Source organism: Camelus bactrianus, chromosome 29, assembly GCF_048773025.1.
Source record: "Camelus bactrianus isolate YW-2024 breed Bactrian camel chromosome 29, ASM4877302v1, whole genome shotgun sequence".
Taxonomy (NCBI): Eukaryota; Metazoa; Chordata; class Mammalia; order Artiodactyla; family Camelidae; genus Camelus; species Camelus bactrianus.
The window spans coordinates 30,909,566-30,981,654 of NC_133567.1; positions in this window are offsets into that span (position 1 = coordinate 30,909,566).

A 72,089-nucleotide genomic window follows, 5' to 3' on the forward strand; every position below is an offset into this window, starting at 1 on the left:
TTCTTGTCAGTTGCAAACTACACTCTAGACAGATATATGGGAGGCAATACCTCTAACTCTGTTTTACTGTGAAAACTACAGGAACTTCAAACCAGCACTTGGAAACAGACTGAAAAACGGGAGTAATAGCTTCTTCTGCAGACACTTCCCATTGTGCTAGATGAACAAGCGTCCCTACACATGCTCATTTCTGAGAGATTATTGTGTGTGAAAGCCGCCCTTCACCTATCATGTTAGGAACACAAAGTTTCTTTTCATTGCATACTGCAATCCATACATATATATTGGAAGGTACTAGCTCCAACACCGTTTCACAGTGAGTATTGCAGGAACCTCCATCTGGCACTAGGAAAGAGGCTGAGAAATGACTGTAAGTGTTTCTCCTGCAACTCCTTCCCTTTGTGCGAGTTGAACGAAAGTCACTCCACATGCTTCGTTCTGAGAGATAATTGTGTGTGAAAGCAGTCCTTCAACTAGCTGGTTGGGAACACAAAGATACTTTTCATTTGCAACCTACACTCCATAAATATATATGGGGTGTTAGTCCCAACTTATTTTTACTGTGAAAAGTGCAGGAACTTCAAACCGGCACAAGGAAACAGACTGAGAAACGAGAGTAAAAGCTTCTCCTGAAGTCCTTTCCCATTGTGCTAGATGAACAAACGTCTTTCCACCTGCTCAGTTCAGAGAGATATATGTGTGTGAAAGCCGTCTTACATGTGCCTTGTTTGGAACACAAAGTTTCTATTCAGTTGCAATCTACACTCCATACATAGATGTGGAGGCACTAGCTCCAACTCGGTTTTACGGCGAAAACTGCAGGAACTTCATACCGGCACTAGGAACCAGGCTGAGAAATCAGAGTAAAATTTTCTCCTGCAAACTGTTCCCTTTGTGCTAGATGAATAAACGTCTCTTCACATCTCAGTTCTGAGACAAAAGTGTGTGTAAAAGCCGTGCTTCAAATAGCTTGTTAGGAACACAAAGTTTCTTTTCATTTGGAAAATACACTCCATACATATAAATGGGGAGATATAAGCTAGAACACGGTTGTACAGTGAAAACTGCAGGAACTTCAAAATGACACTAGGAAACAGACTGAGAATCCTGAGTAAATGTTTCTCATGCAGCCCGTTCCCTATGTGCTAGATGAACTAACCTCTCTAAACATGCTAATTTCTGGGAGATATTTTGAGTGAAAGCCTTCCTTCACCAAGCTTGTTGGGAACACAAAGTTTCTTTTCACATGCATACTTCACTACATACATATTTATTGGGAGGTACAAGCTCAAACTCGGTGTTACAGTGAAAATTGCAAGAACATACAACCGGCACTAGGAAACAGGCCGAGAAAGCAGAGTAAAGTTTCTCCTGCATCCCGTTCATTTTGGGCTAGGTGAACGAACGTCTATCCACAAGCTCAGTTCTAAGGAATAAGTGTGTGTGAAAGCCGTCCTTCACCTAGCATGTTGGGAACACAAAGTTCCTTTTCAGTTTCCAACTACACTCCATACATTTATATGGGGAGGAACTAGCTCCAACTCGTTTTAACAGTGAGAACTGCAGGAACGTCAAACAGGCACTTAGAAGCAGGCTGAGAAACTACTGCAAAAGTTTTTCCTGAAAAATGTTCCCATTGTGCTAGATGAACAAACGTCTCTCCACATGCTCAGTTCTGAGAGATAATTGTGTGTGAAAGCCATAATTTACCTATCTTGTTTGGAACACAAAGTTTCTTTTTATTTGCCAACTATACTCCATGCATATTTATAGGAAGGTACTAGCTCCAACTCGGTTTTACAGTGAAAATTGCAGGAACTTCCATCAGGCAATTGGAAACAGGCTGAGAAATGACTGCAAACATTTCTCCTGCAACTCGTTCCCTTTGTGCGAGTTGAACGAACGTCACTCCACATGATCGGTTCTGAGAGATATGTGTGTGTGAAAGCCATCCTTCACCTAGCTTGTTGAGAACACAAAAATTCTTTTCAGTTTCAAACTACACTCTGTATATTTATATGGGTTGGTACTAGTTCCAACCATGTTTTACCGTGAAAACTGCAGGAATTTCAATCCGGCACTAGGAAACAGACAGAGAAACGAGAGCAAAAGCTTTTCCTGCAGACCTTTCCCATTGTGCTAGATGAACGAACGTCTATCCACATGCTCTTTTCTGAGATATATATGTGTGTGAAAGCCTTCTTACACATAGCTTGTTTGGAACACAGTGATTCGTTTCAGTTGCAATCTACACTCCATATATATATGAGGAGGTACAAGCTCCAACTCGATTTTCCAGTTAAAATTGCAGGAAATTCCAACCGGCACTAGGAACCAGGCTGAGAAACCACAGTAAAATTTTCTCTTGCAACCCGTTCCCTTTGAGCTAGATGAAGGAACTTCTCTCCACATCTCAGTTCTGAGAGATAAGTGTTTGTGAATGCCGTCCTTCAAATAGCTTGCTAGGAACACAAAGTTTCTTTTCAGTTGTAAACTACACTCCATACATACATATGGGTTGGTAGAAGCTAGAAAAAATTTGTACAGTGAAAACTGTAGGAACTTCAAACTGAAACTAGGAAATAGACTGAGAATCCAGAGTTACGATTTCCCTTGCAGCCCATTCCTTTGTGCTAGATGAACTAACGTCTCTAAACATGCTCATTTCTGGGAGGTATTTGTGAGTTAAAGCCGTCCTTCACCTTACTTTTTCGGAACACAAAGTTTCTTTTCATTTGCATAATACATTCCATACATATATATGGGGAGGTAAAATCTCTAACACGGTTTTACTGTCAAAAGTGCAGGAAATTCAAACCAGCTCTAGGCAACAGTCATAGAATCCTGAGTAATAGTTTCTCCTGCAAAATATTCCCTTTGTGCAAGATGAACTAACGTCTACCCAGCTGTTCAGTTCTGAGAGATATGAGTGTGTGAAAGCTGTCCTTCACATATCTTGTTGGGAACACAAAGTTCCTTTTCAGTTGCAGCATTCAATCCATACAAATATAAGGGTAGGTGCAAGCTCCAACTTGGTTTCACAGTGAAAACTGATGAATGTCAAACCGGCACTAGGAAACAGACTGAGAAAACAGAGTAAAACTTTTTCATGCAACCCATTCCCTATGTGCTAGATGAATGAACGTCTCTGCACATGCCCAGTTCTGAGAGATAAGTGTGTGTGAAAGCCGTCCTTCACCTAGGTTGTTGGTACACAAAGATGCTTTTCATTTGTAAACAATAATCCATATATGTATATGGGCAGGTACAACCTCCAACAGATTTTACAATGAAAAATGCTGGAATTTCAAACTGGCACTAGGAAACAGACTGAGAAACCAGAGTAAAATTTTACCTGCAACACGTTCCCTTTGTGTTAGAAAAAGAGCGTCTCTCACAATGCTCAGTTCTGAGAGATAAGTGTGTGTGAAAGCCCTCCTCAACCTAGCTTGTTGGGAACACAAAGGTTATTTTAAGTTGCAAACTACACTCCATACATATATATGGGGAAGTACTATCTCCAAATCGGTTTTATAGTGATTACTTCATTAATTTCAAACAGGCACTAGGAAACACACTGAGATACCAGAGTAAAATATTCTCCTGAATCTTGTTCCCTTTCTGGTAGTGGAATGAATGTCTTTCCAAATGCTCAGTTTTGAGAGAAAAGTGTGTGTGAAAGCTGTCTTCACCCAGCTTGTTTGGAACACAAAGTTTCTTTTCATTTGCAGAATACAGTCCATAATTATATATGTGGAGGTACTAATTCCAACTCGGGTTATAGTGAAAATTGCGGGAACTTCAAACCGAAACTAGGAAACAGACTGAGAAACCAGAGTAATAATTTCTCCTGCAAACAGTTCCCGTTGTGCTAGATGAACAATAGTCTTACCACATGCTCAGTTCTTAGGTATAAGTGTCTGTGAAAGCATCCTTCATATACTTTGTTGGGAACACAAAGTTTCTTTTCAGTTTCAATCTGCACTCCATACTTATATATGGGGATATAAAAGTTCTAAAACGGTTTTACAGTCAAAATTGCAGGAACTTCAAACCGGCACTAAGAAACTGACATAGAATCCTGAGAAATAGATTCTCCTGCTAACCATTTCGTTTGTGCAAGATGAACGAACGTCTCCCCAGCTGCTCAGATATGAGAGATATGAGTGTGTGAAAGCCGTCCTTCACATATCTTGTTGGGAACACAAAGTTCCTTTTCAGATGCAGCATTCAATCCATACTAATATAAGGGTAGGTTCAAGCTCCAAGATCGTTTCACAGTGAAAACTGCACGAAAGTCAAACCGGCACTAGGAAACAGACTGAGAAACCAGAGTAAAATTTTTTCCTGCAACCCGTTCTTTTTGGGCTAGATGAACGAAAGTCTCTCCTCATGCTCAGTTCTGAGAGATATGTGTGTGTGAAAGCCCTCCTTCACCTAGATTCTTGGGAATACAAAGGTTCATTTCAGTTGCAAACTACACTCCATACATATTTATGGGGAAGTACTAGCTCCAACTCGGATTTACAGTGATTACTTCAGTAATTTCAAACAGGCACTAGGAAATTAAATGAGAAACCAGAGTGAAATATTCTCCTGAATCTTGTTCCCTTTGTGTTAGTGGAACGAACGTCTTTCCACATGCTCACTTCTGAGAGAAATGTGTGTGTGTGAAAGACGTTTTCATTCAGCTTGTTTGGAACAAAAAGTTTCTTTTCATTTGCAGAATACAGTCCTTACATATATATGTGGAGTTACTAATACCAACTCGTTGTTATAGTGAAAACTGTGGGAACTTCAAACCGGCACTATGAAACTGACATACAATCCTCTGTAAAAGATTCTACTGCAAACCAATTCGTTTGTGCAATGTGAACAAACGTCTCTCCAGATGCACAGTTCGGAGAGAAAAATGTGTGTGAAAGCCGACCTTCAAATATCTTGTTGGGAACACATAGTTCCTCTACAGTTGCAGACTAATATCCATACCAATATATGGGGAGATACTAGCTCTAAATAGGTTTAACAGTGAAAATTGCAGGAACTTCAAACAGGAACTTAGAAACAGGCTGAGAAACGACTGTAAAAATATCTCCTGCAAATCGTTCCATTTGTGCTAGTTGAACAAACGTCACTCCACATGCTCAGTTCTGAGAGAAAGTGTTTGTGAATGTCGTCCTTCACCTAGCTTGTTAGGAACACATAGTTCCTTCTAGCTGCAGTTTAATATCCATAAATATATGGGGAGTTAATAGGTCCAAATCGGTTTTCCAGTGAAATTTGAAGGAAATTCAAACCGGTATTAGGAAACTGGCTGATAAACCAGAGTTAAATTCTTCCTGCAACTAGTTCCTTTGTGCCAGATGAACGAAAGTATCTCCCCCTGTTTTTTCTGAGAGATATGTGTGTGTGAAATCCGACCTTCAAATAGCTTGTTAAGAACACAAAGTTTCTTTTCAGTTGTAAACTACACTCCATAAATATATATGGGGAGGTAAAAAGTACGACACGGTTTTACTGTGAAAACGGCAGGAACTTCAAACCTACTCTAGGAAACAGAATTAGAATCCAGAGTAAAATTTCCTCCTGCAGCCTGTTCCCTTTGTGCTAGATGAACGAACATCTCTCCACACGCACAGTTGTGAGAGATATTTGTGTTTGAAAGCCGAACTTCACCTAGCTTGTTGGGAAAACAAAGTTCCTTTTCAGTTGCAATCTACAATTCATAAATATATGGGGAAGTAATAGCTCCAACTCGGTTTTCCAGTGTAAACTGAAGTAACATCTAAACGGCACTAGGAAACAGGCTGAGAAACCAGAGTAAAATTTTCTCCTGCAACCCTTTTCCTTTTTGCTAGATGAACGAAAGTCTCTCCACATGCTCAGTTCTGAGAGATCAGTGTGTGTGAAAGTCCTCCGTCACCTATCATGATGGGAATACAATGTTCCTTTTTAGTTTCAAATTACACTCCTTACATTTATGTGGGGAGGTACTAGCTCGAACTCGTTTGAACAGTGAAAACTACAGGATCTTCATCTGGCACTTAGAAACAGGCTGAGAAAGGACTGTAAATGTTTCTCCTACAACGCCTTCTTTGTGCTAGTTGAACGAACGTCACTCCACATGCTTAGTTCTGAAAGATAAGTCTTTGTGAAAGCAGTCCTTCACCTATATTGTTGGGAACACATAGATCCTTTTCAGTTGCAATCTACACTCCATATATTTAGGGGAAGTAATAGCTCCAACTCTGTTTTCCAGTGAAAAATGAAGGAAATTCTAACCGGCACTAAGAAACTGACATAGAATCCAGAATAATAGTTTCCCCAGCAAACCATTCCTTTATTCAAGATGAACGAAATTCTCTCCAAATGCTCAGTTCTGAGAGTTAAGTGTGTGTGAATTTCGTCCTTCACATTGGTTGTTGGGAACACAAAGGTTCTTTTCAGGTGCAAACTACACTCCATACATATAAACGGGGAGGTAGTATTTAAAAAATCAATTTTACAATGAAAACTGCAGGAATTTCAAACCTGCACTAGGAAACAGACTGATGAACCGAAGTAAAATATCACCTGCAATCCGTTCCATTTGTCCTAGATGAACGAACGTCTCTCCACATGCTCAGTTCTGAGAGAAAATTGTGTGTGAAAGCTGTACTTCACTTAGCTTGTTGGGAAAACCAAGGTTTTTCCAGTTGCAAACTAAACTCAATACATATATATGGGGAGTTAATATCTCCAAATAGATTTTACAGTGAAAAATGCAGTATTCTCATATCGGCACTAGGAAACAGGCTGAGAATCCAGAGTCATAATTTGACCTTCAACCTCTTCCCTTTGAGCTTAATGAATGAACGTCTATCAACATGTTCAGTTCTGAGAGAAAAGAGTGTGTGAAAGCCGTCCTTCAACTAGCTTGTTGGGAACACAAAGTTTCTTTTCAGTTGCAAAGTACAATTCATAATTATACATGGGGAGGTATTAGTTCCAACTAGATTTTATAGTAAAAACTGCAGGAACTTCAAAACAGAACTAGAAAAAACAGACTGAGAAACCAGAGTAAAGTTTTTCTACAAACCCGCGCCCCTTGTATTAGATGAACTTCGTCTCTCCACATGCTCAGTTCTGAGAAATAAGTGTGTGTGAAAGCCATTCTTCATGTAGCTTCTTGGGAACACAAAGTTTCTTTTCAGTTGCATACTACACTCCATACATATATATGGGGAGATAAAATCTCTAACACGGTTTTACAGTCAAAAGTGCAGGAACTTCAAACCAGCACTAGGAAACAGTCATAGAATCCTGAGTAATATTATCTCCTGCAAAACATTCCCTTTGTGCAAGATGAATGAACGTCTCCCCAGCTGCTCAGATCTGAGAGATATGAGTGTGTGAAACCTGTCCTTCACATATCTTGTTGGGAACACAAAGTTCCTTTTCAGTTGCAGCATTTAATCCATACAAATATAAGGGTAGGTACAAGCTCCAACTTGGTTTCACAGTGAAAACTGCATGAATGTCAAAACGGCACAAGGAAAAAGACTGAGAAACCAGAGTAAAACTTTTCCATGCAACCCATTCCCTATGTGCTAGATGAATGAACATCTCTGCACATGCCCAGTTCTGAGAGATAAGTGTGTGTGAAAGCCGTCCTTCACCTAGGTTGTTGGGAACACAAACATGCTTTTCAGTTGTAAACAATAATCCATATATATATATATATGTGCAGGTACTAGCTCCAACAGATTTTACAATGAAAAATGCTGGAAATTCAAACCGGCACTAGGAAACAGACTGAGAAACCAGAGTAAAATTTTACCTGCAACCCTTTCCCTTTGGGCTAGAAGAAAGAGCATCTCTCATAATGCTCAGATCTGAGAGATAAGTGTGGGTGAAAGCCCTCCTTCACCTGGCTTGTTGGGAATTCAATGGTTCTTTTAAGTTGCTAACTACTCTCCATACATATATATGGGGAGGTACTAGCTCCAACTCAGTTTTAGAGTGATTACTTCAGTAATTTCAAACAGGCTCTAGGAAACATCCTGTGAAATCAGAGTAAAATATTCTCCTAAACCTTGTTCCCTTTGTTTTAGTGGATTGAACGTCTTTCCACATGTTCATTTCTGAGAGAAAAGTGTGTGTGAATGCTGTCTTCACCCAGCTTGTTTGAAACACAAAGTTTCTTTTCATTTACAGACTACAGTCCATAATTATATATGTGCAGGTACTAATTCCAACTCTGTTTATAGTGAAAATTGCGGGAACTTAATAAAGGCAGTAGGAAACAGACTGAGACACCAGAGTAAAAATTTCTCCTGCAAACCTTTCCCGTTGTGCTAGATGAACAATTGTCTTACCACATGCTCAGTTCTTAGGTATATGTGTCTGTGAAAGCATCCTTCATATAGTATTTTGGGAACAAAAATTTTCTTTTCAGTTTCCATCTACACTCCATACATATATTGGCATATAAAAGCTCTAAAACGTTTTTGCAGTCAAAATTGCAGGAACTTCAAACCGGCACTAAGAAACTGACATAGAATCCTGAGAAATAGATTTTCCTGCAAACCATTTCGTTTGTGCAATGTGAACGAACTTCTCTCCAGATGCTCAATTCGGAGAGATAAATATGTGTGAAAGCCGTCCTTCACATATCTTGTTGGGAACACTAAGATTCTTTTCATATTCAAACTACAATCCATACTTTTATATGGGTAGATACTAGCTCCAAATCTGTTTAACAGGGAAAAGTGCAGAAAAGTCAAACAGGAACTTAGAAACAGGCTGAGAAACGACTGTAAAATTTTCTCCTGCAACTCGTTCCCTTTGTGCTAGTTGAACGAACGACACTCCACAAGCTCAGTTCTGAGAGAAACTGTTTATGAATGTCGTCCTTCAGCTAGCTTGTTGGGAACACATAGTTCCTTTTCAGTTGCAATCTAAAATCAATAAATATATGGGGAGGTAATAGGTCCAACTCGGTTTTCCAGTGAAAATTGAAGGAAAATCAAACCGGTATTAGGAATCTGGCTGATAAACCAGAGTTAAATTCTTCCTGCAACCAGTACCTTTGTGCTAGATGAACAAAACTCTCTCCACATATCCTTTCTGAGAGATAAGTGTGTGTGACAGCCGTCCTTCACCTAGCTTCTTGGGAACACAAAGTTTCTTTACATTTACAAAATAAACTCCATACATATATATGGGCAGGTACTATATCCAACATGCTTTTACCCTGAAAACTGCAGGAACTTCAAACAGGCACTAGGAAACAGACTGAGAAACCAGAGAATAATTTTCTCCTAAAACCGGTAGACTTTTTCCTAGATGAACGAACGTCTCTCCATATGTTCATTTCTGAGAGATATGTGTGTGCGCAAGCCGTCCTTCACCTAGCTTGTTGGGAACATAAAGTGTCTTTTCATTTGCAAAGTACAGTCCTAACATATATATGGGTAGGTACAAGCTCCAACACTTTTTTACAGTCAAAATTGCAGGAACTTTAAACGGCACTAGGAAACAGGCTGAGAAACCAGAGTAAAATTTTCTCCTGCAACCCTTTCCATTTTTGCTAGATGAACGAACGTCTCTCCACATGATCAGTTCTGAGATATAAGTTTGTGTGAAAGCCGTCTTTCATATAGCTTGTTAAGAACACAAAGTTTCTTTTCAGTTGTAAAATACACTCCATAAATATATATGGGAATGTACAAGGTAGGACATGTTTTTACTGTGAAAACTGCAGGAAATTCAAACGTACATTTGGAAACAGAATTAGAATCCAGTGTAAAATTTCCTCCTGCAAGTCGTTCCCCTTGTGCTAGATGAATGAACATCTCTCCACATGCTAAGTTGTGAGAGATATTTGTGTTTCAAAGCCGAACTTCACATAGCTTGTTGGGAACACCAATTTCCTTTTCAGTTGCAATCTACAATTCATAAATATATGGGGAAGTAATAGCTCCAACTCGGTTTTCCAGTGTAAACTGAAGTAATATCTAAACGGCACTAGGAAACAGGCTGAGAAACCAGAGTAAAATTTTCTCCTGCAACCATTTCCCTTTTTGCTAGATGAACGAAAGTCTCTCCACATGCTCAGTTCTGAGAGATCAGTGTGTGTGAATGTCGTCCGTCACCTATCATGATGGGAATACAATGTTCCTTTTTAGTTTCAAATTACACTCCTTACATTTATGTGGGGAGGTACTAGCTCGAACTCGTTTGAACAGTGAAAACTACAGGATCTTCATCTGGCACTTAGAAACAGGCTGAGAAAGGACTGTAAATGTTTCTCCTACAACGCCTTCTTTGTGCTAGTTGAACAAACGTCACTCCACATGCTTAGTTCTGAAAGATAAGTCTTTGTGAAAGCAGTCCTTCACCTATATTGTTGGGAACACATAGATCCTTTTCAGTTGCAATCTACACTCCATATATTTATGGGGAAGTAATAGCTCCAACTCTGTTTTCCAGTGAAAAATGAAGGAAATTCTAACCGGCACTAAGAAACTGACATAGAATCCAGAATAATAGTTTCCCCAGCAAACCATTCCTTTATTCAAGAAGAACGAACTTCTCTCCAAATGCTCAGTTCTGAGAGTTAAGTGTGTGTGAATTTCGTCCTTCACATTGGTTGTTGGGAACACAAAGGTTCTTTTCAGGTGCAAACTACACTCCATACATATAAACGGGGAGGTAGTAGTTCCAAATCAATTTTACAATGAAAACTGCAGGAATTTCAAACCTGCACTAGGAAACAGACTCATGAACCAGAGTAAAAGTATCTCCTGCAAACCGTTCCATTTGTCCTAGATGAACGAACGTCTCTCTACATGCTCAATTCTGAGATAAATTTGTGTGTGAAAGCAGTACTTCACATAGCTTGTTGAGAAAACAACGGTTTTTCCAGTTGCAAATTAAACTCAATACATATATATGGGGAGGTACTATCTCCAAATATATTTTACAGTGAAAAATTCAGTATTCTCATATCGGCACTAGGAAACAGGCTGAGAATCCAGAGTCATAATTTGACCTTCAACCTGTTCCCTTTGTGCTTAATGAATGAAAGTCTATCCACATGTTCAGTTTTGAGAGAAAAGAGTGTGTGAAAGCCGTCCTTCAACTAGCTTGTTGGGAACACAAAGTTTCTTTTCAGTTGCAAAGTACAATTCATAATTATACATGGGGAGGTATTAGTTCCAACTAGATTTTATAGTAAAAACTGCAGGAACTTCAAAACAGAACGAGGAAACAGACTGAGAAACCAGAGTAAAGTTTTTCTACCAACCCGCGCCCTTTGTGTTAGATGAACTTCGTCTCTCCACATGCTCAGTTCTGAGAAATAAGTGTGTGTGAAAGCCATTCTTCATGTAGCTTCTTGGGAACACAAAGTTTCTTTTCAGTTGCATACTACACTCCATACATATATATGGGGAGATAAAATCTCTAACACGGTTTTACAGTCAAAAGTGCAGGAACTTCAAACCAGCACTAGGAAACAGTCATAGAATCCTGAATAATATTATCTCCTGCAAAACATTCCCTTTGTGCAAGATGAATGAACGTCTCCCCAGCTGCTCAGATCTGAGAGATATGAGTGTGTGAAACCTGTCCTTCACATATCTTGTTGGGAACACAAAGTTCCTTTTCAGTTGCAGCATTCAATCCATACAAATATAAGGGTAGGTACAAGCTCCAACTTGGTTTCACAGTGAAAACTGATGAATGTCAAACCGGCACTAGGAATCAGAATGGGAAACCAGAGTAAAAGTTTTTCATGCAACCCATACCCTATGTGCTAGGTGAATAAACGTCTCTGCACTTGCCCAGTTCTGAGAGATAAGTGTGTGTGAAAGCCGTCCTTCATCTAGCTTGTTGGGAACACAAACATGCTTTTCAGTTGTAAACCATAATCCATATATTTATATGGGCAGGTACTAGCTCCAACAGATTTTACAATGAAAAATGCTGGAATTTCAAACCAGCACTAGGAAACAGACTGAGAAACCAGAGTAAAATTTTACCTGCAACCCTTTCCCTTTGGGCGAGAAGAAAGAGCATCTCTCATAATGCTCAGTTCTGAGAGATAAGTGTGGTTGAATGCCCTCTTTCACCTAGCTTGTTGGGAACATAAAGTTTCTTTTCATTTGCAAAGTACAGTCCTAGCATATATATTGGTATGTACAATCTCCAACACTTTTTTACAGTCAAAATTGCAGGAACTTCAAAACGGCACTAGGAAAGAGGCTGAGAAACCAGAGTAAAATTTTCTCCTGCAACCCTTTCCATTTTTCTAGATGAACGAATGTCTCTGCACATGCTCAGTTCTGAGATATAAGTGTGTGTGAAAGCCGAACTTCACCTAGATTTTTGGGAACACAAAGTTCCTTTCCAGGTGCAATCTTCACTTCATATATATATGGGGAAATAAAAGCTCTAACTCGGTTTTCCAATGTAAACAAAAGTCACATCAAAAAGGCACTAGGATACTGGCTGAAAACCCAGAGACAATTTCTCCCAGCAAACAGATCCTTTGTGCTAGATGAGCGAATGTCTCAACACATGCTCAGTTCTGAGAGATCAGTCTGTGTGAAAGTCGATCTTTAACAATCTTGTGGGGAACACAAAGAACCTTTTCATATGCAAACTACAATCCATACATTTATATGGGGAGATAATAGCTCCAAATTGTTTTAACAGTGAAATCTGCAGGAACTTCAAACAGAAACTTAGAAACAGGCTGAGAATCGACTGTAAAATTTTCTCCTGCAACTTGTTACCTTTGTGATAGTTGAATCAACGTCACTCCACATGCTCTGTTCTGAGAGAAAGTGTTTGTGAATGTCGTCCTTCAGCTAGCTTTTTGGGAACACATAGTTCCTTTTCAGTTGCAAACTAAAATCCATAAATATATGAGGAGGTAATAGGTCCAACTCGGTTTTCCAGTGAAAATTGAAGGAAATTCAAACCAGTATTAGGAAACTGGCTGATAAACCAGTGTTAAATTCTTCCTGCAACAAGTTCCTTTGTGCTAGATGAACGAAACTCTCTCCACATGTCCTTTCTGAGAGATAAGTGTGTGTGACAGCCGTCCTTCACCTAGCTTCTTGGGAAAACAAATTGTCTTTACATTTACAAAATACACTCTGTACATATATATGGGCAGGTACTCTATCCAACATGCTTTTACCATGAAAACTGAAGGAACTTCAAACAGGCACTAGGAAACAGACTGAGAAACCAGAGAAAAATTTTATCCTTAAATCCGTAGACTTTTTGCTAGATGAACGAATGTCTCTCCACATGTTCATTTCTGAGGGGTATATGTGTGTGAAAGCCGTCCTTCACCTAGCTCTTTTGGAACACAAAGTTTCATTTCAGTTACAAATTACAGTCCTAAAATATAGATGAGTTTGTTCTACCTGCAACTCATTTTTACTGTCAAAATTGCAGGAAATTCAAACAGGCACTAGGAAACAGAGAGAGAAACCACAGAAAAATTTCCTACTAAAACACTTTCCTTTTTGCTAGATGAACGAATGTCTTCCCACATGCTCAGTTCTGAGATATAATTGTGTGTGAAAGCCATCCTTCAAATAGCTTGTTAAGAACACAGAGTTACTTTTCAGTTATAAACTACACTCCATAAATATATATGGGTAGGTACAAGGAAGGACACGGTTTTACTGTGAAAACTGTAGGAAATTCAAACCTACACTAGGAAACAGAATGAGAAACCAGAGTAAAAGTTTCTACTGCAGCCCATTCCGTTTGTGCTAGATGAACGATCTTCTCAACACATGCCCAGTTCTGAGAGATAAGGGTGTGTGAAGCCAAACTTCACCTAGCTTGTTGGTAACACAAAGTTTCTTTTCACTTGCAAACGGCACTCCATATGTATATATATGGGAATTACTAGCTCCAAATAGGTTTTACAATGAAAACTGCAGGATCTTCCAACCGGCACTAGGAAACAGACTGAGAAAACAGATTAAATCTTTCCCATCTAAACTGTTCCATTTGTGCGAGATGAACGAATGACTCTCCACATGCCGAGTTCAGAGAGATATGGGTTAGTGAAAGATGTCCTTCACCTAGCTGGTTGAGAACACAAAGTTTCTTTTCAGTTGCAATCTACACTGCATACATATATATATTGAGGTAGTAGTCCCAACTCGGTTTTACACTGAAAACTGCAGGAAATTCAAACCTGAACTAGTAAACAGCCTGAGAAACCAGAGTAATAGTTTCTCCTGCAAACCGTTCCTTTTGTGCTAGATGAACGAACGTCTCTTCACATTCTCTATTCTGAGAGATAAGTGTGTGTGAAAGCCGTTCTTCACCTAGCTTGTTGGGAACACAAAGACTTTATTCAGTTGTAAACTACACTACATTCATATTTATGGGGAGGAACTAGCTACAAATCGGTATTACACTGAAAAATGCAGGAACTACAAACTGGCATTAGGAAACAGACTGAGAAACCAGAGTAAAAATTATACTGAAATCACTTCACTTTGTGATTGATATACGAAAGTCTCACCACATGCTCAGTTCTGAGTTATAAGTGTGTGTGAATGCCGTCCTTCAAAAATCTTGTTAGGAACACAATGATTATTTAAATTTGCAAACTACACTCCATATATATATATGGGTATGTAATATATCCAAGGCGATTTTACAGTGAAAATTGCAGGAATATCAAACCGGCACTAGGAAACAGAATGAGAAACCAGAGTAAAAATTTATACTGCAACCAATTCAATATGTACTAGATGAACGAACGTCTCTCCACATTCTCAGTTCTGAGATATAAGTGTGTGTGAAAGCCGTCCTTCACCTAGCTTGTTGGGAACACAAAGTTTCTTTTCAATTGCAAACTCCACTACATACATGTATATGGGGATGTAGTAGCTCCAAATCGGTTTACAGTGAAAACTGCAGGAACTTCAAACCGGCACTAGGAAACAGACAGAGAGACCAGAGTAAAATTTTCCTTTCAACCTGTTTACATTCGGCTAGAAGAACGAAAGTCTCTATACATACTCAGATCTGAAATATAACTGTGTGTGAAAGCCTTACATCATCTAGATTGTTGGGAACACAAAGTATCTTTTAAGATGCAAACTACACTACATCCATATATATGGGGATGGACAAGCTTCAAATCGATTTTACAATGAAAACTGCAGGAAATTCAAACCGGCACTAGGAAACAGACTGAGAAACCAGAGAAAAAGTTTCTCCTGCCACCAGATACCTTTGGGTTAGATGAACGAACGTCTCTCCACATGCACAGTTCTGAGAGAAAAGTGAGTGTGAAACCCGTCCTTCACCTAGCTTGTTGGGAACACAAGTTCTTTTCATTTGCAACCTCCACTCTTTATATATATATAGGGAGGTACTAGCTCCAACTCGGTTTTATAGTGAAACCTGCAGGAATTTCAAACAGGCACTAGGAAACAGACTGAGAAAACATAGTAAAAGTATCTCCTGCAACCGGTTCCCTTTGTGCTAGATGAACGACAGTCTCTCCACATGATTAGTTCTGAGAGATAATTGTGTCTGGAAGCCATCCTTCAACTAGGTGTTTGGGAAAAAACGTTCCTTTCAGTTGCAAACAAAAATCCATAGATATATATGGGGAGGTAGTAAGTACAACACGGTTTTACACTGATAACTGCAGGAACTTCAAACCGGCCTTAGGAAACAGCCTGAGAAACCAGAGTAAATGTTTCTCCTGCAACCCGTTCCCTTTGTGCTAGATGAACGAAAGTCTCTCCACATGCTCAGTTTTGAGATATAAGTGTGTGTGAATGCCGCCTTCAAACATCTTGTTAGGAACACAATGTTTATTTTCATTTGCAAACTGCACTGCATAAAAATATATATGGGGATGTAATATCTCCAAAGCGATTTTACAGTGAAAACTGCAGGAACATCAAACCGGCACTAGGAAAAAGAATGAGAAACCAGAGTAAAATTTTCTACTTCAACAAATACAATATGTACTAGATAAACGAACGTCTCTCCACATTCTCAGTTCTGAGATATGAGTGTGTGAAAGCCGTACTTCACATAGCTTGTTGGGAACACAAAGTTTCTTTTCATTTGCAAAGAACAATCCATACATACTTATGGATATTTTATAGGTCCAAATCTGTTTTACAGTGAAAAATGCAGGAACATCAAACCGAACTAGGAAACAGAATGAGAATCCAGAGTAAAAGTTTCTACTGCAACACATTCACTTTGTGCTAGATGAAAGAAACTATCCACATGCTCAGTTCTGAGAGATAAGTGAGTGTGAAAGCCGTCCTTCAAATAGCTTGTTGGGAACACAAATATTCTTTTCAGTTGCAACCTCCATTCCTTATATATATATGGGGAGGTACTAGCTCCAACTCGGTTTTACAGTGAAAACGGCAGTAACATAAAACAGGCACTAGGAAACAGACTGAGAAATGAGAGCAAAAGTTTCCCCTACAACCTGTTCCCTTTATGCTAGATGAACGAACGTTTCTCCACATGCTCAGTTCTAGAGATAAGTGTGTGTGAAAGCCGTCCTTCAAATATCATGTTGGGAACACAAAGATGCTTCTCAGTTGTAAACAATGATCCATATATATATATGGGCAGGTATTAGCTCCAAAAGATTTTACAAAAAAAATGGTGGAATTTCAAACCGGCACTAGGAAACAGACTGAGAAACCAGAGTGAAAGTTTTTCCTGCAACTCGATCCATTTTGTCTAGATGAACGAACGTCTCTCCCAATGTTAGGTACTGAGAGATAAGTGTGTGTAATAGCCCTACTTTACATAGCTTGCTGGGAACACAAAGGTTCTTTTCAGTTGCAAACTACACTCCATACATATATATGGGGAGGTACAAGCTCCAACTCGGTTTTACAGTGATTACTTCAGTAATTTCAAACAGATCCTAGGAAACTAACTGAGAAAGCAGAGTAAAATATTCTCCTGAATCTTGTTCCATTTGTGCTAGTGGAAAGAACTTCTTTACACATGCTCATTTCTGAGAGAAAAGTGTGTGTGAATGCTGTCTTCAACCAGCTTGTTTGGAACACAATGTTTCTTTCCATTTGCAGAATACAGTCCCTACATATATATGTGGAGGTACTAAATCCAACTTGGTTTTATAATGAAAATTGTGGGAAATTCAAACCAGCCCTAGGAAACCGACTGAGAATCCAGAGTAAAATTTCGTCCTGCAGCCCGTTCCATTTGAGACAGATGAACGAAAATCTCTCCACATGCTCAGTTCTGAGAGATATTTTTGTGTGAAAGCCGAACTTCAGCTATCTTGTTGGGATCACAAATTCCCTTTTTAATTGAAAACTACACTCCTTACATTTATATGGGGAGGTACTAGCTCGAACTCATTTTAACAGTGAAAACTGCAGGATCTTCAAACAGGCACTTAGAAACAGGCTGAGAAAGGAGTGTAAATGTTTCTCCTGCAAATCCTTCAATTTGTGCTCGTTGAACGAACATCAGTCCGCATGCTTAGTTCTGACACATAAGTCTTTGTGAAAGCAGTCCTTCAACTATCTTGTTGGGAACACATAGATCGTTTTCAGATGCAATCTAAAATCCATAAACACATGGGGAGGTATTAGTTCCAACTCGGTTTTCCAGTGAAAATTGAAGGAAATTCAAACTGGTATTAGGAAACTGGATGATAAACCAGAGTAAAATTATTCCTGCAACCAGTTTCTTTGTGCTAGATGAACGAAAGCCTCTCCAAATGCTCCTTTCTTAGAGATATGCGTGTGTGACTGCCATCCTTCACCGAGCTTTTGGGAACACAAAGAATATTTTCAGTTGTAAACAACTATCCATATATATATATATATGTGCAGGTATTATCTCCAACTGATTTTACAAAGAAAAATGGTGGAATTTCAAACCGGCACTAGGAAACAGAATGAGAAACCACAGTGAAAGTTTTTCCTGCAACTCGATCCATTTTGTCTAGATGAACGAACATCTCTCCCAATGTTAGGTACTGAAAGATAGGTGTGTGTAATAGCCCTACTTCACCTAGCTTGCTGGGAACACAAAGGTTCTTTTAAGTTGCAAAATACACTCCATACATATATAAGGGGAGGTACTAGCTCCAACTCGGTTTTACAGTGATTACTTCAGTAAGTTCAAACAGACACTAGGAAACTAACTGAGAAAGCAGAGTAAAATATTCTCCTGAATATTGTTCCCTTTGTGCTAGTGGAATGAACGTCTTTCCACATGCTCATTTCTGAGAGAAATGTGTGTGTGAAAGCTGTCTTCACCCAGCTTGTTTGGAACACAAAGTTTCTTTCCATTTGCAGAATACAGTCCCTACATATATATGTGGAGGTACTAAATCCAACTTGGTTTTATAGTGAAAATTGTGGGAAATTCAACCAATCCCTAGGAAACCGACTGAGAATCCAGAGTAAAATTTCGTCCTGCAGCCCGTTCCATTTGTGCTAGATGAACGAAAATCTCTCCACATGCTCAGTTCTGAGAAATATTTTTGTGTGAAAGCCGAACTTCAGCTATCTTGTTGGGATCACAAATTCCCTTTTTAATTGAAAACTACACTCCTTACATTTATATGGGGAGGTACAAGCTCGAACTCATTTGAACAGGGAAAACTGCAGGATCTTCAAACAGGCACTTAGAAACAGGCTGAGAAAGGAGTGTAAATGTTTCTCCTGCAACTCCTTCCCTTTGTGCTCGTTGAACGAACATCAGTCCGCATGCTTAGTTCTGACACATAAGTCTTTGTGAAAGCAGTCCTTCACCTATCTTGTTGGGAACACATAGATCCTTTTCAGTTGCAATATACACTCCATACATTTATGGGGAAGTAATAGCTGCAACTCGGTTTTCCAGTGAAAAATGAAGGAAATTATAACCGGCACTAAGAAACTGACATAGAATCCAGAGTTATAGTTTCTCCTACAAACCATTCCTTCATTCAAGATGAACGAACTTCTCTGCAGATGTTCAGTTCTGAGAGATAAGTGTGTGTGAAATTAGTCCTTCACCTAGGTTGTTGGGAACACAAAGGTTCTTTCCAGTTGCAAACTACACTCCATACATATATATGGGGAGGTTGTAGTTCGAACTCGATTTTACAGTGAAAACTTCAGGAAATTCAAACCGGCAGTAGGAAACAGACTGAGAAAACTGAGTAAAAGTTTCTCATGCAACCCTTTCCCTATGTGCTAGATGAACGAAATTCTCTGCACATGCCCATTTCTGAGAGATAAGTGTGTGTGAAAGCCGTCCTTCACCGAGCTTGTTGGGAACACAAAGAATATTTTCAGTTGTAAACAACTATCCATATATATATATATATATGTGCAGGTATTAGCTCCAACTGATTTTACAAAGAAAAATGCTGGAAATTCAAACTGGCACTAGGAAACCGACCGAGAAACGAGAGTAAAAGTTTTTCCTGCAAACCTTTACTTTGGTCTAGATGAACGAATGTCTCTCCTCATGTTCAGTTCTGAGAGATAAATGTGTGTGAAAGCACTCTTTCACCTAGCTTGTTGGGAACACAAAGGTTTTTTTCAGTTGCATACTATACTCCATACATATAAAAGGGGTGGTAAAATCTCTAACACGGTTTAAAAGTCAAAACTGCAGGAACTTCAAACCAGCACTAGGAAACAGTCATAGAATCCTGAGTAAGAGTTTCTCCTGGAAAGCATTCCCTTTGTACTAGATGAACGAACGTCTCCCCAGCTGCTCAGTACTGAGAGTTATGAGTGTGTGAAAGCCGTCCTTCACATATCTTGTTGGGAACACATAGTTCCTTTTAAGTTGCAGCATTCAATCCATACAAATATATGGTTAGGTACAAGTTCCAACTTGGTTTTACAGTGAAAACTGCACGAAATTCAAACTGGCAGTAGGAAACAGACTGAGAAACCAGAGAAAATGTTCCTCCTGCAACCCGTTCCCTTTTGGCTAGATGAAGGAACGTCTCTCATAATGTTAGGTACTGAGAGGTAATTGTGTGTAATAGCCCTACTTTACCTAGCTTGTTGGGAACACAAAGGTTCTTTTCAGTTGCAAACTACACTCCATACATATATATGGGGAAGTACAAGCTCCAACTGGGTTTTACAGTGATTACTTCAGTAATTTCAAACAGGCTCTAGGAAACTAAGTGAGAAACCAGAGTAAAATATTCTACTTAAACTTGTTCCCTTTGTGCTAGTGGAATGAACGTCTTTCCACATGCTCAGTTCTGAGAGAAAATTGTGTGTTAAAGCCGTCTTCACCCAGCTTGTTTGGAACACAAAGTTTGTTTCATTTACAGACTACAGTCCATATATATATATGTGGAGGTACTAATACCAACTCGGTTTTATAGTGAAAATTGTGGGAACTTCACACCGGCACTAGGAAACTGTCTGAGAAACCAGAGTAAAAATTTCTCCTGCAAACCGTTCCCGTAGTGCTAGATGAACAATAGTCTAAACACATGCTCAGTTCTTAGGCATAAGTGTGTGTGAAGGCATCCTTCATATAGTTTGCTGGAAACACAAAGTTTCCTTTCAGTTGAAAACTACACTCCATACATATATATATGGGGATATAAAAGCTCTAAAACTGTTTTGCAGTCAAAATTGCAGGAAAATCAAACCGGCACTGGGAAACCGCCATAGAATCCTGAGAAATTGATTCTCCTGCAAACAGTTTCGTTTGTGCAAGGTGAAAGAACGTCTCTCCAGATGCTCAGTTCGGAGAGATAAATGTGTGTGAAAGCCGACCTTCAAATATCTTGTTGGGAACACAAAGACCCTTTTCATTTGCAAACTACAATCCATAAGTTTTTATGGGGAGATACTAGCTCCAAATCGGTTTAACAGTGAAAACTGCAGGAACTTCAAACAGGCACTTAGAAACAGGCTGAGAAACGACTGTAAATGTTTCTCCTGCAACTATTTCCCTTTATGCTAGTAGAACGAACGTCACTCCACTTGCTCAGTTCTGAGAGAAAGTGTTTGTGAATGTCGTCTTTCACTTGCTTGTTGGGAACAAATAGTTCCTTTTCAGTTGCAATCTAAAATCCATAAATACATGGGGAGGTAATAGGTCCAACTCGGTTTTCCAGTGAAAATTGAAGGAAATTCAAACAGGTATTAGGAAACTGGAAGATAAACCAGAGTAAAATTCTTCCTGCAACCAGTTTCTTTGTGCTAGATGAACGAAAGTATCTCCACATGCTCCTTTCTTAGAGATAAGCGTGTGTGACAGCCGTCTTTCACCTAGCTTGTTGGGAAAACATAGTTTCTTTACAGTTACAAAATACACTCTGTACATATATATGGGCAGGTAGTATATCCAACATGGTTTTACACTGAAAACTCCAGGAACTTCAAAGAGGCACTAGGAAACAGACTGAGAAACCAGAGAAAAATTTTCTCCTAAAACCCGTAGCCTTTATGCTAGATGAAAGAACTTCTCTCCACATGTTCTTTCTGAGAGATATGTGTGTGAGAAAGACGTACTTCATATAGCTTGTTGGGAACACAAAGATTCTTTTCAGTTGCAAAGTACAGTCCTAACATATATATGGGGAGGTACTAGATCCAACTCGTTTTTACAGTCAAAATTGCAGGAACTTCAAACCGGCACTAGGAAACAGGCTGAGAGACCAGAGTAAAATTTTCTCCTGCAACCCTTTCCATTTTTGCTAGATGAACGAAGGTCTCTCCACACGCACATTTCTGAGATATAAGTGTGTGTGAAAGCCGACCTTCAAATAGCTTGTTAAGAACACAAAGTTTCTTTCCATTTGTAAAATACACTCCATAAATATAAATGGGGAGGTCCAAGGTAGGACACAGTTTTACTGTGAAAACTGCAGGAACTTCAAACCCACACTAGGAGACAGACTGAGAATCCAGAGTAAAATTTCCACGTGTAGCCAGTTCCCTTTTTGCTAGATGAACGAACATCTCTCCACATGCTCAGTTCTGAGAGATATTTTTGTGTTAAAGCCGAACTTCACCTAGCTTGTTGGGAAAGCATAGTTCCTTTTCAGTTGCAATCTACACTTCATAAAAATATTGGGAAGTAATAGCTCCAACTCGGTTTTACAGTGAAAACTGCAGGAAATTCATACCGGCAAGAGGAAACAGACTGAGAAACCAGAGTAAAAATTTCTACTGCAACACATTCAATATGTGCTAGATGAACGAACATCTCTCCACATTCACAGTTCAGAGATATTAGTGTGTGTGAAAGCCGTACTTACATAGCTTATAGGGAACACAATGTTTCTTTTCAGTTGCAAAATACAGTTCTTAAATATATATGGAAATATATTAGTTCCATCTAGGTTTTACAGTAAAATCTGCATAAACTTCAAAAAAGAACAAGGAAACAGACTGATAAAACAGAGTAAAGATTTCCTTGCAAACCATGCCCTTTGTGTTAGATGAACTTCGTCTATCCACATGCTCAATTCTGAGAGTTAAGGGTGTGTGAAAGCCATTCTTCACGTAGCTTCTCAGGAACAGATAGTTCCTTTTCAGTTGCATATTACACTCCATACATATGTAAGGGGTGGTAAAATCTCTAACACGGTTTTAAAGTCAAAACTGCAGGAACTTCAAACCAGCACTAGGAAACAGTCATAGAATCCTGAGTAAGAGTTTCTCCTGGAAAGTATTCCCTTTGTACAAGATGAACGAAAGTCTCCCCAGCTGTTCAGTTCTGAGAGATATGAGTGTGTGAAAGCAGTCCTTCACATATCTTGTTGGGAACACAAAGTTCCTTTTCAGTTGCAGCATTTAATCCATACAAATATATGGTTAGGTACAAGTTCCAACTTGGTTTTACAGTAAAAATTGCAGGAAAATCAAAATGGCACTAGGAAACAGACTGAGAAACAAGAGTAAATGTTTCTACTGCAAACTGTTCCCTATATGCTAGATGAAAAACGCCTCTCCACATGCTCAGTTCTGAGAGATATGTGTGTGTGGAAGCCGTCCTTCACATATCTTGTTGGGAACACAAAGATGCTTTTCAGTTGTAAACAATGATCCATATATATATGTAAGGGCAGGTACTAGCTCCAACAGATTTTACAAAGAAAAATGGTGGAATTTCAAACCGGCAGTAGGAAACAGACTGAGAATCCACAGTGAAAGTTTTTCCTGCAACTCGATCCATTATGTCTAGATGAACGAACGTCTCTCCCAATGTTAGGTACTGATAGATAAGTGTGTGTAATAGCCCTACTTCACCTAGCTTGTTGGGAACACAAAGGTTCTTTTCAGTTGCAAACTACACTCCATACATATATAAGGGGGGGTACTAGCTCCAACTCTGTTTTACAGTGATTACTTCAGTAATTTCAAACAGACACTAGGAAACTGAGAAAGCAGAGTAAAATATTCTCCTGAATCTTGTTCCCTTTGTGCTAGTGGAACGAACGTCTTTCCACATGCTCATTTCTGAGAGAAAAGTGTGTGTGAAAGCTGTCTTCACCCAGCTTGTTTGGAACACAAAGTTTCTTTCCATTTGCAGAATACAGTCCCTACATATATATGTGGAGGTACTAATTCCAACTTGGTTTTATAGTGAAAATTTTGGGAAATTCAAACCAGCCCTAGGAAACCGATTGAGAATCCAGAGTAAAATTTCGTCCTGCAGCCCGTTCCATTTGTGCTAGATGAACGAAAATCTCTCCACATGCTCAGTTCTGAGAGATATTTTTGTGTGAAAGCCAAACTTCAGCTATCTTGTTGGGATCACAAATTCCCTTTTTAATTGAAAACTACACTCCTTACATTTATATGGGGAGGTACAAGCTCGAACTCATTTGAACAGGGAAAACTGCAGGATCTTCAAACAGGCACTTAGAAACAGGCTGAGAAAGGAGTGTAAATGTTTCTCCTGCAACTCCTTCCCTTTGTGCTCGTTGAATGAACATCAGTCCGCATGCTTAGTTCTGACACATAAGTCTTTGTGAAAGCAGTCCTTCACCTATCTTGTTGGGAACACATAGATCCTTTTGAGTTGCAATCTAAACTCCATATATTTATGGGGAAGTAATACTTCCAACTCGTTTTTCCAGTGAAAAATGAAGGAAATTCTAACCGGCACTAAGAAACTGACATAGAATCCAGAGTAATAGTTTCTCCTACAAACCATTCCTTCATTCAAGATGAACGAACTTCTCTGCAGATGCTCAGTTCTGAGAGATAAGTGTGTGTGAAATTAGTCCTTCACCTATGTTGTTGGGAACACAAAGGTTCTTTCCAGTTGCAAACTACACTCCATACATATATATGGGGAGGTTGTAGTTCGAACTCGATTTTACAGTGAAAACTTCAGGAAATTCAAACCGGCAGTAGGAAACAGACTGAGAAAACAGAGTAAAAGTTTCTCATGCAAACCTTTCCCTATGTGCTAGATGAACGAAATTTTCTGCACATGCCCAGTTCTGAGAAATAAGTGCGTGTGAAAGCCGTCCTTCACCGAGCTTGTTGGGAACACAAAGAATATTTTCAGTTGTAAACAACTATCCATATATAAATATATATGTGCAGGTATTAGCTCCAACTGATTTTACAAAGAAAAATGCTTGAAATTCAAACTGGCACTAGGAAACCGACCGAGAAACGAGAGTAAAAGTTTTTCCTGCAAACCTTTACTTTGGTCTAGATGAACGAATGTCTCTCCTCATGTTCAGTTCTGAGAGATAAGTGTGTGTGAAAGCACTCCTTCACCTAGCTTGTTGGGAACACAAAGGTTTTTTTCAGTTGCATACTATACTCCATACATATAAAAGGGGTGGTAAAATCTCTAACACGGTTTTAAAGTCAAAACTGCAGGAACTTCAAACCAGCACTAGGAAACAGTCATAGAATCCTGAGTAAGAGTTTCTCCTGGAAAGCATTCCCTTTGTACTAGATGAACGAACGTCTCCCCAGCTGCTCAGTTCTGAGAGATAGGAGTGTGTGAAAGCCGTCCTTCTCATATCTTGTTGGAAACACATAGTTCCTTTAAAGTTGCAGCATTCAATCCATACAAATATATGGTTAGGTACAAGTTCCAACTTGGTTTTACAGTGAAAACTGCACGAAATTCAAACTGGCACTAGGAAACAGACTGAGAAACAAGAGTAAATGTTTCTACTGCAACCCGTTCCCTATATGCTAGATGAAAGAACGTCTCTCCACATGCTCAGTTCTGAGAGATATGTGTGTGTGAAAGCCGTCCCTCACATATCTTGTTGGGAACACAAAGATGCTTTTCAGTTGTAAACAATGATCCATATATATATATATGGGCAGGTACTAGCTCCAACAGATTTTACAAAGAAAAATGGTGGAATTTCAAACCGGCACTAGGAAACAGACTGAGATACCACAGTGAAAGTTTTTCCTGCAACTCGATCCATTTTGTCTAGATAAACGAAAGTCTCTCCGAATGTTAGGTACTGATAGATAAGTGTGTGTAATAGCCCTACTTCACCTAGCTTGTTGGGAACACAAAGGTTCTTTTCAGTTGCAAACTACACTGCATACATATATATGGGGAGGTACTAGCTCCAACTCTGTTTTACAGTGATTACTTCAGTAATTTCAAACTGACACTAGGAAACTAACTGAGAAAGCAGAGTAAAATATTCTCCTGAATCTTGTTCCCTTTGTGCTAGTGGAACGAACGTCTTTCCACATGCTCATTTCTGAGAGAAAAGTGTGTGTGAAAGCTGTCTTCACCCAGCTTGTTTGGAACACAAAGTTTCTTTCCATTTGCAGAATACAGTCCCTACATATATATGTGGAGGTACTAAATCCAACTTGGTTTTATAGTGAAAATTGTGGGAAATTCAAACCAGCCCTAGGAAACCGACTGAGAATCCAGAGTAAAATTTCGTCCTGCAGCCCGTTCCATTTGTGCTAGATGAACGAAAATCTCTCCACATGCTCAGTTCTGAGAGATATTTTTGTGTGAAAGCCGAACTTCAGCTATCTTGTTGGGATCACAAATTCCCTTTTTAATTGAAAACTACACTCCTTACATTTATATGGGGAGGTACAAGCTCGAACTCATTTGAACAGGGAAAACTGCAGGATCTTCAAACAGGCACTTAGAAACAGGCTGAGATAGGAGTGTAAATGTTTCTCCTGCAACTCCTTCCCTTTGTGCTCGTTGAACGAACATCAGTCCGCATGCTTAGTTCTGACACATAAGTCTTTGTGAAAGCAGTCCTTCACCTATCTTGTTGGGAACACATAGATCCTTTTCAGTTGCAATCTACACTCCATATATTTATGGGGAAGTAATAGCTCCAACTCAGTTTTCCAGTGAAAAATGAAGGAAATTCTAACCGGCACTAAGAAACTGACATAGAATACAGAGTAATAGTTTCTCCTACAAAATATTCCTTCATTCAATATGAACGAATTCCTCTCCAGATGCTCAGTACTGAGAGATAAGTGTGTGTGAAATTAGTACTTCACCTAGGTTGTTGGGAAAACAAAGGTTCTTTCAAGTTGCAAAGTACACTCCATACATATATATGGGGAGGTTTTGTTCGAACTCGATTTTACAGTGAAAACTTCAGGAAATTCAAACCGGTAGTAGGAAACAGACTGAGAAAACAGAGGAAAAGTTTCTCATGCAACACTTTCCCTATGTGCTAGATGGACGAAATTCTCTGCACATGCCCATTTCTGAGAGATAAGTGTGTGTGAAAGACGTCCTTCACCGAGCGTGTTCGGAACACAAAGAATATTTTCAGTTGTAAACAAGTATCCATATATATATATATGTGTGCAGGTATTAGCTCCAACTGATTTTACAAAGAAAAATGCTGGAATTTCAAACTGGCACTAGGAAACTGACCGAGAATCTAGAGTAAAAGTTTTCCCTGCAAACCTTTATTTTGGTCTAGATGAATGAATGTCTCTCTTCATGTTCAGTTCTGAGAGATAAGTGTGTGTGAAAGCACCCCTTCACCTAGCTTGTTGGGAACAGAAAGGTTTTTTTCAGTTGCATACTATACTCCATACATATAAAAGGGGTGGTAAAATCTCTAACATGGTTTTAAAGTCAAAACTGCAGGAACTTCAATCCAGCACTAGGAAACAGTCATAGAATCCTGAGTAAGAATTTCTCCTGGAAAGTATTCCCTTTGTACTAGATGAACGAACGTCACCCTAGCTGCTCAGTTCTGAGACTTATGAGTGTGTGAAAGCCATCCTTCACATATCTTGTTGGGAAAACAAAGTTCCTTTTCAGTTGCAGCATTTAATCCATACAAATATATGGTTAGGTACAAGTTCCAACTTGGTTTTACAGTGAAAACTGCACGAAATTCAAACTGGCACTAGGAAACAGACTGAGAAACAAGAGTAAATGTTTCTACTGCAACCTGTTCCCTATATGCTAGATGAAAGAACGCCTCTCCACATGCTCAGTTCTGAGAGATATGTGTGTGTGAAAGCCGTCCTTCACATATCTTGTTGGGAACACAAAGATGCTTTTCAGTTGTAAACAATGATCCATATATATATATATGGGCAGGTACTAGCTCCAACAGATTTTACAAAGAAAAATGGTGGAATTTCAAACCGGCACTAGGAAACAGACTGAGAAACCACAGTGAAAGTTTTTCCTGCAACTCGATCCATTTTGTCTAGATGAACGAACGTCTCTCACAATGTTAGGTACTGATAGATAAGTGTGTGTAATAGCCCTACTTCACTTAGCTTGTTGGGAACACAAAGGTTCTTTTAAGTTGCAAAATACACTCCATACATATATATGGGGAGGTACTAGCTCCAACTCGATTTTACTGTGATTACTTCAGTATTTTCAAACAGACACTAGGAAACTAACTGAGAAAGCAGAGTAAAATATTCTCCTGAATCTTGTTCCCTTTGTGCTAGTGGAACGAACGTCTTTCCACATGCTCATTTCTGAGAGAAAAGTGTGTGTGAAAGCTGTCTCCACCCAGCTTGTTTGGAACACAAAGTTTCTTTCCATTTGCAGAATACAGTCCCTACATATATATGTGGAGGTACTAAATCCAACTTGGTTTTATAGTGAAAATTGTGGGAAATTCAAACCAGCCCTAGGAAACCGACTGAGAATCCAGAGTAAAATTTCGTCCTGCAGCCCATTACATTTGTGCTAGATGAACGAAAATCTCTCCACATGCTCAGTTCTGAGAGATATTTTTGTGTGAAAGCCGAACTTCAGCTATCTTGTTGGGATCACAAATTCCCTTTATAATTGAAAACTACACTCCTTAAATTTATATGGGGAGGTACAAGCTCGAACTCATTTGAACAGGGAAAACTGCAGGATCTTCAAACAGGCACTTAGAAACAGGCTGTGAAAGGTGTGTAAATGTTTCTCCTGCATCTCCTTCCTTTGTGCTCATTGAACGAACATCACTCCGCATGCTTAGTTCTGACTCATAAGCCTTTGTGAAAGCAGTCCTTCACCTATCTTGTTGGGAACACATAGATCCTTTTCAGTTGCAATCTACACTCCATACATTTATGGGGAAGTAATAGCTCCAACTCGGTTTTCCAGTGATAAATGAAGGAAATTTTAACCAGCACTAAGAAACTGACATAGAACCCAGAGTAATAGTTTCTCCTACAAACCATTCCTTCATTCAAGATGAACGAACTTCTCTCCAGATGTTCAGTTCTGAGAGATAAGTGTGTGTGAAATTAGTCCTTCACCTAGGTTGTTGGGAACTCAAAGTTTCTTTCCAGTTGCAAACTACACTCCATAAATATATATGGGGAGGTAGTAGTTCGAACTCGATTTTACAGTGAAAACTTCAGGAAATTCAAACCAGCAGTAGGAAACAGACTGAGAAAACAGAGTAAAAGTTTCTCATGCAACCCTTTCCCTAAGTGCTAGATGAACGAAATTCTCTGCACATGCCCAGTTCTGAGAGATAAGTTTGTGTGAAAGCTGTCCTTCACCGAGCTTGTTGGGAACACAAAGAATATTTACAGTTGTAAACAACTATCCATATATATATATATATGTGCAGGTATTAGCTCCAACTGATTTTACAAAGAAAAATGCTGAAAATTCAAACTGGCACTAGGAAACTGACCGAGAAACTAGAGTAAAAGTTTTTCTTGCAAACCTTTATTTTGGTCTAGATGAACGAATGTCTCTCCTCATGTTCAGTTCAGAGAGATAAGTGTGTGTGAAAGCACTCCTTCACCTAGCTTGTTGGGAACACAAAGGTTTTTCCAGTTGCATACTATACTCCATACATATAAAAGGGGTGGTAAAATCTCTAACACGGTTTTATAGTCAAAACTGCAGGAACTTCAATCCAGCACTAGGAAACAGTCATAGAATCCTGAGTAAGAGTTTCTTCTGGAAAGTATTCCCTTTATACAAGATGAACGAAAGTCTCCCCAGCTGCTCAGTTCTGAGAGATATGAGTGTGTGAAAGCAGTCCTTCACATATCTTGTTGGGAACACAAAGTTCCTTTTCAGTTGCAGCATTCAATCCATACAAATATATGGTTAGGTACAAGTTCCAACTTGGTTTTACAGTGAAAACTGCACGAAATTCAAACTGGCACTAGGAAACAGACTGAGAAACAAGAGTAAATGTTTCTACTGCAACCCGTTCCCTATATGCTAGATGAAAGAAAGCCTCTCCACATGCTCAGTTCTGAGAGATATGTGTGTGTGAAAGCCGTCCTTCACATATCTTGTTGGGAACACAAAGATGCTTTTCAGTTGTAAACAATGATCCATATATATATATATGGGCAGGTATTAGCTCCAACAGATTTTACAAAGAAAAATGGTGGAATTTCAAACCGGCACTAGGAAACAGACTGAGAAACCACAGTGAAAGTTTTTCCTGCAACTCGATCCATTTTGTCTAGATGAACGAAAGTCTCTCACAATGTTAGGTACTGATAGATAAGTGTGTGTAATAGCCCTACTTCACCTAGCTTGTTGGGAACACAAAGGTTTTTTTAAGTTGCAAAATACACTCCATACATATATATGGGGAGGTACTAGCTCCAACTCGATTTTACTGTGATTACTTCAGTATTTTCAAACAGACACTAGGAAACTAACTGAGAAAGCAGAGTAAAATATTCTCCTGAATCTTGTTCCCTTTGTGCTAGTGGAACGAACGTCTTTCCACATGCTCATTTCTGAGAGAAAAGTGTGTGTGAAAGCTGTCTTCACCCAGCTTGTTTGGAACACAAAGTTTCTTTCCATTTGCAGAATACAGTCCCTACATATATATGTGGAGGTACTAAATCCAACTTGGTTTTATAGTGAAAATTGTGGGAAATTCAAACCAGCCCTAGGAAACCGACTGAGAATCCAGAGTAAAATTTCGTCCTGCAGCCCGTTTCATTTGTGCTAGATGAACGAAAATCTCTCCACATGCTCAGTTCTGAGAGATATTTTTGTGTGAAAGCCGAACTTCAGCTATCTTGTTGGGATCACAAATTCCCTTTTTAATTGAAAACTACACTCCTTACATTTATATGGGGAGGTACAAGCTCGAACTCATTTGAACAGGGAAAACTGCAGGATCTTCAAACAGGCACTTAGAAACAGGCTGAGAAAGGAGTGTAAATCTTTCTCCTGCAACTCCTTCATTTGTGCTCGTTGAACGAACATCAGTCCGCATGCTTAGTTCTGACACATAAGTCTTTGTGAAAGCAGTCCTTCACCTATCTTGTTGGGAACACATAGATCCTTTTCAGTTGCAATCTACACTCCATAATTTTAAGGGGATGTAATAGCTCCATATCGGTTTTCCAGTGAAAAATGAAGGAAATTCTAACCGGCACTAAGAAACTGACATAGAATCCAGAGTAATAGTTTCTCCTACAAACCATTCCTTCATTCAAGATGAACGAACTTCTCTCCAGATGTTCAGTTCTCAGAGATAAATGTGTGTGAATTTAGTCCTTCACCTAGGTTGTTGGGAACTCAAAGTTTCTTTCCAGTTGCAAACTACACTCCATACATATATATGGGGAGGTTGTAGTTCGAACTCGATTTTACAGTGAAAATTTCAGGAAATTCAAACCAGCAGTAGGAAACAGACTGAGAAAACAGAGTAAAAGTTTCTCATGCAACCCTTTCCCTAAGTGCTAGATGAACGAAATTTTCTGCACATGACCAGTTCTGAGAGATAAGTGTCTGTGAAAGCCGTCCTTCACCGAGCTTGTTGGGAACACAAAGAATATTTTCAGTTGTAAACAACTATCCATATATATATATATATATGTGCAGGTATTAGCTCCAACTGATTTTTACAAAGAAAAATGCTGGAAATTTAAACTGGCATTAGGAAACCGACCGAGAAACTAGAGTAAAAGTTTTTCCTGCAAACCTTTATTTTGGTCTAGATGAACGAATGTCTCTCCTCATATTCAGTTCTGAGAGATAAGTGTGTGTGAAAGCAATCCTTCACCTAGCTTGTTGGGAACACAAAGGTTTTTTCAGTTGCATACTGTACTCCATACATATAAAAGGGGTGGTAAAATCTCTAACACGGTATTAAAGTCAAAACTGCAGGAACTTCAATCCAGCACTAGGAAACAGTCATAGAATCCTGAGTAAGAGTTTCTCCTGGAAAGCATTCCCTTTGTACTAGATGAACGAACGTCTCCCCAGCTGCTCAGTTCTGAGAGATATGAGTGTGTGAAAGCTGTCCTTCACATATCTTGTTGGGAACACATAGTTCCTTTTAAGTTGCAGCATTCAATCCATACAAATATATGGTTAGGTACAAGTTCCAACATGGTTTTACAGTGAAAACTGCACGAAATTCAAACTGGCACTAGGAAACAGACTGAGAAACCAGAGAAAATGTTTCTCTTGCAACGCGTTCCATTTTGGCTAGATGAACGAACCTCTCTCCAATGTTAGGTACTGAGAGATAAGTGTGTGTAATTGCCCTACATTACCTAGCTTTTTGGGAACACAAAGGTTCTTTTCAGTTGCAAACTAAACTCCATACTTATATATGGGGAGGTACTAGCTCCAACTCGGTTTTACAGTGATTAATTCAGTTATTTCAAACAGGCACTAGGAAATTAACTGAGAAACCAGAGTAAAATATTCTCCTGAATATTGTTCCCTTTGTGCTAGTGGAACGAACGTCTTTCCACATGCTCATTTCTGAGAGAAAATTGTGTGTGAAAGCTGTCTTCACCCAGCTTGTTTGGAACACAAAGTTTCTTTCCATTTGCAGAATACAGTCCCTACATATATATGTGGAGGTACTAAATCCAACTTGGTTTTATAGTGAAAATTGTGGGAAATTCAAACCAGCCCTAGGAAACCGACTGAGAATCCAGAGTAAAATTTCGTCCTGCAGCCCATTACATTTGTGCTAGATGAACGAAAATCTCTCCACATGCTCAGTTCTGAGAGATATTTTTGTGTGAAAGCCGAACTTCAGCTATCTTGTTGGGATCACAAATTCCCTTTATAATTGAAAACTACACTCCTTAAATTTATATGGGGAGGTACAAGCTCGAACTCATTTGAACAGGGAAAACTGCAGGATCTTCAAACAGGCACTTAGAAACTGGCTGAGAAAGGTGTGTAAATGTTTCTCCTGCATCTCCTTCCTTTGTGCTCATTGAACGAACATCACTCCGCATGCTTAGTTCTGACTCATAAGCCTTTGTGAAAGCAGTCCTTCACCTATCTTGTTGGGAACACATAGATCCTTTTCAGTTGCAATCTACAATCCATACATTTATGGGGAAGTAATACCTCCAACTCGGTTTTCCAGTGATAAATGAAGGAAATTCTAACCGGCACTAAGAAACTGACATAGAACCCAGAGTAATAGTTTCTCCTACAAACCATTCCTTCATTCAAGATGAACGAACTTCTCTCCAGATGTTCAGTTCTGAGAGATAAGTGTGTGTGAAATTAGTCCTTCACCTAGGTTGTTGGGAACTCAAAGTTTCTTTCCAGTTGCAAACTACACTCCATAAATATATATGGGGAGGTTGTAGTTCAAACTCGATTTTACAGTGAAAACTTCAGGAAATTCAATCCGGCAGTAGGAAACAGACTGAGAAAACAGAGTAAAAGTTTCTCATGCAACCCTTTCCCTAAGTGCTAGATGAACGAAATTCTCTGCACATGCCCAGTTCTGAGAGATAAGTGTGTGTGAAAGCCGTCCTTCACCGAGCTTGTTGGGAACACAAAGAATATTTACAGTTGTAAACAACTATTCATATATATATAAATATGTGCAGGTATTAGCTCCAACTGATTTTACAAAGAAAAATGCTGAAAATTCAAACTGGCACTAGGAAACCGACCGAGAAACTAGAGTAAAAGTTTTTCTTGCAAACCTTTATTTTGGTCTAGATGAACGAATGTCTCTCCTCATGTTCAGTTCAGAGAGATAAGTGTGTGTGAAAGCACTCCTTCACCTAGCTTGTTGGGAACACAAAGGTTTTTCCAGTTGCATACTATACTCCATACATATAAAAGGGGTGGTAAAATCTCTAACACGGTTTTATAGTCAAAACTGCAGGAACTTCAATCCAGCACTAGGAAACAGTCATAGAATCCTGAGTAAGAGTTTCTCCTGGAAAGTATTCCCTTTATACAAGATGAACGAAAGTCTCCCCAGCTGCTCAGTTCTGAGAGATATGAGTGTGTGAAAGCAGTCCTTCACATATCTTGTTGGGAACACAAAGTTCCTTTTCAGTTGCAGCATTCAATCCATACAAATATATGGTTAGGTACAAGTTCCAACTTGGTTTTACAGTGAAAACTGCACGAAATTCAAACTGGCACTAGGAAACAGACTGAGAAACAAGAGTAAATGTTTCTACTGCAACCCGTTCCCTATATGCTAGATGAAAGAAAGCCTCTCCACATGCTCAGTTCTGAGAGATATGTGTGTGTGAAAGCCGTCCTTCACATATCTTGTTGGGAACAGAAAGATGCTTTTCAGTTGTAAACAATGATATATATATATATATATGGGCAGGTACTAGCTCCAACAGATTTTACAAAGAAAAATGGTGGAATTTCAAACCGGCACTAGGAAACAGACTGAGAAACCACAGTGAAAGTTTTTCCTGCAACTCGATCCATTTTGTCTAGATGAACGAAAGTCTCTCACAATGTTAGGTACTGATAGATAAGTGTGTGTAATAGCCCTACTTCACCTAGCTTGTTGGGAACACAAAGGTTTTTTTAAGTTGCAAAATACACTCCATACATATATATGGGGAGGTACTAGCTCCAACTCGATTTTACTGTGATTACTTCAGTATTTTCAAACAGACACTAGGAAACTAACTGAGAAAGCAGAGTAAAATATTCTCCTGAATCTTGTTCCCTTTGTGCTAGTGGAACGAACGTCTTTCCACATGCTCATTTCTGAGAGAAAAGTGTGTGTGAAAGCTGTCTTCACCCAGCTTGTTTGGAACACAAAGTTTCTTTCCATTTGCAGAATACAGTCCCTACATATATATGTGGAGGTACTAAATCCAACTTGGTTTTATAGTGAAAATTGTGGGAAATTCAAACCAGCCCTAGGAAACCGACTGAGAAACCAGAGTAAAATTTCGTCCTGCAGCCCGTTTCATTTGTGCTAGATGAACGAAAATCTCTCCACATGCTCAGTTCTGAGAGATATTTTTGTGTGAAAGCCGAACTTCAGCTATCTTGTTGGGATCACAAATTCCCTTTTTAATTGAAAACTACACTCCTTACATTTATATGGGGAGGTACAAGCTCGAACTCATTTGAACAGGGAAAACTGCAGGATCTTCAAACAGGCACTTAGAAACAGGCTGAGAAAGGAGTGTAAATCTTTCTCCTGCAACTCCTTCATTTGTGCTCGTTGAACGAACATCAGTCCGCAAGCTTAGTTCTGACACATAAGTCTTTGTGAAAGCAGTCCTTCACCTATCTTGTTGGGAACACATAGATCCTTTTCAGTTGCAATCTACACTCCATATATTTAAGGGGAAGTAATAGCTCCATATCGGTTTTCCAGTGAAAAATGAAGGAAATTCTAACCGGCACTAAGAAACTGACATAGAATCCAGAGTAATAGTTTCTCCTACAAACCATTCCTTCATTCAAGATGAACGAACTTCTCTCCAGATGTTCAGTTCTCAGAGATAAATGTGTGTGAATTTAGTCCTTCACCTAGGTTGTTGGGAACTCAAAGTTTCTTTCCAGTTGCAAACTACACTCCATACATATATATGGGGAGGTTGTAGTTCGAACTCGATTTTACAGTGAAAACTTCAGGAAATTCAAACCGGCAGTAGGAAACAGACTGAGAAAACAGAGTAAAAGTTTCTCATGCAACCCTTTCCCTAAGTGCTAGATGAACGAAATTTTCTGCACATGCCCAGTTCTGAGAGATAAGTGTCTGTGAAAGCCGTCCTTCACCGAGCTTGTTGGGAACACAAAGAATATTTTCAGTTGTAATCAACTATCCATATATATATATATATATATGTGCAGGTATTAGCTCCAACTGATTTTACAAAGAAAAATGCTGGAAATTTAAACTGGCATTAGGAAACCGACCGAGAAACTAGAGTAAAAGTTTTTCCTGCAAACCTTTATTTTGGTCTAGATGAACGAATGTCTCTCCTCATGTTCAGTTCTGAGAGATAAGTGTGTGTGAAAGCAATCCTTCACCTAGCATGTTGGGAACACAAAGGTTTTTTCAGTTGCATACTGTACTCCATACATATAAAAGGGGTGGTAAAATCTCTAACACGGTATTAAAGTCAAAACTGCAGGAACTTCAATCCAGCACTAGGAAACAGTCATAGAATCCTGAGTAAGAGTTTCTCCTGGAAAGCATTCCCTTTGTACTAGATGAACGAACGTCTCCCCAGCTGCTCAGTTCTGAGAGATATGAGTGTGTGAAAGCCGTCCTTCACATATCTTGTTGGGAACACATAGTTCCTTTTAAGTTGCAGCATTCAATCCATACAAATATATGGTTAGGTACATGTTCCAACATGGTTTTACAGTGAAAACTGCACGAAATTCAAACTGGCACTAGGAAACAGACTGAGAAACCAGAGAAAATGTTTCTCTTGCAACGCGTTCCATTTTGGCTAGATGAACGAACCTCTCTCCAATGTTAGGTACTGAGAGATAAGTGTGTGTAATTGCCCTACATTACCTAGCTTTTTGGGAACACAAAGGTTCTTTTCAGTTGCAAACTACACTCCATACATATATATGGGTAGGTACTAGCTCCAACTCGGTTTTACAGTGATTAATTCAGTTATTTCAAACAGGCACTAGGAAATTAACTGAGAAACCAGAGTAAAATATTCTCCTGAATATTGTTCCCTTTGTGCTAGTGGAACGAACGTCTTTCCACATGCTCATTTCTGAGAGAAAAGTGTGTGTGAAAGCTGTCTTCACCCAGCTTGTTTGGAACACAAAGTTTCTTTCCATTTGCAGAATACAGTCCCTAAATATATATGTGGAGGTACTAAATCCAACTTGGTTTTATAGTGAAAATTGTGGGAAATTCAAACCAGCCCTAGGAAACCGACTGAGAATCCAGAGTAAAATTTCGTCCTGCAGCCCATTACATTTGTGCTAGATGAACGAAAATCTCTCCACATGCTCAGTTCTGAGAGATATTTTTGTGTGAAAGCCGAACTTCAGCTATCTTGTTGGGATCACAAATTCCCTTTATAATTGAAAACTACACTCCTTACATTTATATGGGGAGGTACAAGCTCGAACTCATTTGAACAGGGAAAACTGCAGGATCTTCAAACAGGCACTTAGAAACAGGCTGAGAAATGTGTGTAAATGTTTCTCCTGCATCTCCTTCCTTTGTGCTCATTGAACGAACATCACTCCGCATGCTTAGTTCTGACTCATAAGCCTTTGTGAAAGCAGTCCTTCACCTATCTTGTTGGGAACACATAGATCCTTTTCAGTTGCAATCTACACTCCATAAATTTATGGGGAAGTAATAGCTCCAACTCGGTATTCCAGTGAAAAATGAAGGAAATTCTAACCGGCACTAAGAAACTGACATAGAACCCAGAGTAATAGTTTCTCCTACAAACCATTCCTTCATTCAAGATGAACGAACTTCTCTCCAGATGTTCAGTTCTAAGAGATAAGTGTGTGTGAAATTAGTCCTTCACCTAGGTTGTTGGGAACTCAAAAATTCTTTCCAGTTGCAAACTACACTCCATAAATATATATGGGGAGGTTGTAGTTCGAACTCGATTTTACAGTGAAAACTTCAGGAAATTCAAACCGGCAGTAGGAAACAGACTGAGAAAACAGAGTAAAAGTTTCTCATGCAACCCTTTCCCTAAGTGCTAGATGAACGAAATTCTCTGCACATGCCCATTTCTGAGAGATAAGTGTGTGTGAAAGCCGTCCTTCACCGAGCTTGTTGGGAACACAAAGAATATTTACAGTTGTAAACAACTATCCATATATATATATATATGTGCAGGTATTAGCTCCAACTGATTTTACAAAGAAAAATGCTGAAAATTCAAACTGGCACTAGGAAACCGACCGAGAAACTAGAGTAAAAGTTTTTCCTGCAAACCTTTATTTTGGTCTAGATGAACGAATGTCTCTCCTCATGTTCAGTTCAGAGAGATAAGTGTGTGTGAAAGCACTCCTTCACCTAGCTTGTTGGGAACACAAAGGTTTTTCCAGTTGCATACTATACTCCATACATATAAAAGGGGTGGTAAAATCTCTAACACGGTTTTATAGTCAAAACTGCAGGAACTTCAAACCAGCACTAGGAAACAGTCATAGAATCCTGAGTAAGAGTTTCTCCTGGAAAGTATTCCCTTTATACAAGATGAACGAAAGTCTCCCCAGCTGCTCAGTTCTGAGAGATATGAGTGTGTGAAAGCAGTCCTTCACATATCTTGTTGGGAACACAAAGTTCCTTTTCAGTTGCAGCATTCAATCCATACAAATATATGGTTAGGTACAAGTTCCAACTTGGTTTTACAGTGAAAACTGCACGAAATTCAAACTGGCACTAGGAAACAGACTGAGAAACAAGAGTAAATGTTTCTACTGCAACCCGTTCCCTATATGCTAGATGAAAGAACGTCTCTCCACATGCTTAGTTCTGAGAGATATGTGTGTGTGAAAGCCGTCCTTCACATATCTTGTTGGGAACACAAAGATGCTTTTCAGTTGTAAAGAATGATCCATATATATATATATGGGCAGGTACTAGCTCCAACAGATTTTACAAAGAAAAATGGTGGAATTTCAAACCGGCACTAGGAAACAGACTGAGAAACCACAGTGAAAGTTTTTCCTGCAACTCGATCCATTTTGTCTAGATGAACGAACTTCTCTCACAATGTTAGTTACTGAGAGATAAGTGTGTGTAATAGCCCTACTTCACCTAGCTTGTTGGGAACACAAAGGTTCTTTTAAGTTGAAAAATACACTCCATACATATATATGGGGAGGTACTAGCTCCAACTTTGTTTTACAGTGATTAATTCAGTTATTTCAAACAGGCACTAGGAAACTAACTGAGAAAGCAGAGTAAAATATTCTCCTGAATCTTGTTCCCTTTGTGCTAGTGGAACGAACGTCTTTCCACATGCTCATTTCTGAGAGAAAAGTGTGTGTGAATGCTGTCTTCACCCAGCTTTTTTGGAACACAAAGTTTCTTTCCATTTGCAGAATACAGTCCCTACATATATATGTGGAGGTACTAAATCCAACTTGGTTTTATAGTGAAAATTGTGGGAAATTCAAACCAGCCCTAGGAAACCGACTGAGAATCCAGAGTAAAATTTCGTCCTGCAGCCCGTTCCATTTGTGCTAGATGAACGAAAATCTCTCCACATGCTCAGTTCTGAGACATATTTTTGTGTGAAAGCCGAACTTCAGCTATCTTGTTGGGATCACAAATTCCCTTTTTAATTGAAAACTACACTCCTTAAATTTATATGGGGAGGTACAAGCTCGAACTCATTTGAACAGGGAAAACTGCAGGATCTTCAAACAGGCACTTAGAAACAGGCTGAGATAGGAGTGTAAATGTTTCTCCTGCATCTCTTTCCTTTGTGCTCATTGAAAGAACATCACTCCGCATGCTTAGTTCTGACACATAAGCCTTTGTGAAAGCAGTCCTTCACCTATCTTGTTGGGAACACATAGATCCTTTTCAGTTGCAAACTACACTCCATACATTTATGGGGAAGTAATAGCTCCAACTCGGTTTTCCAGTGAATAATGAAGGAAATTCTAACCGGCACTAAGAAACTGACATAGAATCCAGAGTAATAGTTTCTCCTACAAACCATTCCTTCATTCAAGATGAACGAACTTCTCTCCAGATGTTCAGTTCTGAGAGATAAGTGTGTGTGAAATTAGTCCTTCACCTAGGTTGTTGGGAACTCAAAGATTCTTTCCAGTTGCAAACTACACTCCATACATATATATGGGGAGGTTGTAGTTCGAACTCGATTTTACAGTGAAAACTTCAGGAAATTCAATCCGGCAGTAGGAAACACACTGAGAAAACAGAGTAAAAGTTTCTCATGCAACCCTTTCCCTAAGTGCTAGATGAACGAAATTCTCTGCACATGCCCAGTTCTGAGAGATAAGTGTGTGTGAAAGCCGTCCTTCACCGAGCTTGTTGGGAACACAAAGAATATTTTCAGTTGTAAACAGCTATCCATATATATATATATATATGTGCAGGTATTAGCTCCAACTGATTTTACAAAGAAAAATTCTGGAAATTCAAACTGGCATTAGGAAACCGACCGAGAAACTAGAGTAAAAATTTTTCCTGCAAACCTTTACTTTGGTCTAGATGAACGAATGTCTCTCCTCATGTTCAGTTCTGAGAGATAAGTGTGTGTGAAAGCACTCCTTCACCTAGCTTGTTGGGAACACAAAGGTTTTTTCAGTTACATACTGTACTCCATACATATAAAAGGGGTGGTAAAATCACTAACACGGTTTTAAAGTCAAAACTGCAGGAACTTCAAACCAGCACTAGGAAACAGTCATAGAATCCTGAGTAAGTGTTTCTCCTGGAAAGCATTCCCTTTGTACTAGATGAACGAACGTCTCCCCAGCTGCTCAGTTCTGAGAGATATGAGTGTGTGAAAGCCGTCCTTCACATATCTTGTTGGGAACACATAGTACCTTTTATGTTGCAGCATTCAATCCATACAAATGTATGGTTAGGTACAAGTTCCAACTTTGTTTTACAGTGAAAACTGCACGAAATTCAAACTGGCACTAGGAAACAGACTGAGAAACCAGAGAAAATGTTTCTCTTGCAACGCGTTCCCTTTTGGCTAGATGAACGAACGTCTCTCCAATGTTAGGTACTGAGAGATAAGTGTGTGTAATTGCCCTACTTTACCTAGCTTCTTGGGAACACAAAGGTCCTTTTCAGTTGCAAACTAGACTCCATACATATATATGGGAATGTACTAGCTCCAACTTGTTTTACAGTGATTAATTCAGTTATTTCAAAAAGGCACTAGGAAACTAACTGAGAAACCAGAGTAAAATATTCTCCTGAATCTTGTTCCCTTTGTGCTAGTGGAACGAACGTCTTTCCACATGCTCATTTCTGAGAGAAAATTGTGTGTGAAAGCTGTCTTCACCCAGCTTGTTTGGAACACAAAGTTTCTTTCCATTTGCAGAATACAGTCCCTAAATATATATGTGGAGGTACTAAATCCTATTTGGATTTATAGTGAAAATTGTGGGAAATTCAAACCAGCCCTAGGAAACCGACTGAGAATCCAGAGTAAAATTTCGTCCTGCAGCCCGTTCCATTTGTGCTAGATGAACGAAAATCTCTCCACATGCTCAGTTCTGAGAGATATTTTTGTGTGAAAGCCGAACTTCAGCTATCTTGTTGGGATCACAAATTCCCTTTTTAATTGAAAACTACGCTCCTTAAATTTATATGGGGAGGTACAAGCTCGAACTCATTTGAACAGGGAAAACTGCAGGATCTTCAAAGAGGCACTTAGAAACAGGCTGAGAATGGAGTGTAAATGTTTCTCCTGCATCTCCTTCTTTGGGCTCATTGAACGAACATCACTCCGCATACTTAGTTCTGACACATAAGCCTTTGTGAAAGCAGTCCTTCATCTTTCTTGTTGGGAACACATAGATCCTTTTCAGTTGCAATCTACACTCCATATATTTATGGGGAAGTAATAGCTCCAACTCGGTTTTCCAGTGAATAATGAAGGAAATTCTAACCGGCACTAAGAAACTGACATAGAATCCAGAGTAATAGTTTCTCCTACAAACCATTCCTTCATTCAAGATGAACGAACTTCTCTCCAGATGTTCAGTTCTGAGAGATAAGTGTGAGTGAAATAAGTCCTTCACCTAGGTTGTTGGGAACTCAAAGTTTCTTTCCAGTTGCAAACTACACTCCATACATATATATGGGGAGGTTGTAGTTCGAACTCGATTTTACAGTGAAAACTTCAGGAAATTCAATCCGGCAGTAGGAAACAGACTGAGAAAACAGAGTAAAATTTTCTCATGCAAACCTTTCCCTATGTGCTAGATGAACGAAATTTTCTGCACATGCCCAGTTCTGAGAGATAAGTGTGTGTGAAAGCCGTCCTTCACCGAGCTTGTTGGGAACACAAAGAATATTTTCAGTTGTAAACAACTATTCATATATATATATATATATGTGCAGGTATTAGCTCCAACTGATTTTACAAAGAAAATTGCTGTAATTTCAAAAAGGCACTAGGAAACTGACCGAGAAACTAGAGTAAAAATTTTCCCTGCAAACCTTTATTTTGGTCTAGATGAACGAATATCTCTCCTCATGTCCAGTTCAGAGAGATAAGTGTGGGTGAAAGCACACCTTCACCTAGCTTGTTGGGAACACAAAGTTTTTTCATTTGCATACTATAGTCCATACATATAAAAGGGGTGGTAATATCTCTAACACGGTTTTATAGTCAAAACTACAGGAACTTCAATCCAGCACTAGGAAACAGTCATAGAATCCTGAGTAAGAGTTTCACCTGGAAAGTATTCCCTTTATACAAGATGAACGAAAGTCTCCCCAACTGCTCAGTTCTGAGAGATATGAGTGTGTGAAAGCAGTCCTTCACATATCTTGTTGGGAACACAAAGTTCCTTTTCAGTTGCAGCATTTAATCCATACAAATATATGGTTAGGTACAAGTTCCAACTTGGATTTACAGTGAAATCTGCACGAAATTCAAACTGGCACTAGGATACAGACTGAGAAACAAGAGTAGATGTTTCTACTGCAACCCGTTCCCTATATGCTAGATGAAAGAACGTCTCCCCACATGCTTAGTTCTGAGAGATACGTGTGTGTGAAAGCCGTCCTTCATATATCTTCTTGGGAACACAAAGATGCTTTTCAGTTTTAAAGAATGATCCATATATATATATATATGGGCAGGTACTAGCTCCAACAGATTTTACAAAGTAAAATGGTGGAATTTCAAATAGGCAGTAGGAAACAGACTGAGAAATCACAGTGAAAGTTTTTCCTGCAACTCGATCCATTTTGTCTAGATGAACGAACGTCTCTCACAATGTTAGGTACTGATAGATAAGTGTGTGTAATAGCCCTACTTCACCTAGCTTGTTGGGAACACAAAGGTTCTATTAAGTTGCAAAATACACTCCATACATATATATGTGAAGGTACTAATACCAACTCGGTTTTATATTGAAAATTGTGGGAACTTCACACAGGCACTAGGAAACAGTCTGAGAAACCAGAGTAAAAATTTCTCCTGCAAACAGTTCCCGTAGTGCTAGATGAACAATAGTCTAAACACATGCTCAGTTCTTAGGTATATGTGTGTGTGAAAGCATCCTTCATATAGTTTGCTGGGAACACAAAGTTTCCTTTCAGTTGAAAACTACACTCCGTACATATATATATGGGGATAAAAAAGCTCTAGAACTGTTTTGCAGTCAAAATTGCAGGAACTTCAAACCAGCACTAGGAAACGGCCATAGAATCCTGAGAAATTGATTCTCCTGCAAAGAGTTTCGTTTGTGCAAGCTGAAAGAACGTCTCTCCAGATGCTCAGTTCGGAGAGATAAATGTGTGTGAAAGCCGACCTTCAAATATCTTGTTGGGAACACAAAGATCCTTTTCATTTGCAAACTACAATCCATATGTTTTTATGGGGAGATACTAGCTCCAAATCGGTTTAACAGTGAAAACTGCAGGAACTTCAAACAGGCACTTAGAAACAGGCTGAGAAACGACTGTAAATGTTTCTCCTGCAACTCTTTCCCTTTATGCTAGTTGAACGAACGTCACTCCACTTGCTCAGTTCTGAGAGAAAGTGTTTGTGAATGTCGTCCTTCACCTAGCTTGTTGGGAACACATAGTTCCTTTTCAGTTGCAATCTAAAATCCATAAATACATGGGGAGGTAATAGGTTCAACTCGGTTTTCCAGTGAAAATTGAAGGAAATTCAAACCGGTATTAGGAAACTGGCTGATAAACCAGAGTAAAATTCTTCCTGCAACCAGTTTCTTTGTGCTAGATGAACGAAAGTATCTCCATATGCTCCTTTCTTTGAGATAAGTGTGTGTGACAGCCGTCCTTCAACTTGCTTGTTGGGAAAACATAGTTTCTTTACAGTTACAAATACACTCTGTACATATATATGGGCAGGTACTTTATCCAACATGGTTTTACCTGAAAACTGCAGGAACTTCAAACAGGCACTAGGAAAAATACTGAGAAACCAGAGAAAAAATTTCTCCTAAAACCCGTAGCCTTTATGCTAGATGAACGAAATTCTCTCCACATGTTCTTTTCTGAGAGATATGTGTGTGAGAAAGCCGTACTTCACATAGCTTGTTGGGAACACAAAGATTCTTTTCAGTTGCAAAGTACTGTCCTAACATATATATGGGGAGGTCCTAGCTCCAACTCGTTTTTACAGTCAAAATTGCAGGAACTTCAAACCGGCACTAGGAAACAGGCTGAGAAACCAGAGTAAAATTTCCACCTGTAGCCAGTTCCCTTTTTGCTAGATGAACGAACATCTCTCCACATGCTCAGTTCTGAGAGATATTTGTGTGTTAAAGCCGAACTTCACATAGCATTTGGGAACACATAGTTCCTTTTCAGTTGCAATCTACACTTCATAAAAATATGGGGAAGTAATAGCTCCAACTCGGTTTTACAGTGAAAACTGCAGGAACTTCAAACCGGCACTAGGAAGCAGACGGAGAAACCAGAGTAAAAGTTTCTACTGCAAACCGTTACTTTTGTGCTATATTAACGTACGTCTCTCCACATGCTCAGTTCTGAGAGATAATTGTGTGTGAAATCCTTCCTTCACCTAGCTTGTTTTGAACATAAACTTTCTTATCAGGTTCAAATTACAATCCATAGACATATATGGGGAAGTACAAGCTGTAACTCAGTTTTACTGTGAAAACTGCAGGAACTTAAAACCTGCACTAGGAAACAGACTGAGAGACCAGAGTAAAATTTCCCCTTCTACCTGTTTACATTGGGCTAGATGAACGAAAGTCTCTCCACATGCTCACATCTGAGAGATAACTGTGTGTGAAAGCCGTACTTCACCTAGCTTGTTGGGAACACAAATATTTTTTTCAGTTGCAAACTCCACTCCATATATATATTGGGAGGAACTAACTCCAACTCGGTTTATAGTGAAAACTGCAAGAACTTCAAACCGTCACTAGGAATCAGACTGAGAAACCAGAGTAAACGTTTCTCCTGCAACACGTTCCCTTAGTGCTAGATGAAAGAACGTCTATCCACATGCTCAGTTCTGAGAGAAAAGTGTGTGTGAAAGCCGTCCTTCACCTAGCTTGTTGGGAAGACAAAGATTTTATTCAGTTGTAAATTACAATGCATTCATATTTATGGGGAGGAACTAGCTACAAATCGGTATTACACTGAAAACTGCAGGAACTCCAAACCTGCACTAGGAAACAGACTGAGGACCAGAGTAAAATTTCCCTTTCAAACTGTTTACATTGGGCTAGATGAAGGAAAGTCTGTCCACATGCTCAGATCTGAGGTATAAATGTGTGTGAAAGTCGTCCTTCACATAGCTTGTTTGGAATACAAAGTTTCTTTTCAGTTGCAAAGTACAGTTCTTAATTATATATGGAAATGTATTAGTTCCATCTAGGTTTTACAGTAAAATCTGCATAAACTTCAAAACAGAACAAGGAAACAGACTGAGAAAACAGAGTAAAGTTTTCCTTGAAACCCACGCCCTTTGTGTTAGATGAACTTCGTCTATCCACATGCTCAGTTCTGAGAGTTAAGTGTGTGTGAAAACCATACTTCACGTATCTTCTCAGGAACACAAAGTTTCTTTTCAGTTGCATACTACACTCCATACACATGTAAGAGGAGGTAAAATCTCTAACACGGTTTTAAAGTCAAAACTGCAGGAACTTCAAACCAGCACTAGGAAACAGTCATAGAATCCTGAGTAAGAGTTTCTCCTGGAAAGTATTCCCTTTGTACAAGATGAACGAAAGTCTCCCCAGCTGCTCAGTTCTGAGAGATATGAGTGTGTGAAAGCAGTCCTTCACATATCTTGTTGGGAACACAAAGTTCCTTTTCAGTTGCAGCATTTAATCCATACAAATATATGGTTAGGTACAAGTTCCAACTTGGTTTTACAGTGAAAACTGCACGAAATTCAAACTGGCACTAGGAAACAGACTGAGAAACAAGAGTAAATGTTTCTACTGCAACCTGTTCCCTATATGCTAGATGAAAGAACGCCTCTCCACATGCTCAGTTCTGAGAGATATGTGTGTGTGAAAGCCGTCCTTCACATATCTTGTTGGGAACACAAAGATGCTTTTCAGTTGTAAACAATGATCCATATATATATAAAGGCAGGTAATAGCTCCAACAGATTTTACAAAGAAAAATGCTGGAACTTCAAACCGGAACTAGGAAACAGACTGAGAAACCAGAGTGAAAGTTTTTCCTGCAAATCAATCCATTTTGTCTAGATGAACGAACGTCTATCCCAATGTTAGTTTCTGAGAGATAAGTGTGTGTAATAGCCCTACTTCACCTAGCTTGTTGGGAACACAAAGGTTCTTTTCAGTTGCAAACTACACTCCATACATATATATGGGGAGGTACTAGCTCCAACTCTGTTTTACAGTGATTACTTCAGTAATTTCAAACAGGCACTAGGAAACTGAGAAACCAGAGTAAAATATTCTACTTAATCTTGTTCCCTTTGTGCTAGTGTAATGAACGTCTTTCCACATGCTCAGTTCTGATAGAAAATTGTGTGTTAAAGCCGTCTTCACCCAGCTTGTTTGGAACACAAAGTTTGTTTTCATTTACAGACTACAGTCCATACATATATATGTGGAGGTACTAATACCAACTCGGTTTTATAGTGAAAATTGTGGGAACTTCACACCGGCACTAGGAAACAGTCTGAGAAACCAGAGTAAAAATTTCTCCTGCAAACCGTTCCCGTAGTGCTAGATGAACAAAAGTCTAAACACATGCTCAGTTCTTAGGTATATGTTTGTGTGAAAGCATCCTTCATATAGTTTGCTGGGAACACAAAGTTTCCTTTCAGTTGAAAACTACACTCCATACATATATATATGGGGATATAAAAGCTCTAAAACTGTTTTGCAGTCAAAATTGCAGGAACTTCAAACCGGCACTAGGAAACGGCCATAGAATCCTGAGAAATTGATTCTCCTGCAAACAATTTCGTTTGTGCAAGTTGAAAGAACGTCTCTCCAGATGCTCAGTTCGGAGAGATAAATGTGTGTGAAAGCCGACCTTCAAATATCTTGTTGGGAACACAAAGATCCTTTTCATTTGCAAACTACAATCCATATGTTTTTATGGGGAGATACTAGCTCCAAATCGGTTTAACAGTGAAAACTGCAGGAACTTCAAACAGGCACTTAGAAACAGGCTGAGAAACGACTGTAAATGTTTCTCCTGCAACTCTTTCCCTTTATGCTAGTTGAACGAACGTCACTCCACTTGCTCAGTTCTGAGAGAAAGTGTTTGTGAATGTCGTCCTTCACCTAGCTTGTTGGGAACACATAGTTCCTTTTCAGTTGCAATCTAAAATCCATAAATACATGGGGAGGTAATAGGTTCAACTCGGTTTTCCAGTGAAAATTGAAGGAAATTCAAACCAGTATTAGGAAACTGGCTGATAAACCAGAGTAAAATTCTTCCTGCAACCAGTTTCTTTGTGCTAGATGAACGAAAGTCTCTCCACATGCTCCTTTCTTAGAGATAAGTGTGTGTGACAGCCGTCCTTCAACTAGCTTGTTGGGAAAACATAGTTTCTTTACAGTTACAAAATACACTCTGTACATATATATGGGCAGGTACTTTATCCAACATGGTTTTACCTGAAAACTGCAGGAACTTCAAACAGGCACTAGGAAAAATACTGAGAAACCAGAGAAAAAATTTCTCCTAAAACCCGTAGCCTTTATGCTAGATGAACGAAATTCTCTCCACATGTTCTTTTCTGAGAGATATGTGTGTGAGAAAGCCGTACTTCACATAGCTTGTTGGGAACACAAAGATTCTTTTAAGTTGCAAAGTACAGTCCTAACATATATATGGGGAGGTCCTAGCTCCAACTCGTTTTTACAGTCAAAATTGCAGGAACTTCAAACCGGCACTAGGATACAGGCTGAGAAACCAGAGTAAAATTTCCACCTGTAGCCAGTTCCGTTTTTGCTAGATGAACGAACATCTCTCCACATGCTCAGTTCTGAGAGATATTTGTGTGTTAAAGCCGAACTTCACCTAGCATTTGGGGAACACATAGTTCCTTTGCAGTTGCAATCTACACTTCATAAAAATATGGGGAAGTAATAGCTCCAACTCGGTTTTACAGTGAAAACTGCAGGAACTTCAAACCAGCACTAGGAAGCAGACGGAGAAACCAGAGTAAAAGTTTCTACTGCAAACCGTTACTTTTGTGCTATATGAACGTACGTCTCTCCACATGCTCAGTTCTGAGAGATAATTGTGTGTGAAATCCTTCCTTCACCTAGCTTGTTTTGAACATAAACTTTCTTATCAGGTTCAAATTACAATCCATAGACATATATGGGGAAGTACAAGCTGTAACTCAGTTTTACTGTGAAAACTGCAGGAACTTAAAACCTGCACTAGGAAACAGACTGAGAGACCAGAGTAAAATTTCCCCTTCAACCTGTTTACATTGGGCTAGATGAACGAAAGTCTCTCCACATGCTCACATCTGAGAGATAACTGTGTGTGAAAGCCGTACTTCACCTAGCTTGTTGGGAACACAAATATTTTTTTCAGTTGCAAACTCCACTCCATATATATATTGGGAGGAACTAACTCCAACTCGGTTTATAGTGAAAACTGCAAGAACTTCAAACCGTCACTAGGAATCAGACTGAGAAACCAGAGTAAACGTTTCTCCTGCAACTCGTTCCCTTAGTGCTAGATGAAAGAACGTCTATCCACATGCTCAGTTCTGAGAGAAAAGTGTGTGTGAAAGCCGTCCTTCACCTAGCTTGTTGGGAAGACAAAGATTTTATTCAGTTGTAAATTACAATGCATTCATATTTATGGGGAGGAACTAGCTACAAATCGGTATTACACTGAAAACTGCAGGAACTCCAAACCTGCACTAGGAAACAGACTGAGGACCAGAGTAAAATTTCCCTTTCAAACTGTTTACATTGGGCTAGATGAAGGAAAGTCTGTCCACATGCTCAGATCTGAGGTATAAATGTGTGTGAAAGTCGTCCTTCACATAGCTTGTTTGGAATACAAAGTTTCTTTTCAGTTGCAAAGTACAGTTCTTAATTATATATGGAAATGTATTAGTTCCATCTAGGTTTTACAGTAAAATCTGCATAAACTTCAAAACAGAACAAGGAAACAGACTGAGAAAACAGAGTAAAGTTTTCCTTGAAACCCACGCCCTTTGTGTTAGATGAACTTCGTCTATCCACATGCTCAGTTCTGAGAGTTAAGTGTGTGTGAAAACCATACTTCACGTATCTTCTCAGGAACACAAAGTTTCTTTTCAGTTGCATACTACACTCCATACACATGTAAGAGGAGGTAAAATCTCTAACACGGTTTTAAAGTCAAAACTGCAGGAACTTCAAACCAGCACTAGGAAACAGTCATAGAATCCTGAGTAAGAGTTTCTCCTGGAAAGTATTCCCTTTGTACAAGATGAACGAAAGTCTCCCCAGCTGCTCAGTTCTGAGAGATATGAGTGTGTGAAAGCAGTCCTTCACATATCTTGTTGGGAACACAAAGTTCCTTTTCAGTTGCAGCATTTAATCCATACAAATATATGGTTAGGTACAAGTTCCAACTTGGTTTTACAGTGAAAACTGCACGAAATTCAAACTGGCACTAGGAAACAGACTGAGAAACAAGAGTAAATGTTTCTACTGCAACCTGTTCCCTATATGCTAGATGAAAGAACGCCTCTCCACATGCTCAGTTCTGAGAGATATGTGTGTGTGAAAGCCGTCCATCACATATCTTGTTGGGAACACAAAGATGCTTTTCAGTTGTAAACAATGATCCATATATATATAAGGGCAGGTAATAGCTCCAAAAGATTTTACAAAGACAAATGCTGGAACTTCAAACCGGAACTAGGAAACAGACTGAGAAACCAGAGTGAAAGTTTTTCCTGCAAATCAATCCATTTTGTCTAGATGAACGAACGTCTCTCCGAATGTTAGGTACTGAGAGATTAGTGTGTGTAATAGCCCTACTTCACCTAGCTTGTTGGGAACACAAAGGTTCTTTTCAGTTGCAAACTACACTCCATACATATATATGGGGAGGTACTAGCTCCAACTCTGTTTTACAGTGATTACTTCAGTAATTTCAAACAGGCACTAGGAAACTGAGAAACCAGAGTAAAATATTCTACTTAATCTTGTTCCCTTTGTGCTAGTGTAATGAACGTCTTTCCACATGCTCAGTTCTGAGAGAAAATTGTGTGTTAAAGCCTTCTTCACCCAGCTTGTTTGGAACACAAAGTTTGTTTTCATTTACAGACTACAGTCCATACATATATATGTGGAGGTACTAATACCAACTCGGTTTTATAGTGAAAATTGTGGGAACTTCACACCAGCACTAGGAAACAGTCTGAGAAACCAGAGTAAAAATTTCTCCTGCAAACCGTTCCCGTAGTGCTAGATGAACAAAAGTCTAAACACATGCTCAGTTCTTAGGTATATGTTTGTGTGAAAGCATCCTTCATATAGTTTGCTGGGAACACAAAGTTTCCTTTCAGTTGAAAACTACACTCCATACATATATATATGGGGATATAAAAGCTCTAAAACTGTTTTGCAGTCAAAATTGCAGGAACTTCAAACCGGCACTAGGAAACGGCCATAGAATCCTGAGAAATTGATTCTCCTGCAAACAATTTCGTTTGTGCAAGTTGAAAGAACGTCTCTCCAGATGCTCAGTTCGGAGAGATAAATGTGTGTGAAAGCCGACCTTCAAATATCTTGTTGGGAACACAAAGATCCTTTTCATTTGCAAACTACAATCCATATGTTTTTATGGGGAGATACTAGCTCCAAATCGGTTTAACAGTGAAAACTGCAGGAACTTCAAACAGGCACTTAGAAACAGGCTGAGAAACGACTGTAAATGTTTCTCCTGCAACTCTTTCCCTTTATGCTAGTTGAACGAACGTCACTCCACTTGCTCAGTTCTGAGAGAAAGTGTTTGTGAATGTCGTCCTTCACCTAGCTTGTTGGGAACACATAGTTCCTTTTCAGTTGCAATCTAAAATCCATAAATACATGGGGAGGTAATAGGTTCAACTCGGTTTTCCAGTGAAAATTGAAGGAAATTCAAACCAGTATTAGGAAACTGGCTGATAAACCAGAGTAAAATTCTTCCTGCAACCAGTTTCTTTGTGCTAGATGAACGAAAGTCTCTCCACATGCTCCTTTCTTAGAGATAAGTGTGTGTGACAGCCGTCCTTCAACTAGCTTGTTGGGAAAACATAGTTTCTTTACAGTTACAAAATACACTCTGTACATATATATGGGCAGGGACTTTATCCAACATGGTTTTACCTGAAAACTGCAGGAACTTCAAACAGGCACTAGGAAAAATACTGAGAAACCAGAGAAAAAATTTCTCCTAAAACCCGTAGCCTTTATGCTAGATGAACGAAATTCTCTCCACATGTTCTTTTCTGAGAGATATGTGTGTGAGAAAGCCGTACTTCACATTGCTTGTTGGGAACACAAAGATTCTTTTCAGTTGCAAAGTACTGTCCTAACATATATATGGGGAGGTCCTAGCTCCAACTCGTTTTTACAGTCAAAATTGCAGGAACTTCAAACCGGCACTAGGAAACAGGCTGAGAAACCAGAGTAAAATTTCCACCTGTAGCCAGTTCCCTTTTTGCTAGATGAACGAACATCTCTCCACATGCCCAGTTCTGAGAGATATTTGTGTGTTAAAGCCGAACTTCACCTAGCATTTGGGGAACACATATTTCCTTTTCAGTTGCAATCTACACTTCATAAAAATATGGGGAAGTAATAGCTCCAACTCGGTTTTACAGTGAAAACTGCAGGAACTTCAAACCAGCACTAGGAAGCAGACGGAGAAACCAGAGTAAAAGTTTCTACTGCAAACCGTTACTTTTGTGCTATATGAACGTACGTCTCTCCACATGCTCAGTTCTGAGAGATAATTGTGTGTGAAATCCTTCCTTCACCTAGCTTGTTTAGAACATAAACTTTCTTATCAGGTTCAAATTACAATCCATAGACATATATGGGGAAGTACAAGCTGTAACTCAGTTTTACTGTGAAAACTGCAGGAACTTAAAACCTGCACTAGGAAACAGACTGAGAGACCAGAGTAAAATTTCCCCTTCTACCTGTTTACATTGGGCTAGATGAACGAAAGTCTCTCCACATGCTCACATCTGAGAGATAACTGTGTGTGAAAGCCGTACTTCACCTAGCTTGTTGGGAAAACAAATATTTATTTCAGTTGCAAACTCCACTCCATATATATATTGGGAGGAACTAACTCCAACTCGGTTTATAGTGAAAACTGCAAGAACTTCAAACCGTCACTAGGAATCAGACTGAGAAACCAGAGTAAACGTTTCTCCTGCAACTCGTTCCCTTAGTGCTAGATGAAAGAACGTCTATCCACATGCTCAGTTCTGAGAGAAAAGTGTGTGTGAAAGCCGTCCTTCACCTAGCTTGTTGGGAAGACAAAGATTTTATTCAGTTGTAAATTACAATGCATTCATATTTATGGGGAGGAACTAGCTACAAATCGGTATTACACTGAAAACTGCAGGAACTCCAAACCTGCACTAGGAAACAGACTGAGGACCAGAGTAAAACTTCCCTTTCAAACTGTTTACATTGGGCTAGATGAAGGAAAGTCTGTCCACATGCTCAGATCTGAGGTATAAATGTGTGTGAAAGTCGTCCTTCACATAGCTTGTTTGGAATACAAAGTTTCTTTTCAGTTGCAAAGTACAGTTCTTAATTATATATGGAAATGTATTAGTTCCATCTAGGTTTTACAGTAAAATCTGCATAAACTTCAAAACAGAACAAGGAAACAGACTGAGAAAACAGAGTAAAGTTTTCCTTGAAACCCACGCCCTTTGTTTTAGATGAACTTGGTCTATCCACATGCTCAGTTCTGAGAGTTAAGTGTGTGTCAAAACCATACATCACGTATCTTTTCAGGAACACAAAGTTTCTTTTCAGTTGCATACTACACTCCATACACATGTAAGAGGAGGTAAAATCTCTAACACGGTTTTAAAGTCAAAACTGCAGGAACTTCAAACCAGCACTAGGAAACAGTCATAGAATCCTGAGTAAGAGTTTCTCCTGGAAAGTATTCCCTTTGTACAAGATGAACGAAAGTCTCCCCAGCTGCTCAGTTCTGAGAGATATGAGTGTGTGAAAGCAGTCCTTCACATATCTTGTTGGGAACACAAAGCTCCATTTCAGTTGCAGCATTTAATCCATACAAATATTTGGTTAGGTACAAGTTCCAACTTGGTTTTACAGTGAAAACTGCACGAAATTCAAACTGGCACTAGGAAACAGACTGAGAAACAAGAGTAAATGTTTCTACTGCAACCTGTTCCCTATATGCTAGATGAAAGAACGCCTCTCCACATGCTCAGTTCTGAGAGATATGTGTGTGTGAAAGCCGTCCTTCACATATCTTGTTGGGAACACAAAGATGCTTTTCAGTTGTAAACAATGATCCATATATATATATATGGGCAGGTAATAGCTCCAACAGAATTTACAAAGACAAATGCTGGAACTTCAAACCGGAACTAGGAAACAGACTGAGAAACCAGAGTGAAAGTTTTTCCTGCAAATCGATCCATTTTGTCTAGATGAACGAAAGTCTCTCCAAATGTTAGGTACTGAGAGATTAGTGTGTGTAATAGCCCTACTTCACCTAGCTTGTTGGGAACACAAAGGTTCTTTTCAGTTGCAAACTACACTCCATACATATATATGGGGAGGTACTAGCTCCAACTCTGTTTTACAGTGATTACTTCAGTAATTTCAAACAGGCACTAGGAAACTGAGAAACCAGAGTAAAATATTCTACTTAATCTTGTTCCCTTTGTGCTAGTGGAATGAACGTCTTTCCACATGCTGAGGTCTGAGAGAAAATTGTGTGTTAAAGCCTTCTTCACCCAGCTTGTTTGGAACACAAAGTTTGTTTTCATTTACAGACTACAGTCCATACATATATATGTGGAGGTACTAATACCAACTCGGTTTTATAGTGAAAATTGTGGGAACTTCACACCGGCACTAGGAAACTGTCTGAGAAACCAGAGTAAAAATTTCTCCTGCAAACCGTTCCCGTAGTGCTAGATGAAAAATAGTCTAAACACATGCTCAGTTCTTAGGTATATGTGTGTGTGAAAGCATCCTTCATATAGTTTGCTGGGAACACAAAGTTTCCTTTCAGTTGAAAACTACACTCCATACATATATATATGGGGATATAAAAGCTCTAAAACTGTTTTGCAGTCAAAATTGCAGGAACTTCAAACCGGCACTAGGAAACGGCCATAGAATCCAGAGAAATTGATTCTCCTGCAAACAATTTCGTTTGTGCAAGTTGAAAGAACGTCTCTCCAGATGCTCAGTTCGGAGAGATAAATGTGTGTGAAAGCCGACCTTCAAATATCTTGTTGGGAACACAAAGATCCTTTTCATTTGCAAACTACAATCCATATGTTTTTATGGGGAGATACTAGCTCCAAATCGGTTTAAGAGTGAAAACTGCAGGAACTTCAAACAGGCACTTAGAAACAGGCTGAGAAACGACTGTAAATGTTTCTCCTGCAACTCTTTCCCTTTATGCTAGTTGAACGAACGTCACTCCACTTGCTCAGTTCTGAGAGAAAGTGTTTGTGAATGTCGTCCTTCACCTAGCTTGTTGGGAACACATAGTTCCTTTTCAGTTGCAATCTAAAATCCATAAATACATGGGGAGGTAATAGGTTCAACTCGGTTTTCCAGTGAAAATTGAAGGAAATTCAAACCGGTATTAAGAAACTGGCTGATAAACCAGAGTAAAATTCTTCCTGCAACCAGTTTCTTTGTGCTAGATGAACGAAAGTCTCTCCACATGCTCCTTTCTTAGAGATAAGTGTGTGTGATAGCCGTCCTTCAACTAGCTTGTTGGGAAAACATAGTTTCTTTACAGTTACAAAATACACTCTGTACATATATATGGGCAGGTATTTATCCAACATGGTTTTACCTGAAAACTGCAGGAATTTCAAACAGGCACTAGGAAAAGTACTGAGAAACCAGAGAAAAAATTTCTCCTAAAACCCGTAGCCTTTATGCTAGATGAACGAAATTCTCTCCACATGTTCTTTTCTGAGAGATATGTGTGTGAGAAAGCCGTACTTCACATAGCTTGTTGGGAACACAAAGATTCTTTTCAGTTGCAAAGTACAGTCCTAACATATATATGGGGAGGTCCTAGCTCCAACTCGTTTTTACAGTCAAAATTGCAGGAACTTCAAACCGGCACTAGGAAACAGGCTGAGAAACCAGAGTAAAATTTCCACCTGTAGCCAGTTCCCTTTTTGCTAGATGAACGAACATCTCTCCACATGCTCAGTTCTGAGAGATATTTGTGTGTTAAAGCCGAACTTCACCTAGCATTTGGGGAACACATAGTTCCTTTGCAGTTGCAATCTACACTTCATAAAAATATGGGGAAGTAATAGCTCCAACTCGGTTTTACAGTGAAAACTGCAGGAACTTCAAACCAGCACTAGGAAGCAGACGGAGAAACCAGAGTAAAAGTTTCTACTGCAAACCGTTACTTTTGTGCTATATGAACGTACGTCTCTCCACATGCTCAGTTCTGAGAGATAATTGTGTGTGAAATCCTTCCTTCACCTAGCTTGTTTTGAACATAAACTTTCTTATCAGGTTCAAATTACAATCCATAGACATATATGGGGAAGTACAAGCTGTAACTCAGTTTTACTGTGAAAACTGCAGGAACTTAAAACCTGCACTAGGAAACAGACTGAGAGACCAGAGTAAAATTTCCCCTTCAACCTGTTTACATTGGGCTAGATGAACGAAAGTCTCTCCACATGCTCACATCTGAGAGATAACTGTGTGTGAAAGCCGTACTTCACCTAGCTTGTTGGGAACACAAATATTTTTTTCAGTTGCAAACTCCACTCCATATATATATTGGGAGGAACTAACTCCAACTCGGTTTATAGTGAAAACTGCAAGAACTTCAAACCGTCACTAGGAATCAGACTGAGAAACCAGAGTAAACGTTTCTCCTGCAACTCGTTCCCTTAGTGCTAGATGAAAGAACGTCTATCCACATGCTCAGTTCTGAGAGAAAGGTGTGTGTGAAAGCCGTCCTTCACCTAGCTTGTTGGGAAGACAAAGATTTTATTCAGTTGTAAATTACAATGCATTCATATTTATGGGGAGGAACTAGCTACAAATCGGTATTACACTGAAAACTGCAGGAACTCCAAACCTGCACTAGGAAACAGACTGAGGACCAGAGTAAAATTTCCCTTTCAAACTGTTTACATTGGGCTAGATGAAGGAAAGTCTGTCCACATGCTCAGATCTGAGGTATAAATGTGTGTGAAAGTCGTCCTTCACATAGCTTGTTTGGAATACAAAGTTTCTTTTCAGTTGCAACGTACAGTTCTTAATTATATATGGAAATGTATTAGTTCCATCTAGGTTTTACAGTAAAATCTGCATAAACTTCAAAACAGAACAAGGAAACAGACTGAGAAAACAGAGTAAAGATTTCCTTGAAACCCACGCCCTTTGTGTTAGATGAACTTCGTCTATCCACATGCTCAGTTCTGAGAGTTAAGTGTGTGTGAAAACCATACATCACGTATCTTCTCAGGAACACAAAGTTTCTTTTCAGTTGCATACTACAATCCATACACATGTAAGGGGTGGTAAAATCTCTAACACGGTTTTAAAGTCAAAACTGCAGGAACTTCAAACCAGCACTAGGAAACAGTCATAGAATCCTGAGTAAGAGTTTCTCCTGGAAAGTATTCCCTTTGTACAAGATGAACGAAAGTCTCCCCAGCTGCTCAGTTCTGAGAGATATGAGTGTGTGAAAGCAGTCCTTCACATATCTTGTTGGGAACACAAAGCTCCTTTTCAGTTGCAGCATTTAATCCATACAAATATATGGTTAGGTACAAGTTCCAACTTGGTTTTACAGTGAAAACTGCACGAAATTCAAACTGGCACTAGGAAACAGACTGAGAAACAAGAGTAAATGTTTCTACTGCAACCTGTTCCCTATATGCTAGATGAAAGAACGCCTCTCCACATGCTCAGTTCTGAGAGATATGTGTGTGTGAAAGCCGTCCTTCACATATCTTGTTGGGAACACAAAGATTCTTTTCAGGTGTAAACAATGATCCATATATATATATATGGGCAGGTACCAGCTCCAACAGATTTTACAAAGAAAAATGGTGGAATTTCAAACCGGCACTAGGAAACAGACTGAGAAACCACAGTGAAAGTTTTTCCTGCAACTCGATCCATTTTGTCTAGATGAACGAACGTCTCTCCCAATGTTAGGTACTGAGAGATAAGTGTGTGTAATAGCCCTACTTCACCTAGCTTGTTGGGAACACAAAGGTTCTTTTCAGTTGCAAACTACACTCCATACATATATATGGGGAGGTACTAGCTCCAACTCTGTTTTACAGTGATTACTTCAGTAATTTCAAACAGGCACTAGGAAACTGAGAAACCAGAGTAAAATATTCTACTTAATCTTGTTCCCTTTGTGCTAGTGGAATGAACGTCTTTCCACATGCTGAGTTCTGAGAGAAAATTGTGTGTTAAAGCCGTCTTCACCCAGCTTGTTTGGAACACAAAGTTTGTTTTCATTTACAGACTACAATCCATACATATATATGTGGAGGTACTAATACCAACTCGGTTTTATAGTGAAAATTGTGGGAATTTCACACCGGCACTAGGAAACTGTCTGAGAAACCAGAGTAAAAATTTCTCCTGCAAACCGTTCCCGTAGTTCTAGATGAAAAATATTCTAAACAAATGCTCAGTTCTTAGGTATATGTGAGTGTGTGAAAGCATCCTTCATATAGTTTGCTGGGAACACAAAGTTTCCTTTCAGTTGAAAGCTACACTCCATACATATATATATGGGGATATGAAAGCTCTAAAACTGTTTTGCAGTCAAAATTGCAGGAACTTCAAACCGGCACTAGGAAACGGCCATAGATTCCTGAGAAATTAATTCTCCTGCAAACAATTTCGTTTGTGCAAGTTGAAAGAACGTCTCTCCAGATGCTCAGTTCGGAGAGATAAATGTGTGTGAAAGCCGACCTTCAAATATCTTGTTGGGAACACAAAGATCCTTTTCATTTGCAAACTACAATCCATATGTTTTTATGCGGAGATACTAGCTCCAAATCGGTTTAACACTGAAAACTGCAGGAACTTCAAACAGGCACTTAGAAACAGGCTGAGAAACGACTGTAAATGTTTCTCCTGCAACTCTTTCCCTTTATGCTAGTTGATCGAACGTCACTCCACTTGCTCAGTTCTGAGAGAAAGTGTTTGTGAATGTCGTCCTTCACCTAGCTTGTTGGGAACACATAGTTCCTTTTCAGTTGCAATCTAAAATCCATAAATACATGGGGAGGTAATAGGTTCAACTCGGTTTTCCAGTGAAAATTGAAGGAAATTCAAACCGGTATTAGGAAACTGGCTGATAAACCAGAGTAAAATTCTTCCTGCAACCAGTTTCTTTGTGCTAGATGAACGAAAGTCTCTCCACATGCTCCTTTCTTAGAGATAAGTGTGTGTGACAGCCGTCCTTCAACTAGCTTGTTGGGAAAACATAGTTTCTTTACAGTTACAAAATACACTCTGTACATATATATGGGCAGGTACTTTATCCAACATGGTTTTACCTGAAAACTGCAGGAACTTCAAACAGGCACTAGGAAAAATACTGAGAAACCAGAGAAAAAATTTCTCCTAAAACCCGTAGCCTTTATGCTAGATGAACGAAATTCTCTCCACATGTTCTTTTCTGAGAGATATGTGTGTGAGAAAGCCGTACTTCACATAGCTTGTTGGGAACACAAAGATTCTTTTCAGTTGCAAAGTACAGTCCTAACATATATATGGGGAGGTCCTAGCTCCAACTCGTTTTTACAGTCAAAATTGCAGGAACTTCAAACAGGCACTAGGATACAGGCTGAGAAACCAGAGTAAAATTTCCACCTGTAGCCAGTTCCGTTTTTTCTAGATGAACGAACATCTCTCCACATGCTCAGTTCTGAGAGATATTTGTGTGTTAAAGCCGAACTTCACCTAGCATTTGGGGAACACATAGTTCCTTTGCAGTTGCAATCTACACTTCATAAAATTATGGGGAAGTAATAGCTCCAACTCGGTTTTACAGTGAAAACTGCAGGAACTTCAAACCGGCACTAGGAAGCAGACGGAGAAACCAGAGTAAAAGTTTCTACTGCAAACCGTTACTTTTGTGCTATATGAACGTACGTCTCTCCACATGCTCAGTTCTGAGAGATAATTGTGTGTGAAATCCTTCCTTCACCTAGCTTGTTTTGAACATAAACTTTCTTATCAGGTTCAAATTACAATCCATAGACATATATGGGGAAGTACAAGCTGTAACTCAGTTTTACTGTGAAAACTGCAGGAACTTAAAACCTGCACTAGGAAACAGACTGAGAGACCAGAGTAAAATTTCCCCTTCAACCTGTTTACATTGGGCTAGATGAACGAAAGTCTCTCCACATGCTCACATCTGAGAGATAACTGTGTGTGAAAGCCATACTTCACCTAGCTTGTTGGGAACACAAATATTTTTTTCAGTTGCAAACTCCACTCCATATATATATTGGGAGGAACTAACTCCAACTCGGTTTATAGTGAAAACTGCAAGAACTTCAAACCGTCACTAGGAATCAGACTGAGAAACCAGAGTAAACGTTTCTCCTGCAACTCGTTCCCTTAGTGCTAGATGAAAGAACGTCTATCCACATGCTCAGTTCTGAGAGAAAGGTGTGTGTGAAAGCCGTCCTTCACCTAGCTTGTTGGGAAGACAAAGATTTTATTCAGTTGTAAATTACAATGCATTCATATTTATGGGGAGGAACTAGCTACAAATCGGTATTACACTGAAAACTGCAGGAACTCCAAACCTGCACTAGGAAACAGACTGAGGACCAGAGTAAAATTTCCCTTTCAAACTGTTTACATTGGGCTAGATGAAGGAAAGTCTGTCCACATGCTCAGATCTGAGGTATAAATGTGTGTGAAAGTCGTCCTTCACATAGCTTGTTTGGAATACAAAGTTTCTTTTCAGTTGCAAAGTACAGTTCTTAATTATATATGGAAATGTATTAGTTCCATCTAGGTTTTACAGTAAAATCTGCATAAACTTCAAAACAGAACAAGGAAACAGACTGAGAAAACAGAGTAAAGTTTTCCTTGAAACCCACGCCCTTTGTGTTAGATGAACTTCGTCTATCCACATGCTCAGTTCTGAGAGTTAAGTGTGTGTGAAAACCATACATCACGTATCTTCTCAGGAACACAAAGTTTCTTTTCAGTTGCATATTACACTCCATACACATGTAAGGGGTGGTAAAATCTCTAACACGGTTTTAAAGTCAAAACTGCAGGAACTTCAAACCAGCATTAGGAAACAGTCATAGAATCCTGAGTAAGAGTTTCTCCTGGAAAGAATTCCCTTTGTACAAGATGAACGAAAGTCTCCCCAGCTGCTCAGTTCTGAGAGATATGAGTGTGTGAAAGCAGTCCTTCACATATCTTGTTGGGAACACAAAGTTCCTTTTCAGTTGCAGCATTTAATCCATACAAATATATGGTTAGGTACAAGTTCCAACTTGGTTTTACAGTGAAAACTGCACGAAATTCAAACTGGCACTAGGAAACAGACTGAGAAACAAGAGTAAATGTTTCTACTGCAACCTGTTCCCTATATGCTAGATGAAAGAACGCCTCTCCACATGCTCAGTTCTGAGAGATATGTGTGTGTGAAAGCCGTCCTTCACATATCTTGTTGGGAACACAAAGATGCTTTTCAGTTGTAAACAATGATCCATATATATATATATGGACAGGTACCAGCTCCAACAGATTTTACAAAGAAAAATGGTGGGATTTCAAACCGGTACTAGGAAACAGACTGAGAAACCAGAGTGAAAGTTTTCCCTGCAAATCGATCCATTGTGTCTAGATGAACGAACGTCTCTCCGAATGTTAGGTACTGAGAGATTAGTGTGTGTAATAGCCCTACTTCACCTAGCTTGTTGGGAACACAAAGGTTCTTTTCAGTTGCAAACTACACTCCATACATATATATGGGGAGGTACTAGCTCCAACTCTGTTTTACAGTGATTATTTCAGTAATTTCAAACAGGCACTTGGAAACTGAGAAACCAGAGTAAAATATTCTACTTAATCTTGTTCCCTTTGTGCTAGTGGAATGAACGTCTTTCCACATGCTCAGTTCTGAGAGAAAATTGTGTGTTAAAGCCGTCTTCACACAGCTTGTTTGGAACACAAAGTTTGTTTTCATTTACAGACTACAGTCCATACATATATATGTGGAGGTACTAATACCAACTCGGTTTTATAGTGAAAATTGTGGGAACTTCACACCGGCACTAGGAAACTGTCTGAGAAACCAGAGTAAAAATTTCTCCTGCAAACCGTTCCCGTAGTGCTAGATGAAAAATAGTCTAAACACATGCTCAGTTCTTAGGTATATGTGTGTGTGAAAGCATCCTTCATATAGTTTGCTGGGAACACAAAGTTTCCTTTCAGTTGAAAGCTACACTCCATACATATATATATGGGGATATAAAAGCTCTAAAACTGTTTTGCAGTCAAAATTGCAGGAACTTCAAACCGGCACTAGGAAACGGCCATAGAATCCTGAGAAATTGATTCTCCTGCAAACAGTTTCGTTTGTGCAAGGTGAAAGAACGTCTCTCCAGATGCTCAGTTCGGAGAGATAAATGTGTGTGAAAGCCGACCTTCAAATATCTTGTTGGGAACACAAAGACCCTTTTCATTTGCAAACTACAATCCATATGTTTTTATGGGGAGATACTAGCTCCAAATCGGTTTAACAGTGAAAACTGCAGGAACTTCAAACAGGCACTTAGAAACAGGCTGAGAAACGACTGTAAATGTTTCTCCTGCAACTCTTTCCCTTTATGCTAGTTGAACGAACGTCACTCCACTTGCTCAGTTCTGAGAGAAAGTGTTTGTGAATGTCGTCCTTCACCTAGCTTGTTGGGAACACATAGTTCCTTTTCAGTTGCAATCTAAAATCCATAAATACATGGGGAGGTAATAGGTTCAACTCGGTTTTCCAGTGAAAATTGAAGGAAATTCAAACCGGTATTAGGAAACTGGCTGATAAACCAGAGTAAAATTCTTCCTGCTACCAGTTTCTTTGTGCTAGATGAACGAAAGTCTCTCCATATGCTCCTTTCTTTGAGATAAGTGTGTGTGACAGCCGTCCTTCAACTAGCTTGTTGGTAAAACTTAGTTTCTTTAGAGTTACAAAATACACTCTGTACATATTTATGGGCAGGTACTTTATCCAACATGGTTTTACCTGAAAACTGCAGGAACTTCAAATAGGCACTAGGAAAAATACTGAGAAACCAGAGAAAAAATTTCTCCTAAAACCCGTAGCCTTTATGCTAGATGAACGAAATTCTCTCCACATGTTCTTTTCTGAGAGATATGTGTGTGAGAAAGCCGTACTTCACATAGCTTGTTGGGAACACAAAGATTCTTTTCAGTTGCAAAGTACAGTCCTAACATATATATGGGGAGGTCCTAGCTCCAACTCGTTTTTACAGTCAAAATTGCAGGAACTTCAAACCGGCACTAGGAAACAGGCTGAGAAACCAGAGTAAAATTTCCACCTGTAGCCAGTTCCCTTTTTGCTAGATGAACGAACATCTCTCCACATGCTCAGTTCTGAGAGATATTTGTGTGTTAAAGCCGAACTTCACCTAGCATTTGGGGAACACATAGTTCCTTTGCAGTTGCAATCTACACTTCATAAAAATATGGGGAAGTAATAGCTCCAACTCGGTTTTACAGTGAAAACTGCAGGAACTTCAAACCGGCACTAGGAAGCAGACGGAGAAACCAGAGTAAAAGTTTCTACTGCAAACCGTTACTTTTGTGCTATATGAACGTACGTCTCTCCACATGCTCAGTTCTGAGAGATAATTGTGTGTGAAATCCTTCCTTCACCTAGCTTGTTTTGAACATAAACTTTCTTATCAGGTTCAAATTACAATCCATAGACATATATGGGGAAGTACAAGCTGTAACTCAGTTTTACTGTGAAAACTGCAGGAACTTAAAACCTGCACTAGGAAACAGACTGAGAGACCAGAGTAAAATTTCCCCTTCAACCTGTTTACATTGGGCTAGATGAACGAAAGTCTCTCCACATGCTCACATCTGAGAGATAACTGTGTGTGAAAGCCATACTTCACCTAGCTTGTTGGGAACACAAATATTTTTTTCAGTTGCAAACTCCACTCCATATATATATTGGGAGGAACTAACTCCAACTCGGTTTATAGTGAAAACTGCAAGAACTTCAAACCGTCACTAGGAATCAGACTGAGAAACCAGAGTAAACGTTTCTCCTGCAACTCGTTCCCTTAGTGCTAGATGAAAGAACGTCTATCCACATGCTCAGTTCTGAGAGAAAGGTGTGTGTGAAAGCCGTCCTTCACCTAGCTTGTTGGGAAGACAAAGATTTTATTCAGTTGTAAATTACAATGCATTCATATTTATGGGGAGGAACTAGCTACAAATCGGTATTACACTGAAAACTGCAGGAACTCCAAACCTGCACTAGGAAACAGACTGAGGACCAGAGTAAAATTTCCCTTTCAAACTGTTTACATTGGGCTAGATGAAGGAAAGTCTGTCCACATGCTCAGATCTGAGGTATAAATGTGTGTGAAAGTCGTCCTTCACATAGCTTGTTTGGAATACAAAGTTTCTTTTCAGTTGCAAAGTACAGTTCTTAATTATATATGGAAATGTATTAGTTCCATCTAGGTTTTACAGTAAAATCTGCATAAACTTCAAAACAGAACAAGGAAACAGACTGAGAAAACAGAGTAAAGTTTTCCTTGAAACCCACGCCCTTTGTGTTAGATGAACTTCGTCTATCCACATGCTCAGTTCTGAGAGTTAAGTGTGTGTGAAAACCATACATCACGTATCTTCTCAGGAACACAAAGTTTCTTTTCAGTTGCATACTACACTCCATACACATGTAAGGGGTGGTAAAATCTCTAACACGGTTTTAAAGTCAAAACTGCAGGAACTTCAAACCAGCATTAGGAAACAGTCATAGAATCCTGAGTAAGAGTTTCTCCTGGAAAGAATTCCCTTTGTACAAGATGAACGAAAGTCTCCCCAGCTGCTCAGTTCTGAGAGATATGAGTGTGTGAAAGCAGTCCTTCACATATCTTGTTGGGAACACAAAGTTCCTTTTCAGTTGCAGCATTTAATCCATACAAATATATGGTTAGGTACAAGTTCCAACTTGGTTTTACAGTGAAAACTGCACGAAATTCAAACTGGCACTAGGAAACAGACTGAGAAACAAGAGTAAATGTTTCTACTGCAACCTGTTCCCTATATGCTAGATGAAAGAACGCCTCTCCACATGCTCAGTTCTGAGAGATATGTGTGTGTGAAAGCCGTCCTTCACATATCTTGTTGGGAACACAAAGATGCTTTTCAGTTGTAAACAATGATCCATATATATATATATGGACAGGTACCAGCTCCAACAGATTTTACAAAGAAAAATGGTGGGATTTCAAACCGGTACTAGGAAACAGACTGAGAAACCAGAGTGAAAGTTTTCCCTGCAAATCGATCCATTGTGTCTAGATGAACGAACGTCTCTCCGAATGTTAGGTACTGAGAGATTAGTGTGTGTAATAGCCCTACTTCACCTAGCTTGTTGGGAACACAAAGGTTCTTTTCAGTTGCAAACTACACTCCATACATATATATGGGGAGGTACTAGCTCCAACTCTGTTTTACAGTGATTACTTCAGTAATTTCAAACAGGCACTTGGAAACTGAGAAACCAGAGTAAAATATTCTACTTAATCTTGTTCCCTTTGTGCTAGTGGAATGAACGTCTTTCCACATGCTCAGTTCTGAGAGAAAATTGTGTGTTAAAGCCGTCTTCACACAGCTTGTTTGGAACACAAAGTTTGTTTTCATTTACAGACTACAGTCCATACATATATATGTGGAGGTACTAATACCAACTCGGTTTTATAGTGAAAATTGTGGGAACTTCACACCGGCACTAGGAAACTGTCTGAGAAACCAGAGTAAAAATTTCTCCTGCAAACCGTTCCCGTAGTGCTAGATGAAAAATAGTCTAAACACATGCTCAGTTCTTAGGTATATGTGTGTGTGAAAGCATCCTTCATATAGTTTGCTGGGAACACAAAGTTTCCTTTCAGTTGAAAGCTACACTCCATACATATATATATGGGGATATAAAAGCTCTAAAACTGTTTTGCAGTCAAAATTGCAGGAACTTCAAACCGGCACTAGGAAACGGCCATAGAATCCTGAGAAATTGATTCTCCTGCAAACAGTTTCGTTTGTGCAAGGTGAAAGAACGTCTCTCCAGATGCTCAGTTCGGAGAGATAAATGTGTGTGAAAGCCGACCTTCAAATATCTTGTTGGGAACACAAAGACCCTTTTCATTTGCAAACTACAATCCATATGTTTTTATGGGGAGATACTAGCTCCAAATCGGTTTAACAGTGAAAACTGCAGGAACTTCAAACAGGCACTTAGAAACAGGCTGAGAAACGACTGTAAATGTTTCTCCTGCAACTCTTTCCCTTTATGCTAGTTGAACGAACGTCACTCCACTTGCTCAGTTCTGAGAGAAAGTGTTTGTGAATGTCGTCCTTCACCTAGCTTGTTGGGAACACATAGTTCCTTTTCAGTTGCAATCTAAAATCCATAAATACATGGGGAGGTAATAGGTTCAACTCGGTTTTCCAGTGAAAATTGAAGGAAATTCAAACCGGTATTAGGAAACTGGCTGATAAACCAGAGTAAAATTCTTCCTGCAACCAGTTTCTTTGTGCTAGATGAACGAAAGTCTCTCCACATGCTCCTTTCTTAGAGATAAGTGTGTGTGACAGCCGTCCTTCAACTAGCTTGTTGGGAAAACATAGTTTCTTTAGAGTTACAAAATACACTCTGTACATATATATGGGCAGGTACTTTATCCAACATGGTTTTACCTGAAAACTGCAGGAACTTCAAATAGGCACTAGGAAAAATACTGAGAAACCAGAGAAAAAATTTCTCCTAAAACCCGTAGCCTTTATGCTAGATGAACGAAATTCTCTCCACATGTTCTTTTCTGAGAGATATGTGTGTGAGAAAGCCGTACTTCACATAGCTTGTTGGGAACACAAAGATTCTTTTCAGTTGCAAAGTACAGTCCTAACATATATATGGGGAGGTCCTAGCTCCAACTCGTTTTTACAGTCAAAATTGCAGGAACTTCAAACCGGCACTAGGAAACAGGCTGAGAAACCAGACTAAAATTTCCACCTGTAGCCAGTTCCCTTTTTGCTAGATGAACGAACATCTCTCCACATGCTCAGTTCTGAGAGATATTTGTGTGTTAAAGCCGAACTTCACCTAGCATTTGGGGAACACATAGTTCCTTTGCAGTTGCAATCTACACTTCATAAAAATATGGGGAAGTAATAGCTCCAACTCGGTTTTACAGTGAAAACTGCAGGAACTTCAAACCGGCACTAGGAAGCAGACGGAGAAACCAGAGTAAAAGTTTCTACTGCAAACCGTTACTTTTGTGCTATATGAACGTACGTCTCTCCACATGCTCAGTTCTGAGAGATAATTGTGTGTGAAATCCTTCCTTCACCTAGCTTGTTTTGAACATAAACTTTCTTATCAGGTTCAAATTACAATCCATAGACATATATGGGGAAGTACAAGCTGTAACTCAGTTTTACTGTGAAAACTGCAGGAACTTAAAACCTGCACTAGGAAACAGACTGAGAGACCAGAGTAAAATTTCCCCTTCAACCTGTTTACATTGGGCTAGATGAACGAAAGTCTCTCCACATGCTCACATCTGAGAGATAACTGTGTGTGAAAGCCGTACTTCACCTAGCTTGTTGGGAACACAAATATTTTTTTCAGTTGCAAACTCCACTCCATATATATATTGGGAGGAACTAACTCCAACTCGGTTTATAGTGAAAACTGCAAGAAATTCAAACCGTCACTAGGAATCAGACTGAGAAACCAGAGTAAACGTTTCTCCTGCAACTCGTTCCCTTAGTGCTAGATGAAAGAACGTCTATCCACATGCTCAGTTCTGAGAGAAAAGTTTGTGTGTAAGCCGTCCTTCACCTAGCTTGTTGGGAAGACAAAGATTTTATTCAGTTGTAAATTACAATGCATTCATATTTATGGGGAGGAACTAGCTACAAATCGGTATTACACTGAAAACTGCAGGAACTCCAAACCTGCACTAGGAAACAGACTGAGGACCAGAGTATAATTTCCCCTTAAAACTGTTTACATTGGGCTAGATGAAGGAAAGTCTGTCCACATGCTCAGATCTGAGGTATAAATGTGTGTGAAAGTCGTCCTTCACATAGCTTGTTTGTAATACAAAGTTTCTCTTCAGTTGCAAAGTACAGTTCTTAATTATATATGGAAATGTATTAGTTCCATCTAGGTTTTACAGTAAAATCTGCATAAACTTCAAAACAGAACAAGGAAACAGACTGAGAAAACAGAGTAAAGTTTTCCTTGAAACCCACGCCCTTTGTGTTAGATGAACTTCGTCTATCCACATGCTCAGTTCTGAGAGTTAAGTGTGTGTGAAAACCATACTTCACGTATCTTCTCAGGAACACAAAGTTTCTTTTCAGTTGCATACTACACTCCATACACATGTAAGAGGAGGTAAAAACTCTAACACGGTTTTAAAGTCAAAACTGCAGGAACTTCAAACCAGCACTAGGAAACAGTCATAGAATCCTGAGTAAGAGTTTCTCCTGGAAAGTATTCCCTTTGTACAAGATGAACGAAAGTCTCCCCAGCTGCTAAGTTCTGAGAGATATGAGTGTGTGAAAGCAGTCCTTCACATATCTTGTTGGGAACACAAAGTTCCTTTTCAGTTGCAGCATTTAATCCATACAAATATATGTTTAGGTACAAGTTCCAACTTGGTTTTACAGTGAAAACTGCACCAAAATTAAAATGGCACTAGGAAACAGACTGAGAAACAAGAGTAAATGTTTCTAATGCAACCTGTTCCCTATATGCTAGATGAAAGAACGCCTCTCCACATGCTCAGTTCTGAGAGATATGTGTGTGTGAAAGCCGTCCTTCACATATCTTGTTGGGAACACAAAGATGCTTTTCAGTTGTAAACAATGATCCATATATATATATAAGAGCAGGTAATAGCTCCAACAGATTGTACAAAGACAAATGCTGGAACTTCAAACCGGAACTAGGAAACAGACTGAGAAACCAGAGTGAAAGTTTTCCCTGCAAATCGATCCATTGTGTCTAGATGAACGAACGTCTCTCCGAATGTTAGGTACTGAGAGATTAGTGTGTGTAATAGCCCTACTTCACCTAGCTTGTTGGGAACACAAAGGTTCTTTTCAGTTGCAAACTACACTCCATACATATATATGGGGAGGTACTAGCTCCAATTCTATTTTACAGTGATTATTTCAGTAATTTCAAACAGGCACTAGGAAACTGAGAAACCAGAGTAAAATATTCTACTTAACCTTGTTCCCTTTGTGCTAGTGGAATGAACGTCTTTCCACATGCTCAGTTCTGAGAGAAAATTGTGTGTTAAAGCCGTCTTCAAACAGCTTGTTTGGAACACAAAGTTTGTTTTCATTTACAGACTACAGTCCATACATATATATGTGGAGGTACTAATACCAACTCGGTTTTATAGTGAAAATTGTGGGAACTTCACACCGGCACTAGGAAACTGTCTGAGAAACCAGAGTAAAAATTTCTCCTGCAAACCGTTCCCGTAGTGCTAGATGAAAAATAGTCTAAACACATGCTCAGTTCTTAGGTATATGTGTGTGTGAAAGCATCCTTCATATAGTTTGCTGGGAACACAAAGTTTCCTTTCAGTTGAAAGCTACACTCCATACATATATATATGGGGATATAAAAGCTCTAAAACTGTTTTGCAGTCAAAATTGCAGGAACTTCAAACCGGCACTAGGAAACGGCCATAGAATCCTGAGAAATTGATTCTCCTGCAAACAGTTTCGTTTGTGCAAGGTGAAAGAACGTCTCTCCAGATGCTCAGTTCGGAGAGATAAATGTGTGTGAAAGCCGACCTTCAAATATCTTGTTGGGAACACAAAGACCCTTTTCATTTGCAAACTACAATCCATATGTTTTTATGGGGAGATACTAGCTCCAAATCGGTTTAACAGTGAAAACTGCAGGAACTTCAAACAGGCACTTAGAAACAGGCTGAGAAACGACTGTAAATGTTTCTCCTGCAACTCTTTCCCTTTATGCTAGTTGAACGAACGTCACTCCACTTGCTCAGTTCTGAGAGAAAGTGTTTGTGAATGTCGTCCTTCACCTAGCTTGTTGGGAACACATAGTTCCTTTTCAGTTGCAATCTAAAATCCATAAATACATGGGGAGGTAATAGGTTCAACTCGGTTTTCCAGTGAAAATTGAAGGAAATTCAAACCGGTATTAGGAAACTGGCTGATAAACCAGAGTAAAATTCTTCCTGCTACCAGTTTCTTTGTGCTAGATGAACGAAAGTCTCTCCATATGCTCCTTTCTTTGAGATAAGTGTGTGTGACAGCCGTCCTTCAACTAGCTTGTTGGTAAAACTTAGTTTCTTTAGAGTTACAAAATACACTCTGTACATATTTATGGGCAGGTACTTTATCCAACATGGTTTTACCTGAAAACTGCAGGAACTTCAAATAGGCACTAGGAAAAATACTGAGAAACCAGAGAAAAAATTTCTCCTAAAACCCGTAGCCTTTATGCTAGATGAACGAAATTCTCTCCACATGTTCTTTTCTGAGAGATATGTGTGTGAGAAAGCCGTACTTCACATAGCTTGTTGGGAACACAAAGATTCTTTTCAGTTGCAAAGTACAGTCCTAACATATATATGGGGAGGTCCTAGCTCCAACTCGTTTTTACAGTCAAAATTGCAGGAACTTCAAACCGGCACTAGGAAACAGGCTGAGAAACCAGACTAAAATTTCCACCTGTAGCCAGTTCCCTTTTTGCTAGATGAACGAACATCTCTCCACATGCTCAGTTCTGAGAGATATTTGTGTGTTAAAGCCGAACTTCACCTAGCATTTGGGGAACACATAGTTCCTTTGCAGTTGCAATCTACACTTCATAAAAATATGGGGAAGTAATAGCTCCAACTCGGTTTTACAGTGAAAACTGCAGGAACTTCAAACCGGCACTAGGAAGCAGACGGAGAAACCAGAGTAAAAGTTTCTACTGCAAACCGTTACTTTTGTGCTATATGAACGTACGTCTCTCCACATGCTCAGTTCTGAGAGATAATTGTGTGTGAAATCCTTCCTTCACCTAGCTTGTTTTGAACATAAACTTTCTTATCAGGTTCAAATTACAATCCATAGACATATATGGGGAAGTACAAGCTGTAACTCAGTTTTACTGTGAAAACTGCAGGAACTTAAAACCTGCACTAGGAAACAGACTGAGAGACCAGAGTAAAATTTCCCCTTCAACCTGTTTACATTGGGCTAGATGAACGAAAGTCTCTCCACATGCTCACATCTGAGAGATAACTGTGTGTGAAAGCCATACTTCACCTAGCTTGTTGGGAACACAAATATTTTTTTCAGTTGCAAACTCCACTCCATATATATATTGGGAGGAACTAACTCCAACTCGGTTTATAGTGAAAACTGCAAGAACTTCAAACCGTCACTAGGAATCAGACTGAGAAACCAGAGTAAACGTTTCTCCTGCAACTCGTTCCCTTAGTGCTAGATGAAAGAACGTCTATCCACATGCTCAGTTCTGAGAGAAAGGTGTGTGTGAAAGCCGTCCTTCACCTAGCTTGTTGGGAAGACAAAGATTTTATTCAGTTGTAAATTACAATGCATTCATATTTATGGGGAGGAACTAGCTACAAATCGGTATTACACTGAAAACTGCAGGAACTCCAAACCTGCACTAGGAAACAGACTGAGGACCAGAGTAAAATTTCCCTTTCAAACTGTTTACATTGGGCTAGATGAAGGAAAGTCTGTCCACATGCTCAGATCTGAGGTATAAATGTGTGTGAAAGTCGTCCTTCACATAGCTTGTTTGGAATACAAAGTTTCTTTTCAGTTGCAAAGTACAGTTCTTAATTATATATGGAAATGTATTAGTTCCATCTAGGTTTTACAGTAAAATCTGCATAAACTTCAAAACAGAACAAGGAAACAGACTGAGAAAACAGAGTAAAGTTTTCCTTGAAACCCACGCCCTTTGTGTTAGATGAACTTCGTCTATCCACATGCTCAGTTCTGAGAGTTAAGTGTGTGTGAAAACCATACATCACGTATCTTCTCAGGAACACAAAGTTTCTTTTCAGTTGCATACTACACTCCATACACATGTAAGGGGTGGTAAAATCTCTAACACGGTTTTAAAGTCAAAACTGCAGGAACTTCAAACCAGCATTAGGAAACAGTCATAGAATCCTGAGTAAGAGTTTCTCCTGGAAAGAATTCCCTTTGTACAAGATGAACGAAAGTCTCCCCAGCTGCTCAGTTCTGAGAGATATGAGTGTGTGAAAGCAGTCCTTCACATATCTTGTTGGGAACACAAAGTTCCTTTTCAGTTGCAGCATTTAATCCATACAAATATATGGTTAGGTACAAGTTCCAACTTGGTTTTACAGTGAAAACTGCACGAAATTCAAACTGGCACTAGGAAACAGACTGAGAAACAAGAGTAAATGTTTCTACTGCAACCTGTTCCCTATATGCTAGATGAAAGAACGCCTCTCCACATGCTCAGTTCTGAGAGATATGTGTGTGTGAAAGCCGTCCTTCACATATCTTGTTGGGAACACAAAGATGCTTTTCAGTTGTAAACAATGATCCATATATATATATATGGACAGGTACCAGCTCCAACAGATTTTACAAAGAAAAATGGTGGGATTTCAAACCGGTACTAGGAAACAGACTGAGAAACCAGAGTGAAAGTTTTCCCTGCAAATCGATCCATTGTGTCT